Source organism: Vitis riparia, chromosome 17, assembly GCF_004353265.1.
Source record: "Vitis riparia cultivar Riparia Gloire de Montpellier isolate 1030 chromosome 17, EGFV_Vit.rip_1.0, whole genome shotgun sequence".
Lineage (NCBI taxonomy): Eukaryota > Viridiplantae > Streptophyta > Magnoliopsida > Vitales > Vitaceae > Vitis > Vitis riparia.
In genome coordinates this window covers 10912103-10973050 of record NC_048447.1, presented here as the reverse complement: position 1 = coordinate 10973050, position 60948 = coordinate 10912103, and the positions used below count along the sequence as shown (strand labels likewise).

Sequence of the window (60948 nt, the reverse complement as noted above, 5' to 3'; positions counted from 1 at the left end):
AACATTTTTTTTTTCTTTCCTTAGTATTTTTCGAGAGCCAAGCCTAACCTTAATCTTTATGTATAATAGAAAAAAAAAATTGAAGTAGTATATAAAAATAATTTATTAATTTAAATTTTTTTATTCACTTTTTTTTTATAACTTTTTTTCTTTATTTTCTTTCCCTTATATTTTTCCTTAAATTTTATGAGAACCAAATACAACATAAAAGAAAAATATTAATATAATTATCATTTTTCTTTTTCTTTTTCACCTCATTTATTTTATTTTATTTATCTATGTGAAAGTGTGTTCAAAGAGTATATTGATTCGAAATATTTTCCTCTAATAATTTTGATTTTATTTTATTTTTTAAAAAATCATCCATCAAATATCCTTTTACGATGTATTATAAGTGATTTTTTAAAATATTTTAAAATATTCTCTATTTTTTAAAAAACCTTTTTTATACTAAAAATATTTTTAAAAAACATTACCAAATAAACTTTAATTATGGAATGAGGAATTTCCTACCATACGTACAAATACGGAATTTAAACCAAATTCATCACAATTTGACAAACTTGAATCAAGTTATTCCATAAAATGATTACTTGAGATGATGATATTTTAACATCAAGATGACGACATATCTTCAAATCTTAAAAAGGAAAAATGTGATCAAACGATTCCATATTTTTATAGACCTGTCATACATTCATTATGCAAAATAATCCTCCACTTTATGGGTCCTAGCTCCTAAGCCACCCAGCTGTTGCATCTTTGTTGGACAACACATGACTGGCTGACAAACGTTGGACCATCCTCCATTCGTGGCACTGAGCGTCGGAAAACCATGTGGCGGAGCTCGTGAATTCATGGCCTCACATGTGACTCATGTCCTCAAACAAACCCCACACCCAGGAGAAAATCAAGACACTGAACTTAACTCGCAATGCCAAACAATTTAGACAGGTGCTCATGAACTCATCGGATTAAGAAATTGAATACTTTTTCTCAAATTTTCCGAGAAAATAGCTCGGAAAGTGAGATCATTCTGGATGAAGACTCCATTCTTGGAATGTGATTTCATGTGAAGGAATAATTAAGTAATGAACAGTGGGGGAATGAAGACAACTGCTACTGTGTTTGTAAAAGTAACGATTCCCAAACAGTGGTTGCACGGAAGGAAGATTCCTGGAAATTGGCAGAACATGAATTCGCAATTATGTGTCTGTTTGGGTAGTGTGATTCTTTCACAGGTGATGGATTCTAAGAATGATCTTCGTTTGTACTCTTCGAAAAGAGTTGCTGCTGTTGTTTTTTCTGGACTTTATCAATTAATGCTTATACACACCACGACAGAATCAGTTCTGGTGCATGCTTTTCGATTCTGTTTGGATCGATGGAATATCTGAGGGAATGCATGATGTTCATAGATTCTGTTTGGATGAATGGAATGTGTGTATACATATATTATTCGGGCCTAGAGCCCAAATTGAACTACTTTGATTCCTTTTAAAAACCAAAACATTAAAAATGATATTTTCCTTATGCATGGAAAAGGTTTTTTATTTTTTATTTTATTTTATTTAATTTGGCATTTAATTATCAGTATATTCCTACCATCTTTTGCCATTTAAATAAAGTCCAAGTGAAAACATTAGGTTAAATAGGTTTTTAAAATTATTATGAAAATAAGGATATTTTCTAAAAATATATCTTAATTGTTTTTATTTATTATTTTTAATCATTGTTTTAAAAAATAGTTAAAAATATAAAAAATAATTGAAAATAAAGTATTATGGATATGAAATATTTAAAAATAAGTTGAAAATATTTAAAGATTTCAAATCGACTTTTATTTTAAAAAATATCATAACTAGTTTAAAAACGTTAAATACAAAAAATGGGTTTTGACTCAATAAAATGAAAGTATATATAAAAAAAATCTACGATTTTTTTAAATTGGTGTTATCTTCATTTATTTAAAAATAATTTAAAATATATGTATTTTTTCACCTACTCATTTAAAAAATATTAGTGAATCAAAACCCATTTTTTTTATAAAAAAAAATTCTTAAAACTTTTTTACCTTATTTAATAACTATTTTTGAAAATAATTATGAAAAATAATTTTTAAAAACAAATTTTGAAAACTGTTATTTCATGTTTTATAGAATAAATGTTTTTAATATTTTTAAATGTGTTTTTAAAATAATTTTTAAATATAATACTTTGTTTTTAATAATTTTATATATTTGTATAGTTATTTTTGAAAAATTATTTTTCAAAAACACTCTAATTTTTATTTTTAAGAATAGAAAATATAAAATAATTTTATATTATAATTAGTGTTTTCATTTTTTTTTTCTTTTAAATAATGGATAATTATACTAAAAAAACAGTTGGCAAAGGAGAACCTTTCCAAACATAACCATAAGTTCTACCTAAGAATTGATTGGGTGGTAAAGAGTGGGTGTTCCAATTCATAGTTGCCTAGAAGCAAACCAATGTGAGCAGAGTTTGTTTCGTAGGAGGCAATTTGATAAGGACCCTTGAGGATGAAGAAGGGGGTGTTGTAACCCAAAAATCCCATTTGCCCCCAACCCCACCGACACCCATTTCTAAAAGCATGTTTTATTTATTTTGATTTCTCCAAAATTTGTCAGCATGATCACAAACAAAGTAGATTCGGATAATTTCACCTAAAAGTTCGAACGGAGCCGATCAACCAACTCAATCCCTGTAAATTTCTGCGCACCTTCCTCCTCATAATCATTGTTTTAGCTTCCCCACCCCCATAATAATGTCTTCTTCATTTGGCCTTTTCCTCAATCCAACACTTCACTCAAAAATCAAAGTTTTTATCCCATTCAATCCACAATGTTTCTTAATCGAAGTGGGTGTCCAAGGAAAAAAAGGGTCTTATCAGTGGAAAATCACTCTTCGATATCATAAATTGACAGCAATTTATTTATAATTTGGCACAAATTTTATTTATTTTTGTTTGTTGCCATGAATCATGATGGAGTAGGGGTGTTCGTTACGTGAGAAAGAGCCAAGAGGGGGGAAGAGGAAAGGGGGAGTGGCCGTACGGTAACGGAAGGGGTGCAGTACAACGGGCCAATATGGGTGACTCACTGACTCAGAGAAGAGGACAAGGAGGGGGGTTGGACCCACAAGTGAAGAGTCGAGGACGCGCTTTCCATGGACCCCACTAGGGTCGTGGCTCTTACAACTCTGGGCTTCAACCCACCTCTCTAGGTTCTGGTTCTTTTTCTCTGTTCTGGTTTGCAGCCAAACCAAGATTACCCACTTTCTAAGGAATTTCACCGCGAAGCATCTTGCTAAGACGCAGCCAAATTCAGATATGGGTTGATAGGAGGTGCTGCATGTGTTTTTTGGACTTTACTCCTTCATTATCATTTATTGTTTATTCCCTCTTTCTATTTTTTCTCTTCCTTTTTGAGCCCGCATGTTGGGCGATGTTGTTCACAACCACCGCCTGCACCACCATCAATCCCACCACCACCACTGGTTCTGTTCTGTAGAGTTGGATAATGTCGCAGAAGCGCCACGCCGAGGATGGGAAGGCTCGATCGGAGGGGGGTTGTCCCGAGGATAAGAAGAGAAAGGTTCCTAGTTTGAAAAAGTAAGGGCTCTTTTTCTTTTTGTGGGTTTTTTTATATTTATTTCTGCTGTTTATTGCTATGTTTTTGTTGTTGGGTCACGAAATTTGTTGAGGGAAAGTGGGGAAATGAATGGAAAATGAAACCGGGTTTTCTTGTTTGCTGAGAATTGGTGTTGACCGGGGGTTTTCCCTTGAGGAACATGGTTTGATTCTATAGAGAAGGTCGGAATTCTCGAGGTGAAGTGGGAAAATGAAATGGGTTCACTCATTCAATGAGAATTTTGGTGAATGGGTTTCACCTCTGTCAGTATACTTGAAATTGGTTTGATATCATGGACAATTCGAATGGGCGTCTTTGTTCTTTTAGCTGCCGGAGAAAGAAAAAAAAAAAACAACTTGAAATTTGTAGAAAGTTGGAAGATGGAGGAAGAAGTCCCCAATATAGTCTTGTACTATCACTAGAAATTTATGCTTTTATTCTGTATAAAACACAATTCAAATCATTGGAAAGCTGTTAGTTACTCTCACCATCATCCTAACCTATTTAGTCTTTGTTAACTGGACTACATTTCTAAAAGAAATGTTTAGATATATTTTTGAGTTTTTGTTTATTTAATTCTCTCTCCCACCCTCTCTGTGTTATTCTCATTATTCTTATGTAGTTCTTTGAAATGTAAAAATGAAAAACGAAAAGGCTTATGCCTTTTGCCATGGCACTTGTCTCTTATCTCTTGTCTCATAAGGTTAAAATGTTAATGCTTTTGCCTCCAAAGCACTAATAAGGGGAAGAAATTTGAAAAATGAACCACTGATGCTTGTTCATATGGTGAGAGTTGAAGTTGTTTCATTTTTTATGTTGTGATACTGAAATGGGTTTTAGTAAACAAGTTTGGTTTATGCATATGGTGAAATATTGATTGGGATTTCCAGTAACTTTTGAAGAATTTAGTGATGTGTATTGAGCTATGTTGATATAGTTTCTTTCTTTTGTTTTTCTTCTACTAATTTTGATAATAATATTTTTAGTGCAATTCTGGAAGTAATGAAGATGCAGTCATCGGTCCAGCATTTGATGGAGCCGATTCTGGAGCCTTTGATTCGTAAAGTGGTAAGTGGATCCCATCAAATATTTTAGTTGCGATACTGATGAAAAGGTGTTCCCCCTTTTTTTTCTTGGAAATTATTCTTCATGAATTCCATTTAATCTGTATGTTGACCGCTTCCTTCTTTTGCATATGTATAAAATGATTCTGTATTAAAAGGATTTGTTAAGTTGCTGCAGATATAATTCACATATCAATTCCTAGGATTGATGGAGTGCATAATGCTAAGCTCTTTCAAAAATTTAAAATGTTAACATACTGCTACTGTTGGCAGATAATGTCCAATCTGTGGCAGCACTCACGATTGCTGCATTTTCTTTTCCCCTTGTAAGACAACTGATGCAAGAGCTAATTTATGAGAAAAAGGGCACTGAAAAAGCAGTTGTAAGATCCACAGTTCTTATGGTTTACTAATGGTCCAAAAACAGGCCACTCATGGACTCTACTATTGGGCTTACTAGTTCAAGTATATAAAATCAGTTCAGCACATACAGTCAATAATGATATCTTGCAAAACCACCAAAGAGCACAAGCAATAAATCTTAATTTCTCTACTGCTAATACGTTGACGCTTATAATGGTTCTTTTTGTGTTTTTCTCCTAAAGGTGGTGTTAGGCTCAAGTTTTTTATTATATTTTTTCAAGGCAAATATGTCAATTGAATGGTTGAGCAGTCCAAGAGTCTAAACTCATATCTCCATCTATTAGGTTACCATGTCATATATGTACTGGGAAAAACCTGAATAGCATCAATTAGCTCAGAATCTGGTAAATATCTGCAGTTGTTGAATCTTAGAAGGTATCATGTTAGTTGCTTAATAGGGTGTAACATTAACTGGGGGAGTCTTTAGAATGTCCTAAGTGATTGATGTGATTAAAATCTCTTGAAAGTCCTTATGTTTTAATTCATACATGATATTTTTAAAGATAGTTCTTTCTCTCTCTCTCTGTCTCTCACTCTCTCCCTTTCTCTCTATCTCTATTATTGTTCTTAAGTATTGGAGTGAAATTTTCAGACAATTTGTATTTGTATGAGTGGTTACAACTTTTTATTGCATTAACTTACCTCTATTTACTATAAATTTTGGTGGTGTACCACCATTGCAGGATCTAGTTGCATCATCATGCATGAGGGATTCTAACCTTCGTATATGATTAAAATTTTATGTCTTCTATTTCTAAAATTAATATACTTATATCTCTTTCTCTGTGAAACTAGCCTAAAACTTCACATTTTTCATGCAAACTCTATTTAACATCAACTAATTTTGCTTTATTATTTAAATCTTTTTCTATATTAGATAAATAGATCGATATGCTGCTAGATGGGGTTTTGGTCTTTTGATAGTTGCTATGGTCTCTAGGACTCTATCATGGTGTGCCTTTGTCTAGAGGTATGCATGTCATCTGAAAGCATTCTATCAGTGAATCATGGCAATAGAGGACTGATGAAATAATGTTGACATCCCATATGCTGTTGTCCTTTCTATTTCTGTAGATTGTTGTAGTCTTGATTGTATAAATAAGCAGCATAGCTTATTAATTCCTTTTGTGTTTACAGGTAAAAGAGGAAGTTGAAACGGCTCTGAGAAAGCATTTAAGCAATATGAAGCGGTAAGGAAAAATATTCTGGAAATAACATATCTTGTAATAAGAAAGTAGTGTTCATGTTAATCACTCTTGCCGATTGCTATTGAGTAATTGATTTATCTGCAAACTTTTTGTTAGGAATTTCGAGAAGGAGTTACATCCTTTTGAATCAAGAAGCTTACAATTACAATTCTCAAATGCTCTCTCTCTTCCAGTATTCACTGGTACTCGAATTGAAGGGGAAGAATGCTCTTCCATTCAAGTTGCTTTAGTTGATGGTCTTACTGGGGAAGTTGTTAAGTCTGGGCCTGAATCCTCAGCAAGGGTTGAAATAGTAGTCCTTGAGGGAGATTTTGATGGTGATGAAGGAGACAATTGGACACTTGAAGAGTTTAAGAATAACATTGTTAGAGAAAGGGAAGGAAAGAAACCCCTACTTACAGGGGATGCATTTTTAAATCTTAAAGATGGCGTTGGTTTTGTTAGTGAGATCTCCTTTACTGATAATTCAAGCTGGACAAGAAGCCGGAAGTTCAGGCTAGGGGCAAGAGTTGTGGATAACTCTGATGGAACTAGAATACGAGAAGCAAAGACAGAATCATTCATTGTCAGGGATCACCGGGGAGAATGTGAGTACTCCTGATTCTATTTTCTTCTTTTGCTTTGAGTTTATCAAAGGCTGGCATTCTATTATCTTGAAGCTGTTTGGGTCTGTTAGTCCTATTCATTCTCTAGGTTCTAATTAATCTATAGTTTCCAGATTTAGATAGAGTGCTAAATTTCCAGATTTAGATGAAGAGTACTCCATCCTCAATTATAGGCTTCTTCCTTTACTTATCAGTTGGCGGGACCTTCTATTGTCCAGGTCATCCAAATCCTCCAAATAGGTTTGAATTCTGTTTAGAGGGAGAATTGTGAGTGTCAAGGGCCGCCGTGTTTACAGTGAGGGGATCCATTTTGATGGCGGTGCATCAAACTTGATGCAAATGTGTGTGCATGTCATCTAAATTGTTTTATGCTTACTTTTAGTTCGACAGACGATAAAATTATATTGAATAACTTAGTCTATTAGTTTATATTTATACTTTGGCAAATTTCTTTTGTATGTAGAGTGCTGAGGTCCACCCATGTTAACTCATGGGGCACCACTGGTTGTAGTAAATTACTTCCAGAGGGGAAGGAACCTGCTTTTTTCCACTTACGAAAGTCTTCCAAACTTACCTGGAGACAAAAATACTGACTTAAATTCCACTCCAGAAGCATAAACAATCTTTGGTTGAGTAGAAAGAACAGAGAGAATGAGAAAATTTGCTTCTGATGTCTTTTTCTTCAACTCAACAAATCCTAGCTTGGAAAACCTCTTTCTTGTTATGGAGACACAGTGCCATGAGCGCTCTCTTAAACAGAAATTATGTAGCAGATTCTTATTACCCATATGGGCTCCTAAATTGAATCCAAGCCCAAACACTGAGAAAGAAGTTGATCTTCCAGTTTAAATAGCTTGATTAGGATAACCAAAATATGGATATTTACTTGTTTGCTGCACTTGCCTGGTGCAGTGACCATACGATCATCTCAGTTCTGTATGTAGATATGGAATGAAATAGAGTAGGAAATTCTGATTTCACTAGCATGCTTTCTGTTCATTAGGACACTCAAATATTTATGGGAACTTTGCTACTCTTGATGGTACACTTGATTGCTCCTGTATGTTCTCCAGCTTTAGTTGATAATTAGGTCTGGACATCTGCAATGAATTTATTTTATTTTTCTCTAGATGTCATTCAACTGTGAATGGAGCCTTCTTTTGTGGTTATTGTTCTTCATGGTAAGAGAGTTTGAGAATGATTTTAGAATTTGGAAGGAGCCTCCCCCTGTTGTTTGGCATGTTTTGAAAAAGCAAAACAGATAGAACCATTGAGAATGTGGCCGTTCTGACTTGATTCGAAGTTAAAATTTAGCATATTGACTCTCTATTTTACGGGGCTCCTCTTTACGCTCTCTTTTTAGGCTCTCTTTTGTGGACTTAATGTACTTATGGTTGCTTTGCCTGTTCCCCCTTCTTTTTTTATGGAAACCTTCTCACAGTACCTCATATTTATATCAGCTTTGGCCTTGTGTCCCTTTTTTTTTTTTTTTGTATGATTAAATGTTTTTTCATAAGAAAAATTACGACCTCTGATTTCTGTTTGCAGTGTACAAGAAGCACCACCCTCCATCTCTGATGGACGAAGTGTGGCGATTAGAGAAGATTGGCAAAGATGGAGCTTTCCACAAGCGTTTGAGTAGGGAAAGCATCACTACTGTAAAGGATTTTCTGACTCTACTCTATTTAGACTCACCAAGGCTCCGAAATGTAACAATCGATTATCCCTTTAATTTTTTCCCTTTTAAATACCGTTGCAATGCTAGCTAGGGTATAGTTCTTGTCTTATTACATTGATAACCTTTGAGTTGAACTCATTACCTTCTATGACTACCTTCTATGTGGTTATTCCTTCTAAAGATTGACATATTGATAAACTTATTACTGAAGTTTAAAGTGAGCTTACTGTTTTCATAAGCTCCTATCCTTTGATAAGTTGGATACCATCTATCCATTGAGGTCTTTGAAAAGTTGAGATTGTATTTGTTGCTAAAGGGAATGAAGTTCAGAATGGACAGTTTTTTCTCACCTATGAAATAAAGAGTGTCTTGTATGCTGTGCATGCCAGACACCTGATTCTTATTTGTGTTGAATATCCATTGAGACTGCCACTTTTAAATCTTAATGTAAGTGTTTGATGATCTTGGTACATGTTTGAGACTGACGTCTGTATCAATGTCCTTGTGATTTTAGTTATGTAAGGCTTTGGATATATTTTTGGGCTATGCATTAGTGATTTCAAGGGTTCTGACTACTTTAGGCAATAGTTTTCATGTCTGCAAAAGAATGAACCTTTTCACCCTCCTTGGTCTATGAAGTAATAACAATGTTTGGATGTTTGCAGATCCTTGGCACAGGTATGTCAACTAAGATGTGGGAAGTCACTGTGGAACATGCTCGGACGTGTGTAATTGATAAGAGGATTTATATGTACTGTCCTCCTGGCCCTCAGCAAAAATCTGGTGTGGTTTTCAATACTGTGGGACAACTGATGGGGCTGCTTTCAGAATGCCAGTACATTCCCAATGATAAGCTGTCTGAAACTGAAAAGGCACACTTCTTCTCACTTCAGATTTGCTTTATTTTCTTTCCCTTTTTCCTCTTCTTTTTGCATTATTAACTTCTTATGATGAAATTTGCATCAGGTTGAGGCCCATAACTTGATCAGTACTGCATTTAAACGCTGGGGAGAAGTTGTCTCTTTTGAGGATGAGAGCTCTCTTACGGGTGGTTCTTCACATTTAACAGACGTTCATCACCCAAGCTCACCCAGAACGGAGAGTTCAAATGGCAGCAAATTTCTGACTTCTCACAACATTGGTGGATTTGATTATCCACATCCTAGTGCCCCATCCCCAGATATGATTCCCTATAGTTTGGATGATTATCCCTTGCACACCATTGACAATATGGATCTTAGATATGATCAGGCCTTAAGTTTCCCAGGCCAAGTGACCAGCTCAATGATCTGTGATACAGAGTCCATGACTCAGGCTTTCTGTGATGATAATCATCTGGGATTTTTTGATGACCTTCAATCACAAACCAAACCACAGTCCCATCTACAGAGTGCTGTCAATGGCGATCTACACAGTGCTGTCAGTGGTTTTCTCATCACTCGTTCTGCAACAATTGAAGCACAAAGGAGGTGGAGAATGCTAGTAACCGTCATGAAGTTTTCAATATGTATGAATGTGGCTTTGAAGAAGACCCACCTTCGAGCTATGCACAGATACAGTTGATGGGCTGTTGGAATAAACGGTTTGGATCACCATTACAAATATGGTGGTACAGTGTTTGCTGCCCGGCTGAGCTTTGTGCACAGTTGTAGCGTGAGACAATTTGGAAACCTTATTTTGATGTGTAGATATGCAGCCAGTCTAGAAAGGTGATAGTTCCGCTAGATGGAAGTTAGAAGATGCATATTTCTTTTCAGTTTAAGTTGTGAATAGGTAGATGTTTTTCACAGAGAAGGTCTCTGCTTGTGGATACTTCAGTAGAAGCTCAAAAAACTGAACCACAATGCTTAAAATTCACTAGCTTTCATGCTGGATCATCTTTTTTGTATGGAAGCGTTTACTTAATAAATGCTACTTTTCAATACTTGAGTTGCCCTTGATTTAATGAGCATTTGGGTATTGTTTATTTTTCAGTCTTTGTTATTTATTTTGCTTATGGTGGATAAGGCTTTAGTGATGGTCATGCTTGTGGATGAAGATCATTTTAAATGCTAATCAGGCTTTTCTTGGGTGAGAAGTTGCGTGTTGCCTTTGTATGGTCCCATTTCTTCCTCATACAGATTAAAAAACCAGTAAAAGACAACTTTTTCAACAAAAGAAACAAGAGGCGCTCTTGACTAATGGCACATGAACCAATAATTCAACCCATCTGTCTGGCACAAGATAGACCCGGTTGGAATTTCAACCAGTTGGACAAATGTAGCCAACTAATTCCCCAACCAATTCCTTAAATATACCGTCATAAAGATCTGTATACGCTATCTGATCAATTTTAGTGGGGAGAATGGAGAAACAGGGAGGACATGTCATGGTTCTCACGTATCCCGCCCAGGGCCACATAAACCCACTCCTCCAATTCTCTAAGCGCTTAGCCTCCAAAGGCCTTAAGGCAACTCTAGCCACTACCCACTACACTGTGAACTTCATTCAGTCGGATGCAGTTGGAGTTGAGGCCATTTCAGATGGTTTTGATGAGGGTGGCTTCAAGCAAGCACCAAGTTTGGAGGCCTATTTGGAGTCATTTCAAGCAGTTGGTTCAAGGACTCTAGGTGAGCTCATCCTCAACTTCAATGAGTCGGCCTCACCTGTGGACTGTCTCGTATACGACTCGATCTTTCCATGGGGTCTCAGTGTGGCTAGACAGTTTGGGATATATGGAGCTGCATTCTGGACTACTTCAGCCTCGGTCTGCTCCATGTATTGGCAACTCCGGCAGGGTGTCCTGTCTCTGCCTGTGAAGCAGGAAACAGTGCCTGTGTCCATGCCTGGCCTTCCTCCTCTCCGTTTATCCGATTTGCCAGATTTTCTTGCTCAACCTGGGCACCTCTCTGCTTATATGTCAGCCGTCATGGAACAAATTTCCAGTTTAGAACAAAATGACTGGGTGTTCATGAACTCATTTGATGCGTTGGAAAGTGAGGTAAGTGTTTGATATTTTCTGCATACAGCTCTCACTCTTAGTTGTTGAACGCCTTAACACATCAACACAAAAAATGGAACGAACATGGTATTTGATAACTTTAACCAGGAATAATTCAGATTGAGGAATCTAGAGGAAAAGGAGAAAATCACAGGCTGTTCACAGGAAGAAGAAATACACCTGATCATTCTGATATTATTACAAACAGGGAATTTCATAAAGAAGTTTAATTTCCCCTTTGATTACTTTTATGATACTTTGTTTAATTATTGAAAGTTCATTAACTTCTTCACTTTTTACATTGTTCTGACCCTTGAAAAGCTGGTAAAGGCCATGTCGGGACTGTGGTCAGTGGCGATGATTGGTCCGATGGTTCCATCAGCCTACTTGGATCAACAAATTGAGGGAGATACAGTTTATGGAGCCAGTCTCTGGAAGCCAACTAATGATGAGTGCTTGGGATGGCTAGAAACAAAGCCACCCAAGTCTGTAGTCTACATCTCATTTGGAAGCATGGCAGAAATCCCAGTTAAACAGGTGGAGGAAATTGCATGGGGCCTAAAAGAGAGCGATTATCATTTCATATGGGTTGTGAAGGAGTCTGAAAGTGGGAAGTTGCCAATCAACTTTCTAAACTCAATGAATGAAACAGGGTTAGTTGTGACATGGTGTAACCAACTAGAGGTCCTAGCTCACAAAGCCGTGGGTTGCTTCGTAACACATTGTGGGTGGAACTCAATACTGGAGGGGTTAAGCCTAGGTGTGCCAATGGTGGGAATGCCACAGCGGGTCGACCAGCCAACCAATGCCAAGTTCGTGGAGGATGTGTGGAGAGCAGGAGTGAGAGCTCAGAAGGATGAAGAAGGAATTGTGACACGAAAAGAACTAGAGAAATGTATTAAGGAAATTATGGTTGGAGAAAGAAGTGAGGAGATTAAGAGGAATGCCTGTATGTGGAGAGAGTCAGCTAAAAGTGCAGTCAGCAAAGGTGGGAGCTCTGACAAGAACACTGATGAATTTGTAGGAGTGTTGCTGAAGAGAGGCAAGAAGAAACTTGATTGTTGCCTCTATTTGATGAATCAGATAACCTTGTATGGCTAATAGTCTAACATTCAGCTATCCTATAAACTATGAAGCTTCAATGGAAGTACACTATAAAATGTCTGCCTGGATTCATGACTCTGAAACTCTTGTGTTTATATAACCGTGGATGGATTTATTTTCAATTTTTTTTTTATTTGATCTAAGGCATGTAAAGATTAAATTCACTTTAGATGTGTGTTTGTGAAGATTAAACATCAAACTAGAGCAAAAGAATAATCAAATGATATATAGAAAGACCTTATCCACATTTATCTGCCAAATCATTACAATTTAGATTAACTTCAGGAATAGAAATTCCATCAACATGGCCGGCAGTGCAGACGATAAAATTTGGAAAGAATCCACTCCAATGGTTCAAATTCAAGATTCTGAACAAAAATGGATATCATAGCATATATGCATAATGGCATTGAAGCAAAATGGTGTGTTATGTGAACATAGAAGGAAACTAGAGCAATAAATGTAGAAAAACCATATGCCAATATAAACTGACAAGATTAATTGATTAATGAAATTAAGTAAAAGGTTATGTATACTAGTCGTCTCTCCTTGTGTAACAAAGTGAAGGCATGGTAAAATTGGAAATAGAATGTCAAGCATGATCTGTTCTTGAAGTGGAAAAGAGTATCTTCAGAGAGGAGTCCTATGCACCATGTAGTAGTTGCTTTTGTATATGAGCTCGCACATACAGGCTGATTTTGGAAGATGAAAATAACCATAGAAGCTGCAGGCCAGAGAATATGCCATTCAAAACCCTGACTGCCAGTAAAGTTCACATCTTACAAGTTTTGCTGTCACTGCATACTTCAACCTGTAAGGAAAACATAAAAGTCCAACACTTAACACCAATATTCTTTTTATACACAAATATGGCATTTATGATGCATATGAATTCTATCCACCGTGAGAAAGACAGAGAAAAGGCAGTAATTATAGGGAGGTGGTGATTAGTATAGAGAACAAATCCCTCAGAGTTGGTGTTCAGTTACCACTATTTGAATTGTTCGAAATTACTCCTTTATATATATATATATATCTATCTTTAATTGTGAATAAGTGTCATGGCTATTAGGAAGAGTACAGGTTAAAAAGAGTTGGTTTAGCATAATAATATAAATTAAAGCATTTCTGAATGAGAATGACCTTAAAGGCAAACTGCTTTGGGAAGTATAGTAGTGAATTGAAGAGCACCTAAGTACAACTTAAACAAAATTGTGTTTTAAATAATAAAACACAAGGGCCCAAGTGGCAAGGGGTTTGGATGGGGATGTTGGAGGCTCCTAATAAGGGAAAAAGGAATAGATCAAAAATAAAACAGGAATACTGAGACCAGAGTAATCTAAAAAACTGAAAATTTATGCCGAAAAAATCCAAACTCCCAATGTTGATAAAAGGCCCTGGTCAGGGTGGCTAAACGAATGTCATCTTCAGAATGAGAATAAGAATGATAAGACTTCTTTTCAAATCCAAAAAACATGTGAAACAAGAGCTATGTGTTCTTTTGTCCCCATCCCAAGGCTAGAAGTCAATGCAACATGTATCTCTTTTTTTCTTTTAACTATAAATGCCTGCTAGATGGGCAATGTAACAAAAACCAGCCAGCCTTGCACATGTCAGCCTAAGGTGTCTATACCTCCTTGTGCAAAACATAGTGTTGCACACAACCAAATGGAATAACTATCATAATCCATTCTCTCAAAGCCTCCTGGTAGACCCAAAATTTTCAGCCCGTGGCATAATTATTTGAAATAATACCCTTCACACTTCTAAAATAACATGGTCAATTCTGTTAGTAGTCATTTCTATAATAATATCCCATGAAAGCTAGCTAATTTATCAGATTACACAGGTATTGAAAGAACAACTACAATTTGATGTCTGACTGGAAGGAAAGAACATCCATGCAGTTTCCATATGCATACCTTGTTCTTCTTTCGTAATTCCAGAACTTCTTCTAGAGCTGGCCGACCTGAAACCATAAAAGAGATCATTTTGGCACTATATAAAACTTAAAATAAATTGAAGAAAACAGAGAATAACCATGGTAGCCATTGACAAGGTCTGAAATAAATTACTATCTCCACAATCAAGCATCCAATTGAGGTATACAACAGGATAGGAGTAAAGAAATGTTCAGAGATGGAAAAAAAATATAATTTCCTAATGCATAATCATATCAAAATTTTCTCTAGCCCCCAAAAGATCTCGTAGAAATATAATATCCATAGCTGCTCAATTTCACAACAGTGTTACTTAAAAAAGTGTATTTTGATGCAAGAGTCACAAAGCTGACACAACTATTTCATCATATAATATCCTGGAAACAAGCCTATTTTCTAGTTAAAAACTATATAAATACAAGTCGCAAATATGGCTGTATAAATGATTATGGCATTGGTGCAAAGCATGTCCAAATGGAACTTAGAGATTACAAGAGAAAATTATTTATGCAAATATCATCTACCTGTAATTTGTAGACGGTATTTAGCCCAAACACCATACACAGCATCAGCTATTGTTGCAATCTGTGAACAATAAGCTTCCTATTAAGCATGACATTGATAAAGAATAAAAAGGACAAATAAATCCTGGAACAAGACAACTTACTGGCTTATATTTGGTAATGGCGTAAACCCATCCAAGACCAACTTCTTCATACAGTCTTCTAAATGCCTGCAAATTTTCCATTAGCATGAATTTTTTCCTTGAGAAGTATGTTTTAAAATATAAGAAGTAATAAGGGAACAGTGACAGATTTCAATAATGATGCCATCCACAAATTTGCAGTCTACTTTCTAATGTTCCATTCATTCTAGGTACTATCTAATAATGTTCTTGAGTCCATGCCATTCACATCTAATGGTGAACACTTGTAGCATAGTGACAGTTGTCTACAAGTACAAGGATATCATTTTATTAAAGATTAAAAAGTTGGATACTGATATGTATATTGATTAGACAAATCAAACTCCAACTCCAACAATGGCATTACTTATGTACCAACAAGAAGGCATCAGTAGTTCCATCCTTTCTGATCAAAGAGGAGAAAGGATAAACTTGCGAAATAATTTTTTTAAAGCATTTAAAATGTGCATATTGATGGCCCCTAGTCCTGGATTGTGATTTGTAAAATGGATCAATATAATAATGATCGACTAGAATAACAGAGTCCCACAATCCTGGCCAGCATCTATTGTTCTTTTTGAAATGCAAATACGTAGCAATTGTCACGAGCATATCACATTCACAGCTTTAAACACCTTGAACCTGCCTATCAAAAAAAGAAAAGGAAAAGAGAACCTTGAACTTGTTTGGTAGGATTATTCTTTCCTAGGTTTAAAGCCAGCATACTATGATGCTTTAGTTTCTACAATGTCCTCAAGACTTCATGAATTTCACAAAGTGATTCTGCCGTCAGCAGTCTTAACTTCAACCTGGTGCCTAAGTTTAAGACCTTCTGTGAATCCAAGCAATGCTACATGCAGAGAAATTAAAAATCATTGGTTGGTGCCATTCTTAATTGGTCCTTGAATTTACTTTAAGCACCTAATAATACTAGAACTTTGGAGTTTCGAATTGAAGTTACATTTTGCTTCACAAAATGATGGATTGAGTAATCTAGAACAAGACAAAACTACACTTTTACATGATGCAGATTTAGAAGAAAAATTTATTACATTTAAAAGTAAAAAGGAAAATAAAGTTCTCTGGCACTACTAATATTCATGTATTAAAACTCAAAAGAATTATGAAAAAGAAAGAGAGTATTAACAGTTAGAAATAGGGCATACTTCAACATCCGTGACTACAGTTCCATCTGACTGGATTGCATGAATTCTTCCCATAACCTAACCAACAGACAAATTTTGTTATAACATCGCAGAAGATATGAGTCATATGACAAAATGCTGCACTATATCTTAAGTTTTCGATGAAACCCTCAACATTTTATATTCTTTTTCCTTCTTAAAGCCATAACACTTCAGTGAGATATGGTTCTTGTTGGAAGGTTCTCCAAGGAATTATTGTTTGGGTTCTTGCTACAAGGTTCTCCATGGAATCATTGTTTTCCAGTCTCATTAACAAGAATTCACAAAAGGAATAGAAAATGCAGAGAAGACGCACAAAAAAGTCCTCAATTTAAATAATCCAAATCATCACCATGCTCCTTTTGTCTTATGAGCTCAGCAAGACAAATCACAGAACAGGTGCAAGAAGCTAAATTTCAAAGAAAAAAGCAATTGCTCTGAACTAGTAAGTTATGACTATTGTGTTTCATGGGAAAGTCACAAGAATAGAAACTAACATCAATTTTATTCGGTTCCAACCTAAGGCATTTGAAGTTCTCTGAGGATTAATATGTTACATTAATGCCAACAATGGAATCAAATTTCCAGTAATCATATGAAAATTCACATCCATAATCTTTAATTCAAGTAAACTGCCACTGCCAGCCAACCTGGGCAACTTCTACCTAACAGTATAGAAACCCAAATTATGCATTTAACATACAGTTTTGTAGTCAAGGCCTTGATTCTCCTCAGGGGAGTAATCATCAGAACTAATGTCAACAAATTTGATAGCCCCATACTGCTTATTCCTCTCCCTCAGCATGTTCACCTGACACCATCACAACCAAAATTAAACCAACATCAATAAGAAAACCACTTCACTAACATAAACCCAAGGATTCAAAACCCAAAATTAAAAGAAAAAGAGGGTTGGTCCACTCAAACCTCACGCATACAAAGCGGGCATTCCCCATCATAGAGCATCTTAATCTTCCAATCTTGATATGATTTTTCTTCACCTGCTTTCTTGGGAGCCACTGCTTCTGCCGTGGCCCCATGGATTGCACGAATTGGGTATCTCAATCCCGCCACTAAGATCAAAAGAACCAATGTAACAGATCAAAACACTGAACATTTCATATTATATGTATGCATAAGCAGGAGTTGAGAGAAATAAAGATTACCAGTGGGGTATGAGATGAATTTATGAAGAGGGTTTGAAGCAGAGCCATGAAATCTGGTTCTGATAGAAGGGCTTCCATGTTTTCCAATGCAAACTGATGCAGCGGTTGTGAGCCGCGACGCCATTGCGGTGGAACTTTAAACCGTTTTAGCTTTCTCCGCTTGTTTTTGCGCAACTGTTTTTTCTTTATTTATTCACTATTATTATTATTATTATTATTATTATTATTATTATTATTATTATTATTTTTGTGTTCAGAAGCGTTGTACACGTGGCGCCATGGGCTCCAACCAAATTTCCTCCAGGGGCTTGAATAAGTATTATTTGCTTCCGTATCCTCAACGTGGCCGCAGAGAAGGACAACATTAATAATAGGGTTAACTTGGGGGCACCACTGCAAAACCTCCTTTTTACAAATTCAGATTCTCTCTCGCCAGTCGCAACACTGTGCAGCTCTCTTCCACTCGAGCTCTCTGGCCATGGCGTTCCTCCTTAACAAAGCCACTGCGCTCTCTCATTTTCGATCTCATTCTCAGGTAATTTTATTTCACTATGTTGAATTTTTCTCTCTCCTCAATCTCTCTTTCTAAATTTTGATTTCTGATTAGCAGAAGACGGAGGACTCTTTTTCTCTCTCGCGTCGCGGATTCCACGTCGAGCCCGGGCCTCGCGAGAAAGCTGTGCGTATCGCTTGTGTTTTCTCTCTATTTATCTGTGTCACTGTTTTTCATTACTGCTTGATTCATTGGGATCGGCTCTGCCACTTGCTTTCTTTGGTTTGGTTTTCTTGATTCGTTAGGGTTTGAAATGCCTTTCTCGATTTTTTTTTTGAGAAATTTTGACAACATTAGCGGTTCCTGGTGTAGATCGCTAGATTTGGTTAGTAAATGGAGATCATTTGACTTCGGGCTATTGGATTTGTAGTCGAGGGGACTCAGGGGAGAATTGGGTACGACTTACGAATGTGGATTTTACCAGGAAAACGGTGGAGTTCGGAATGAGTTTAATATTTAGGCTTAAGATATATTACTTTCCGATGTTATCATTCTTTCTCCCCAACATTTGGATAAAAGGAATTGGCATAGAACTTTTTCCTGTTTCGATTCTTCACCATCCAAAAAGCAAAATGAAATCCAGTCCTTGCCTTCCCATTCATTAAAATCCCCTTCTCTCATGTTTTAGTGATATCAAATTCATGTACCTTTTTGGAGCTTCTATTATTAGATGGTCATTCATCACTCTTATTAAAGCTTCAGCTTCCTATAGTCTTTCTATACAATAGAGAGACTGAAATGGTGTTAAGTGGATTATTTGCAACCTGAGAGGAATTATTTGTAAGTTTGACATTGAAAAGGCTTATGACCATATAGGTTGGAGTTTTGTCCTTACTTTGGTGGATAAAATGGGTATTAGAGCTAAGTGGATTAGTTGGATCAAATGGTGTATCTCCACGGCACTGTTCTTTGTCTTGGTAAATGGTTCACCCTCAGGTTTCTTCCAAAGCTCTAGGGGGTTGAGACAAGGAGACCCCTTATTCCCTTTCCATTTCATTCTAGTAATGGAGACTCTTTCTTGCATTCTTAGCAAGGCAAAAGAAGGGGGTTACATTGATGGTTTCTTAGTAAAGGGTAGAAATGGGTTGGGCGTGGGGGTATCCCATTTGTTATTTGCAAACGATTCCCTCATTCTTTGTGATGCTAACAAGGGGAAGTTAGAGCACTTGAGTTGGGTCTTTATGTGGTTTGAAACATTATCAAGGCTAAAGATCAACCTGGAGAAGAGTGAATTGATCTTTGTTGGGGATGCCCCTAACATGGAGGAGCTTGTTGGGATCCTAGGCTGAAGGTGGGTGCTCTTCCAACCACCTATTTAGGCCTTTTTTTGGGTACCCCTACAAGTTCTTTAGGGTTTGGGAAAGGGTTGAAAAACATGTTCAGAAAAGGCTTTGCTTTGTGGAAGAGACGGTATCTTTCAAATGAGGGGAAGACTGACTTTGATAAAAAGTACTTTGTTCAGTTTATCGTTTTATTTCATGTCCCTATCCACCGTCCTAAAAAGGGTAGCACGTTGTTTCACAAGCCTCATTTGGTAAATTGGGTAGTTGTTTGTAGGAAAAACAAAAAGGGGGATTGGACATCAGAAACCTATCAATCCTTAATAAGGCTCTCTTGGGAAAATGGTCGTGGGGATTTGTGTATGAAATTAACCCTCCTTCTTTGGAAACGGGTAATTGTAGGGAAATACGGGTAGGAAGAAAGGGGGTGGTGCACTAAAGAAGTGAAAGAAGGGTATGGAGTGGGCATATGGAAGACAATCAGAAGAGGTTGGGAGGTGCTGTAAGATAGAATAGGTTTCAAGGTTAGCTCTAGCAACAAGGTGAATTTCTGGTTAGACAAGTGGTGTGGAGACACAACTTTGAGGGACTCATTTCTGATTCTTTATTCTACAGCCTCTTCAAAAGTTGTTTAGGTGATTGATGTATGGGACGTGGTAGTAAGGGCCTAAGGTTTGTTAGATAGTTGCATGATTGGGAGTTGGAGGAGGTTGATGAATTTTTTGGGAGATTGTATGACCATTTTATTAGCTTGGACTCTGAGGATATTATGGTGTGATTGGGGTCAAAGAATGGTAATTTCTTTGTTAAATCATATCACTCCTCTTTGGCAAGTGAATAGAGCCTTTCCCTCATGATATAGTATGGAATTCTTGGGTCTCGGTGAGAGTTGCTTCTTTGCTTGGGAGGCAACTTGGGTCAGGATTTTGACCCTGGATCAGCTCAGAAGGAGAGGTTAGAGGATTCCTAATGGATACTAAATGCGCAAAGAAGAAGAAGAAACAAGTGATCATATTATTCCTCATTGCACAAAAGCACTCGTTTTGTGGTAGTTAATTTTTGCTCTATTTGGTGTACAATGAGTGATGCACTCTTTAGTTAGGTGGTTTCTCTTAAGTTTACGTGGATCTTTTGTTGGAAAAAGAAAAAGAAAAAGAAAAAAAGGCTTGGAAGACCGCTTTGTTATGCGTGTTCATGACCATATGGGGGGAGAGAAATAGGATAACATTCAATAATTGTGAAAGTTTGGACCAAACAATTAAAAGTTCGTTCTTGAATCTTTTTTGGGAGTGGGTAAGATCATATATTGGGGATGACTCTTTATCATTGTTAGAGTTTGTGGACTAGATAGGCTCTTTGTAGGGCACGGTTGCTGGTTTTTGTGTTCTTGTTCTTTTTTTTGGTTTTTTGGTTACTTTGTATACATCATGTATACTCCATTTTTACTCTAATGCATCTACACTTATAACAAAAAAAGTCTCTCTATATAATTCTACCTGGGGTTCATATGCCTTGTTTTATTAGTGCCCTCCTAATATTATTGTATAAATCTAATGCTTTTACATCAACAACTCCCTTCTTTGCATATTTATCTATAATTATCCTTCATTTTCATGCTTTTCTTTTTCTGTGGTGAACCAATGTTTGCATTTGCATTGTGGAAAATAAAGTTTGTATTTTTTGGTGTTTATCTAGCTTGCTCTTTTGATTCCTGCTTAGCTTCTTGCAACTGAAAATTCTTCTTTTGTACATTCTCCTTTGCTGCACAATGGTGGAAATGGGTTGCATCTTTGTTGCTGCTTTTACTCGAGTATACTGCTTCTTCATAATACAGTTTCAAATACCTGTAGATGCATTATTATCTTCAATACCTACAAGTGTTGATCCATGTGTTGTAAAATATTTTTCCAAACTTCCAAGTTTTTCTACTTTTTACCATTTTCTGAACTGGTAATGTACCTGATTAATATTGATATGTATTCTGTATTCCTTAGAAAAGCATATATGAATGCTTTTCTCTTAATCGACATGCATACACAGGTATGTGTGCATGTGTGTGTTAAGCATATTCTTGTACGGTCTGGGGCTTCACTCTGGTGGTCAATATTAACAATATGGTAGTCAACTATGTCAGAACCTTTACATCAAATATAGTGCCTTATATTTCTCTTCCATCATCCAACATTTCATTTTTGTTATTAAGTTCATCTCCACTCCAGTGCATGACCAATATTTCTCATTCTACAAGTATGCTTCAAGCTATTTCATATGCATAGTTTCTTCAGGAATTATCTGTGCAACTGTAGGCTTTTTTAGTTCATCTAAACCACACAAAATGATGGACTACTTTGAGAGAGAACCATTTCCTATGTCATGCCAAGTTGCATTTATTTTGTAATTTCTGCATGTCAGAAAGTTATAATTGATATTTGATTTCTTTAGGTTCACTCATACATCATGTTGAACTAACTCGGTTAGTATGCAGCTCTTGGCGGACGACCCATCTCTAAAGCGATTCAAATCACACAAGAGGAATGTGTGGCGACTTAAAAGGGTTGGAGATGTTCTCACAATCGTTGTTGTAGCTGGTATGAGGGTCTCTTAACTACAAATTGAAAAAACTGGTTTGGGTGTCCTTTTGAGCAAACTTCTCTATGAAAATTAACTGGGTTTCCTATGATGCAGATTTGACACTATTAATCTTTGATATATGCTGCCAAATGATTATATGCTTTTAACACTAATTTAATGAATCTTTGTGCTTTAATATTGTAGTTGGAAGGGACACTAGTTTAAATGTTAAAATGTTGCATGCATGGTTTTAAGAGTCACCAGGGACACATATGGTGCAAAGGTCTCCTATGGCCTAGGTGCAAGGTGCAACCAAGGCATGCTCCTAAGCAAAGTGACATGCAACCTAGGCACATGCAATCAATGGAATTTTTTTAAATTTGGACATGTAAGCATTTGTCATTTACTCATATTATCAATATAATCCAAAATTTCAATCAAAGCAACAAAAACACAAGATTCCAAGCAGTTAAAATAGGTATCCAACAAAAAACAATGCAATGACATAAAATTTAATATGAAGTTAGAAATTTTAAGCACAAAAAATGTGAGAAAAAAAGAAAATCTATTTGAACTATTTGGGTGCTGAGAACTAGAAACCAAATGATTTTTTATTTTTTGATAGGCAATAAACCAAAGGAAAATTTAATCACTTTTTAGGGGTTGCCATTGTTTTGTCCCCACTATTTAGCTTTACAAAGGGGCCAAAATGACTGAGGTAAAAAAAAAACATTAATAATAATAAATAATAAATGAATAAAAACCAAAAAAAAAATTAGGCTAACCTCATCAAGGCAGGCCTTTACAGATGAGGTGTGATAGCTGGGGGTCACTGTGCTTGAGGCCTAACTGCTCCTTTATAACCGTGTTTGTCTGATGTTACCATGTTATCACTGATTATTCTCCTATAGTGGTCACGATATTCTCTCTTATCAACATTAGCTGAATTACTTGTCTCACAGGTCTCTTTGTCATGCCTGTTAATTTTCCAGGAATATAAGTGAATATGTTCGACATTCCCCTTACACCAACAACACCACCACCAAATCCCACTTTTAGGGGTCAATGACAAAAATCTGGTTACACCATCCTATTCTACATGGAGATATATTTATGTTTGAATTGACTTCTTGGATGACAGAAGCTATTTTCTGGATGCATTTGAATAATTTTGTTGAAAGAGCTTATAATTGAGTTTAACATGAAAGCAAGGACAATTTTGTTTCTTGTGGAAGCCCCTTTTTAACTTATTTAAGAAGTTTTTTCATGTTTAAAAAGACTTTGAAATACCAATATATTCAAATTTGAAAATATGGTTTCAACTTCTAACTTAAACCAAAAGTAAGAAGCTATAGAAAATGAGACTTAAATCATAAACTATGGTGTCCTTTATTAAATATCTTCGTCCTTGTTCCTGTGACCTTGTTCTTATACTTACACCCTCTGCTACTTGAAATCCCTTACCTATTGGATTGGATAGAGGCACCATTTCCATCTCTGTTCTGTAGAAGCTTTGAGTTTCATTATGATTTTAGATTGGTATAATGTTTCTTAGTGTGGAGAAGAAAAGTACTTATATTACAGTGTTCTTATGTGAGAGCTCTCATGTGCTTTTTTATGTATGTTCGTTTCAGGCTGTTGCTATGAAATTTATGTGAAAGCAGTGATGCGAGAAGAAGCTAGGAAACAGGCAGCTGCAAATGAGATTGCATAGTGAAATGTGTGTTTCCATGGCGCTGCTTTCTGTTTGTCCAGTAACATCATAAGATCCTTAGGTTTTGCCTGTGTTGAATAAGAAGGATAACATGTTATGCCGATTTTCTTCTACTGCAAAAAAAAAAAATTCTGCTCATTTGACCTTTATCATTTTGAGTCTAATAATTATGTCCTAACTCCTAAGAATGTCTTTATAACCATTTGGGTGAAAATGGTAATGGTAGTCCTTCAGCAATTACTGTTTTAGCTGAAGGTGGTGCCCCAGATGATTAGGTCTCTGAACTCCAACTTGGGACATTTAAAAGAAAACTGATTGCACAGCGCTTAATGTTTATGTCAACTCCTTTCGCCTTAGCCCATATGTTCTTGACAACATCCTTTGTAGAACAATTCAATTGTGCTGGAAACGCATTTAAGTCTTCAGATCTTCATCATGCTTAGGTTCATTGTGCTGGAGCTGCAGTGGGAGCTCATACTCATATTTTCCAATTTTGTTTTCCTTTTTGAAAAAGGCAGGTGAATGGAAACATGAATGCTCGTACCCTGTTGGTGTGTTCCCACGGAGAATAAAAAAAGGTTGCAGGTATCAGTCTCTTTTTAGCATAGTTTATAGCATATGTATAGGGTAAAAGATTGTCGCATAGGCACCCACCATCACCACCACTACCACCAACAATTGAGACCATGACTCAAGTCTCATTCTTCGTCTCGTTAAATAAGACTTTATTGACGCAAAATAAGGTTTTCATAAATAAGAGAGGGCAGGGGTCTCCAATTTGGTATGTTTCAAGTCGAAGGAAAATTATTAGGGAAATTTATTCGATCTCAGTATCAGCCATTTAATAAATGTATCATAAATGCAATCCGTTTCATAAATTACAAGCACTTCAGTTACCGGGAACTTCGGCTTTAATTAGCATTACAACATATTGTCAGCGTCAAGGATTCAAATTTAAGACAATAGCTGAATTAAACTTCAAAATTTGAACACATCCCCTCTTACTCCCAACTTATTTATGAATGAATTTAGTAAAGTAGGCCAAGTTTCAAGTGACCCACATTAGAAATGCCCATGATATAAAATCCGAATCCAAACCGCTTTTTTGAAAACAAAAAGAAAAGGAAGAAAAAGCAGGTGAGTTGCTTTTTCAAATCAAGGAGAATGATTGAGTGGAGTCGCGCCTATTCATTCACTCCATCACTTTCTTACTTTCTTATTATATATTATACAATGACAAAAAAGGCTTTCAAATTTAATTCCTGAGAATAAAAAATAAAAAAAAATCCTACACGTCATCATACCCGCCCAGACAGACGCATTACAGCGCAATCCACCAAAATCAATTTACTGAGATGATACTTTTTCCCCTACAGAAATCCACGCGCTTTCGATGTTCGTTTGAATCACTCCCCCGAACATATATGACCGCGAAATAAGAGCAGTGTCATTAACGGGCTAGCGGTCGAGAGTGGAACAGCGAATCAACTTCGTGAAAACCGCGATTTGTTCTAATCTATGTACTAGATGCTTACTCTGTGGCCGGGGCAAATTCTCTATTCTTCTGACACCTGTATATATAGAGGGGTGTTATCGTAATTCGAAAATAGGCATGGCGTTCTCGTTATTACCAAAATGACCCTAGAAATGGACAGCTAATATTTGCGGAAGGTCAATAACTCAATATAGAAACGCCTGAGCTGCGACTCTGTGACTGTGTCTGAGCTGTAAGCCGAAGGAGAGAGAGAGAAAGTCTCTGTTTCTGAATTTCATCAATCTTATCTCGGAAAATTGAGTTGTATTTGAGGGTGGTGGAGTTGAGGAAGATCTGAGATGGCAACTTTTGCAGGGACTACCCAGAAGTGTAAGGCCTGTGAGAAGACTGTGTACTTGGTGGATGAGCTCACTGCTGATAACAAGGTCTACCACAAGGCCTGCTTCAGATGCCACCACTGCAAGGGCACTCTCAAGGTCACTCTCTCTCTCCATCTCCATCTCCATCCCCATCCCCATGCTATTGACTTCTCTGGATTTCATCTTTTCTTATGTTTTTTCTTGGTTCTCCTTATGATTGAAGAAATCAAAATGTGTACCCAATTATTTATTTGTTTGATTTAGTGTTTAATTCTTGAATTTTTTTTTTCTCACATGGGTTCTGTTCATAAGTGATGTTGATGGGCTTGTTTTGATGTTGTCTATGTTAAGAGATCGTAGTGTTGTATTTGGAGGATATGTTTTCAAGTTTGGTGATGATGATGACGATGGGATTCGTTTGCTCTGTTTGACAATTTAAGTCTTTTAGATCAGGAATTTTTCCTTGTTTAAGTAGGATCAGACATGGGGTTTTATTATTTGAACTTCAATTATTCTTGTTGCTGCATGAAGGAGTCCAATTAGGTCATCTTTTGATATGGTTGTTTGAATCCATCGGACATTCATTCCAATGTGTTTTTTGTCGGTTGGCAAGAGATGATTTTGGTCAGCATTCAAAATTTCCCTCAGATCATTAATGGAAATGTTGTTTCTTATTAGTTTTTATCAGAAAAGGTTTTGTTATGTCACTGATGCCTTCCTGAACATCTTGTTGCTCGTTGTCTGCATTCAAATATCTTCCAAGCTTTTCGATCAGTTGCTTTCGAAATCATTCGAGAATTGTTTCCTTATAAGTGGTCAAGTGGGTGAATTATACTTCACAAAATTAGAATTGAAGAAAACCAATCAAACAAATTTTAGGTTCCTGTTTTTTCTAATAAGATTGCCAGGGAAATGGCAGAGGACCCATCTGGGTGATGGAGACAGTGTGATTAGATAGAGACCATACAAAGATCTATTCTGTCCTCCTTATGATTCTCAGCCAAGAAAGTTTACTTGCCTAATATCAATATCATGGTGCCAGTATAGTATAAACAAAGGCACCGTTAGGATCAATCCAGAGGTGGGACAGCCCAACATGTGACTCCCATCTGGCATACCTTTGCTTGGTCTGTGGCTGACTTAGTTTTAGATGCATTTTGCAATTTAAATAATACAGATATTGCAATTTCAACATTATGAATGTTTCGCACAATGTCATAGTTGGTATAAATTCAGTTTTGCATGTCACATTTGGAAAATGTAGACATATGGAAAAAAAAAAAAAAAAAAAAAAAAAGCTGCTTATAACAGCCTAAAAATTTGATGTTGGTATGACTTTGGTGACAATTTGGATTTGTACATATTAGTATGCTGAGACCTGTTTTATGTCACCTGAGTTTTGGCATTGATGGCATAAAGATGTGAAATTCTTTGGTGATTCTCTTTCAAGTATTTTCTTATATCAGAAAATACCAAAAAAAAAATTGATGTTTCGTTTCAATAGTTTATACTTAATTGATGTGTTTGAACAGTTTTTTCCTGCTTTTTTTGTCTAAATTTTCACGTTCTTTGTCTTTGCAGCTGAGTAACTATTCCTCCTTTGAGGGTGTGTTGTATTGTAAACCTCACTTTGATCAATTGTTTAAGATGACTGGCAGCTTGGATAAGAGTTTTGAAGGTGCTTAGCCCTCATTAAGTTGTCCTTACAGTCCCTTTTATGCACTTCTGTTAAGCTCATCATTTTTTTCTTTGTTTGTTTATTTCTCTTGATTCCTGTCATCCAGGAGCTCCCAAGACCGTCAGATCTGTTGATCAGGTACTCTGCCGTCCCAATTTTAACTTTTCTCTTCAAGACCTACAACATTTATTGAGGAGTTATTGACTTCTTTATATTGAGTTGTTTCTAATATTGAGTGCACTGGTGCAGGGCCAAACAAATAGCAAAGTTTCAAGTATGTTTGCTGGAACTCAAGAGAAATGTGTTGCCTGCAAAAAAACTGTTTACCCCATTGAAAAGGTATGCATTAGCGATTTTGTAAAAGAAATACATTTTGAGCCTTGCAGACCAAACTGATCTTTATGTTTTACAAAATTCTTTGAGAAGCATTGTTATTCTACCATCCTTAACTATCTGCACTAGATAATTGTATTGTTTGTTGTACTTTTCCATGTCCACGAATATTAATCCCTTGCTAGTAGAAACTTGTAGAATCCAGTGTTTTAAAACCAGATCCCAGCAAGCGGTTATCTTTTGGAATTCGACTTGAACCTATCTAATCCAACCTTAGTTGATAATAGTGTAACATAATGTGATTGCCAGATATCATTTGCCCAAAAGTATATTAACTGCTCCTTCATAAAAGCCTTATGAATCCTGACTGCTGTTCCTTTCAGGTGGGGGTGGATGGCACGTCTTACCATAAGGCTTGCTTCAGGTGCACCCATGGAGGCTGTACAATCAGCCCATCAAACTACATAGCCCATGAGCATCGGCTCTACTGTAGGCACCACCATTCCCAACTCTTCAAGGAGAAGGGGAACTTCAGCCAACTGGACAAGCAGGAGCAAGTTAAAGGGGGTGACTGAAATTCTGAGAACGTAGCAGCAAAGCGACACTGTTAAAGTTTTCATGTTAGTGTGATACTGTAACATCACATCCAAAGGGGTTTTCTAAGAACCGGATGCAACTGTTAAAGTATAGTAGAAGAGATAATGGGATTGCCTTCTTTTTCTACATAGATATATATATGTGTTATTTCTTGAAGAATATTCACTATTGAAGTCTCAGTTTTTCACATTTTGAGTGTGAGGTTTTGAATGAATAATAATTAGAGAGGTGGGGTTATCTCCTTTCAATAAACAATATGTGGCAAGCCCAAAGGTCTTTTGTTTGTGTTTTCATATGAAGCTTGTTATGACTTTTCCTTCTCTCTGTCCATTGCTTTGCTCTTAAACCAAGCTGTTTTTTAAGATGCCTTTGATGCACATACAATTTGTCTTGAATTTGTTGCCATTAAGATATGTTTCTATCCTTTGTTATTGCTTGAACTTCTCTTTCTGCTGCAGTTTGCATATTGTCTAGATTCCTTTGAAAGAATGGGGAACCCAAATGCCTAAAACTGGCTTCATTTCTCATACAAAATGTACTATAAGAATGGGACAGCTTAATTCCTGTCATAATCTTGGGTGAAATGAGCTATGAACTCTATGATTTGCTCTTCAAATTGGGTCATAGAAGATTGTTTTATATTTAAGATCAGTTAATTAATGCCACCTATTAGATGCCCAACTGCAGAAAACCTTTGTAGTTCATATTTCATTATTCATTCCTCACCTGCTGCAATACTTTTCCTCGAGCGCATATTCATCACAAATGCGCTTTACCCCACTTCCCAAACTTTCCCTACTCTTCAGCACCAAAATCCCTCGACTCCAAGAACCTTTCTACGTTCAGTCTCCTCTGGTTTACATTTCATCAAACACCTCATCTCTCATCTGGGAACCATCCGGAGCATCTTCATTTTCACTCCCAAGCCATTCAACATTCGTACAACTCCTGAAGAAGAGGCCATCTCTGACTCAGATCAAACAGTTACATGCCCAAGTTGTTACTCACGGCTTGGCCCAGAATACCTCTCTCCTTGGACCTCTGATACACTCATATATTGGCTGTAGAAATCTCAGCTTTGGACGGATTGTGTTTGATCAATTCCCTTCTCTGCCGCCCACAATAATATGGAACCTCATGATCCAAGCCTATTCGAAGACACCCAGTTCACAAGAATCACTGTACCTCTTCCATCAAATGCTTGCGCATGGCAGGCCCACTTCAGCAGACAAGTACACCTTTACGTTTGTGTTTACAGCTTGTTCGCGTCATCCCACACTCCGTGGTTATGGTGAAAACGTTCATGGGATGGTTGTGAAAGATGGGTATGAATCGGATGTATTTGTGGGGAATTCGTTGGTGAATATGTATTCAATCTTTTCAAGAATGGTTGATGCCAAGAGAGTGTTTGATGAAATGCCTCAAAGGGACGTAATCACTTGGACTAGCGTAGTAAAAGGGTATGCAATGCGTGGGGAGTTGGTAAGAGCTAGGGAATTGTTTGATATGATGCCGGGGCGCAATGATGTTTCATGGGCAGTCATGGTTGCTGGTTATGTGGGACACAGGTTCTATAATGAAGCACTTCAATGTTTCAATGATATGCTTTGCCATGATGAGGTGAAGCCTAATGAGGCAGTATTAGTCAGCATCTTATCAGCATGTGCTCATCTTGGGGCCTTGGATCAAGGGAAATGGATTCATGTTTATATAGACAAGAATAGAATTCTGCCGAGTTCAAATATCTCGACTGCTCTTATCGATATGTATGCAAAATGTGGGAGGATAGATTGTGCAAGGCGGGTTTTTGATGGGTTACATAAAAGAGATCTCCTCACATGGACAAGTATGATATCAGGATTATCCATGCATGGGCTTGGTGCAGAATGTCTGTGGACTTTTTCAGAAATGCTAGCAGAAGGGTTTAAACCTGATGATATAACCCTTCTTGGTGTTTTAAATGGATGTAGTCATTCAGGTCTGGTTGAGGCGGGTCTTTCCATCTTCCATGACATGATACCTTTGTGGGGAATAGTTCCCAAGCTTGAGCACTACGGATGTTTAATAGACCTTCTAGGTCGAGCTGGTCGACTTGAAAGTGCCTTTGAAGCTATCAAGAGCATGCCTATGGAGCCTGATGTTGTTGCCTGGAGAGCCTTGCTTAGTGCTTGTAGAATTCATGGTGATGTTGATCTTGGGGAGAGAATTATAAACCATATAGCAGAACTGGGTCCTGGTTCTCATGGTGGAGGCTATGTGCTTCTTTCGAATTTGTATGCATCTATGGGCCAATGGGAAAGTGTAACCAAAGTCAGGAAAGCTATGAGTCAGAGGGGCAGTGAAGGATGCCCCGGGTGCAGTTGGATTGAGATTGATGGTGTTGTTCATGAATTTCTTGCTGCAGATAAGTTGCATCCTCGGATATCAGAGATAAATAAGAAGTTGAATGAGGTGCTGAGAAGAATAAGCATAGAGGGAGGTTATGTTCCTAGCACCAAGCAAGTGTTGTTTGATTTGAACGAGGAGGATAAAGAACAAGCTGTGTCTTGGCACAGTGAGAAATTGGCTGTTGCTTTTGGGTTATTGAGTACTCAAGAGGGTACCATTCGGATTACGAAGAATTTGCGGATATGTGAAGATTGTCACTCAGCCATGAAGGCCATTTCTCTTGTTTTCAATAGAGAAATTGTGGTGAGAGATAGATCTCGTTTCCACACTTTCAGATATGGAAATTGTTCTTGTACTGATTATTGGTAGAATTAAACTTATAGATACTTGTAAACTTGCAAAAACTGTTCACTTGAAACAAGATTTTTTGAAGTTCTCTATCAAACAAAATGACCATAGAACATGCTGATTTTTTCTGACCTGTGGGCCTAAGGATTTCATGATTCCATCTTGGTTTAATCAAAATGGACAGCTACCACCTCCACCTCCATAGACAATAACAGAAGCTCAAAACCCACCAACCCTGCAAAGTCAAAATTTCACTCTTCTCTCAAAAATCTCATTGAAAATTGGTTCATACACGGTCATCATTTCACAATCGGTTCGATTCCTCTTCAGCAGTACTTTGTCTACTGGTATCAGCACATGATGCTGATGCGGGGTCCCAAAGATCAATGAAAAATGAGAACCCTCGGCACCAAAAAGCACAAATTTACCGCTTTCACATTCTCTTCTACCCTCACCAAACCTCAAATCCATGTAATCTCAAAAGCCATAACCTTAAACCCTATTGCAGTTTCAAAACATTTCAAATTTATAACTTATTTCTCTTTCTGTTCATCCAACACATTTCCCTCCATTTCCATACCAACCAACCCAATCCCAATTGACCTCCCAAATCCACAAACATATTCTCTTCTGCTAAATCAACGTCCAAAACTATCTCCACTCCAACAAATCCATGCCCAAGTTGTCACCCAAGCGTTGTCATCAGATGCTTCTCTTACTGCCTCTCTCATCCATTGTTACCTCTGTGCCAAGAACCACCCAAATGCTAGAATCCTATTTGATCACTATCCTTCTCCTTCACCACCCACTAAACTGTGGAATGTTATGATCAGAGCCTACTCCAAGATACAAAATTCCCAAGAGCCTATCCATCTTTTTCTTCGGATGATCACACTGGATGGTCCCATGCAAGTTGTCCCGGATGAGTATACTTTTACCTTTGTGATCACTTCATGTTCACATCAAATATCCCTCATATATGGAGAAATTGTTCATGGGATGGTAGTAAAAAGTGGGTTTGAATCAAATTTATATGTGGGCAACTCGGTGATTAATATGTATTCTGTTTTTGCGAGAATGGAGGATGCCCGCAAAGTTTTCAATCAAATGTCTGAGCGGGATGTGTTTAGTTGGACTAGTCTGTTAGGTGGGTATGCAAAACATGGGGAGATGGATAGAGCCTGTGAGCTTTTTGATATGATGCCTGTGCGTAATGATGTATCTTGGGCTGTCATGATTTCAGGGTTTTTGGGATGTGGAAGGTATCCTGAAGCTCTTACATTTTTCTGCAACATGTTATGCGATGATAGGGTTAATCCTAATGAGGCTGTTCTGGTTTGTGTTCTATCTGCTTGTGCTCATCTTGGAGCCTTAGATCAGGGAAACTGGATCCATCTTTATATAGACAAGATTGGAATAAGGCAGAGCTCAAACATTTCTACTGCACTCATTGATATGTATGCAAAATGTGGAAGGATTGATTGTGCAAGTAGAGTTTTCAATGGAATTTGTAAACATGATGTTCTCAGTTTTACAAGCATGATTTCAGGATTATCATATCATGGGCTTGGCAAGGATGCTTTGCGCGTTTTCTATCAAATGTTAGATGAAAATGTGATGCCCAATGAGATCACCATTCTAGGGGTTTTAAATGGATGTAGCCATTCAGGTCTTGTAGAGGAGGGTTCTTCAATCCTGGCTAATATGGAAAGCTTGTGGGGGATTGCACCCAAGATTGAGCACTACGGGTGTTACATTGATTTGCTTGGTCGTGCCGGCTATTTGGAGAGGGCACTTGAAGTTGTCAAAACCATGCCCATGGAACCAGACATTGTTATATGGAGGGCTTTGCTTAGTGCTAGTAGAATCCATCATAATGTTAATCTTGCGGAGCAGATTATCAGTCACATTGGGCAACTGAAATCTAGTGATCATAATGGAGGTGGGGTGCTTCTTTCAAATTTATATGCTTCTTTAGGAAGATGGGAGAGGGTCACAGAAATGAGGAAGCTAATGATTGATAGGAGGAGTGAGTCAAGCCCTGGATGTAGTTGGATTGAGGTCAATGGTCTTGTTCATGAGTTTCGAGTTGCTGATCAGTTGCATCCCCAGATTGTAGAGATTCGAAACAAGCTGAATGAAATCTTGAAAAGACTAAGTCAAATAGGCTATTCGGCTAATACAATGCAAGTTTCATTTGATTTGAATGAGGAAGAGAAAGAGCAAGCAGTGGCTTGGCATAGTGAGAAGTTAGCTATTGCTTTTGGACTCATGAGTACTGAGCCAGGGACTTTGATTCGGATAGTGAAAAATCTAAGGACATGCGAAGACTGTCATTCAGCTCTGAAGGCCATTTCCCAAGTTTATGGCAGGGAAATAGTAGTTAGAGATCGTTCTCGTTTCCACACTTTCATAGAAGGAGACTGTTCATGCAAGGATTTTTGGTAGTAAGCAATGCAGGTTGAAAGAAGTTCCCAATTAAATGACCAAATCCTGAACCATGTAAAAGGGCACCACCATCACCAATGACGAAAAATAGCAACAACTAGGTCTTGCACAGCCAATAAGTGCAAAATAGCTTTTTCCTACTGAGAAAACTGTAGTTTCATACCCTTTTATGCATAATTTATACCAGGTTAGAGGTGTCCTTTCATTCACACAATTGGGATATTCAACCTGTGAGAAGATGAATGCCAGGGCAAACTCAACAAGGTACGGTGAGCCTACAATCCAAATTTGTTTGCACACTGCTTAGAAACCCATTGTTCCAACTTCTGCCTATACCATCAATAATTGTATTAGTCAAGTGGTTCATATTGTTCAGTATAGAGACAAATTTTCTGTAATGCTGCCATCGATTTGCTACAGTATGACAATACTCTTGGTGCCCCACATAAAAATTCTAGTTATTTTAATGGAATCTGACTATACTTATGTGTAATGCTTCTGATTTTCATGCCTACAAAATGCTCCTATGATGAGCTGGTTGCAGTTGTCCACTCAAAAGTTTCTACAAGCTCAATTAGATAAAAATGGGAAAAGGGAAAATAAAAGCCATCTTTTGCTTTCATAGCTTTGGTCTGCCTTGCACTGGAGCACTGAGAAAAGAGAAGGGTTAACGGTGGGCATGGGTACAAAGAAAGATTCCGCTTCTTCTAATGTGCCAAAAATGATTAAAGTGCAGATTGTCTCAAAGTCAAAAATATAGTGGCATGATGATCACAGGTATTTTGTACTTTCCCTTCACTATTTACCATTTTTTGTCATGAAAAGGAGAACCATGTGCCATTGAATTCTGATATTTTTCTTTATCTCTTCTGCTTGGCATCACCTTCGCCAAATTCATATTTATATATCTGCAAATTTTGGCTTATGAGTAGTGTTATTCAGCCAAAGTCTTACCCTGATTCAGCTGGATTAACTGTAAAACTTCAATCAATACTCTATTTTAAGATTAGGGTATCTTTCTAGACCTTGCGATTGTTTCTTCTTGTTTTTCTTTTGTTTGAAGCTGGATCAATCCTTTGAGCTAACATGGTGTTTTAATGGTTGGATTATTCGTTGACCCATTAAGAAAGTAGGAACTACAGTAGGCAAATGATTTTGCGGGCAAAGACTAATTCCATTATAGAACAGTACTTGATTACAATGATATCAGATACACAACTCAATTCCCTCATGGTACAAATCTTACATCATCTGGTTCTGCACTTGAAGAAAAGTTCTCTACCTCTCAACATGCGACCTGTCTCCTTGGATTTTCTAACATACTGTATAGATTGTTGTCACAGGCTAAGAAATCGATGTATAATGGATTTTTGTATCAGTGGAGCCATCTATTGCTCCTCTGCCTCTTACAATGGATGCAGAGAAGTTTTGTAGCATAATCAGCTTCCACCCTCTAAGATGCTATGCAATGAGGGTTGCCATGTTCTTGGCCTTGCTGTGGCAGAGTTTGCACCTGCTGATGCTGCTGCTGTCCTCCCTCGCCCTCTTTCATGTCCTCTTTCATGGCGTGCCATCTGAAATGTTTTCAAAGTGATTAGAGAATTGAGGTCATGTATCAACAAATGAGCTTATATGTGAATAAATGTTCATGTTACCCTATTATCAAAGGAAGTGCATATGATTTTCTCTCCAATTAGTACTCCAAATCAACCTCATATAGATTTGCTAGGAACCCTTCAATGTTTAAGCATTGATTCATTTTCTTCTTTCAAATGTTGGAATTTTGCTTCAGTTTTGTGGGCATTTGAAGAATTAAATAACAGTGAACAGAGGAAACAGCTGCCTAATTTCTGTATTCTTGATGGATGTGTAGTTTTGGTTGAATCATGTTGATATGTGAGTTCTCAATTAACAAGTAGAGAAAGTAGAAATTCACCTGATGGTTCTTCTCCATTTCAGATCTTCTCACAGTAAACTCTAATCCACCTCCCAGCTTCTCATTCACCCTCCCTGCCATATCTGCAGATGCTGCCTGGGTCTTCTTCATCTTAGCATACTTCTTTGCCCACAATGCTTTCATTACCTCTGCAACCCAGAAAACACACAAAGGCATTAGCACCAACCACCCAACAGGGAGAAGGAGCCAGGAGGTGATGATAAAGACAAACCTTCAGCAGTGATGAGCCTATAGACTTGGCCAAGCACAAGAGTATCAGTGGGGCGGAGGAGCTTAACGCGGGTGATCCGAACAGAGCTGGGGGCGGTGGTGGTTGTGGCAGTGGTTGGACACAAGGTGGTGGTGATGAGAAGAGCAACATAGTGGCCAGGGTTCATCTTCATGACTTCACTGGCAGATACAGGCCAATATAACTTGTCTGCTTTACCACATGGGTATTGTATCACCAGTGTCGCTGCATCAATGGCCTGGCAATTCCCCATCTCTCTCTCTCTCTCTCTCTTTCTCTCTCTGTGTCTCAATGGAGTTTAGAGGTGGTGGCTGAAGGAGGAAGGAAGGTGGAGGAGTTCACACGCCTATCTCTTTATAGCCAGTAGCCACCACCCACCACCTCTCATTCCTGCTAAATGCCCTTTCTTCGTAATTTCCATGGTGGCTAGGGGTATTTTCGTCAAAGTAACAATAAACCATGGGGTATGTTTTACAGTCAAATAACCGGATTTTCCTCTCTTGTTGTGATGTGGCGGGGTATGATTGGGTAGTGAAATTCTGCAATACCGTTCCTGAGATAAAATTCTGGATGACACGTGCAATGTGGGAGAAGTTCCTGTGGTGTTCAGAGGAGGAAAGGTCTCGGTACACCCAAGTCTCTGATTGGTCGAGACCATACATTTTCGTGCTCCCTCGGACACCTGAGTTTAACCGTAACGCTCTGTTGATGAACCGTTACGTGTGGACGTGGCTAGTACTGGCGCAGTACAATCCTACTCCCACTCTCCAAATCCCACGTCAAGGCACGCGCCAATCTCATCAACGCCATTTCCCACCCCCTTGCTTTTATTTTATAAATAATAAAATCAACTTAAATCGTGAAAGCGACTTCCCTTAGATGAGGGCGCGTGGGGTGGAAAGGAATAGCGGAGAGGTGTTTGGCGTGAAATTTGAGTGGGAAGTGGGGAGAAGTAAAGATAACGTGAGGGGAGCCGTGAGGTAAGAGGTGGGTCCCAACCCGCAGCGCGCGCAATAAGTGCGTGTCGCGTGTGAGGGTTCCCTCCCACTCATCCCTTTCTTTCTCCACTTTTTCATAGGATAAAGGAAAAAAATTGCCAGCTTTACCACTTTCAAAACGGCGTCGTATCATGGTCTGCCCATAGTGTCCAACTTTTGAAGATCCTGTGGGTATTTCTCCTGCGCCCCTTTTTCGTTTTTCAATCATCAATGATGTGGGTGGTTACGCTTTTAACATGTAATTGCATATTTTGTTTGGATGATGAGAAAATTTCATGTTATTTTCCTTCCTTTTCATTCCCCTTTTTCATGATGAGATGACAACACACAGTGTGTAAAGCCATTGATGAGGTTTTCACTTCCCAAAAAGAGGCTCATGCTATTGTGTCCTTCAAATAAATAAGGGAGATGAAAGAAAATATCACTTATACTGGAAGCTGGTGTGTGAGTGAATGTACCCAATGGAGACCCACGTGGTTCCAAACAATTCAGTGGGGAAGGGGACCATGAGAGATGCATGGACGGTGGTTGAATTTGGAAACAGCCAATTGATACAGATCGAGGGGTGGACCCAGTTATTTGGCCGATTTTCCGTCTTCAAATCCGACGGCTGTCATTTCACCAGGACCCACTTTTCCCGTCTGTATCACATTAGAAAATAATCATTGTAGGTTTTGTCTTTTCTTTTCCTAGTATTTTTCAACATTAATATTTTGTAATAAAAACTCATTTATGAATATTTGTTTTGTTTAAAATTTTATGTGATTTAAAAATAATTTTTTTTTCTTAAAAATAAAAAACTGTTTTTAAAAAGTTATACCACAAATTAATTATTGTTCTCTGGAAATAATTTATAAAAACAAAGTAAAATAGATAATAATTTTTAGAGAATTTAACCAATTTTTAAAAAATCAAAGGAAAATATGACTCCGTTTAATTATGCTTTTTGAAACTTGTTTTTTAAAGTTATTTTTAAGTTAAAGAATAAAAAACGATTCTTTAAAATCAAATTTAAGAAAATATGGTGAAACAGAACTTATATATTTTTTTAAAAAAAAAGTATTAATGAAAATAATGTTTCATATTTATAGCCACAATATCCTTTGGGTTTTAAAGATGACAAGAACAATTTTAAGTTCCAAGGGGACAACAATGACTTGACATTTGTAATACATCAAAATTAGGGCCTCATATATGATGAGAGCATTGATACCACAGAAACTAGATTCAATAACAAATGAGAGGCCACCTCACCAACTCAACCATATACTTTCCATAATTGTAGTTGCTTAGTCATGGTCAATGGCTTTGCTCTATGATAGCAACAATTCTTTCCACCTTCTTCCTCTTTATATGAACACATAGCATGTGCATTCAAAGAGAAACAATTGATGTTGTTTGTACATTCTATAGCATAATTTCTTTAATTCATGTTTCATTGATGAGTTTTAACTTATTTGTAATTTGTACATCTTAATATGGTAGCAAAGTTGCTTATATAAGACATTTTCCTAAAGTTCGACATTTTGTTTGAATTGATAATTTGTTATGGTATTAAGTAATGTTTTTAAAACTTGATCGGTCATTGAATTGGAAAAAATACCAATTCACGATTCAATGATCAGACTGAGAGTTGAACCACAGTCGATCAATGATGTTAGTACCATTGCTTATATAAGACATTTCCTAGAATTCGATATTTTGATTTAAATTGATAGTTTGTTACGGTACTAAGCAATGTTTTAAAAACTTAATTGGTCATTGAATTGGAAAAACTACCGATTTACTATTTAATGGTCGGACTGAAGGTTGAACCGAAGTCGATTAATGACGTTAACACAATTGCTTATACAAGACATTGTTCTAGGGTTTGGCATTTTGATTTAAATTGATAGTTTGTTACGGTATTAAGAAATGTTTTTAAAACTTGATCGGTCATTGAATTGAAAAAATTATCGATTCACGGTTCAATAGTCAAACTGATAGTTGAACCACAGTCGATTAGTGACGTCAACACAATTGCCTATATAAGACATTTTCCTAGGGCTCGACATTTTGATTTAACTTGATAGTTTGTTATGGTATTAAGCAATGTGTTTCAAACTTGATCGGTCATTGAATTGAAAAATTTATCGATTCACCATTCAATTGTCAACTAAGGATTAAACTGCAGTTAATCAATGATGTCATAAATTTATAATGTATATATTATTAAAATTAAAAAATTTAATATATTTGTTTTTTATCTTTTATTAGGGTTAAATTGATGAAAAATATTAAGTATTGAATCAATATTTACCAAACTATAGAGAGATTTCAAACCCTAGGTAGGGTTTTGGTACAAGTCACATGTCAAAACCTAGAGCACATGTCTCGGTATGTAAATGTCGAGTGAATGATGTTTTATGCAGGCATGTGAAGGATGAGGTATGATAGCTTTTTAAACTTAACTGTACTGTTTCAAACTTTAAAGGTCTGTTATTCAAAAATAGGGCAGAGGGTGGGGAAACTGCAAGTCTACAACCGTTAAATATTAGAGTTAAGGATCTTAACTTCTTGCGTAGAAGGTCCATGGAGCCCTGAATATTATATGACAAGTCCAACTTTTCCATTGTTTGTGCATGATTTCATGTATACAACTAGTGGGTACCATTCAATTCCTTTTCTTTTTCAAGAAATTAAAGTGGGTAGGAGCAACATTTGTAGGTCCCCAATATCAGTGCCTTGGTATTTAATATTCCAAATCCAATCCCCGTCCCCCACCAGTGACCAAACCCCATGGATTACATTTTTAGGGTTCTTGTGGGGAATGGGCTTCTTAGTTTCCACTCACCTAATGCCCCCATAATTTAGGGTACCCACCAGAGAGCAGCCAAGGGTTTGTGGTTAAATTGGTTTGCCTAGGGCTCTGTTTGAATCTTTTCCTCAATCTAGTGGGTAAATTGTTTAAAAACAAAGAGGGTAATGTAAGTTGGAAAAGCTCACAAACAGGGTCTCCAAATTGTGGTCACATTTGATTTGGATAGGCCAACTGCAATTGGGTTGCAAATATGTTACCATAAAAGATCAATCAATCCAATATTCTACATGAATATAACAACATGACAATGATGATGTTGATGACTTGATGATGAGAATTCTTCATCCTCTGATTAGGATGGTCCTAAAGACCTAACCATTCCCATTAATGGTGGGAACATCCACACAAGGGTCCATGAAAGATCCATGCATTCAATGATGGAGTCACCTAAGGCCTAGAGGTGGAATCTGATATTTTCAAGGATGTTCATTTAAGGTGAAGGACATCTTCATCACTTTCAGTGGGGGGCCATGGAAGAGACTTTTATCTACCCAATGAAGCACATTTATTTCATTTGAAATCATATCTGAAGCTGCACCAGATATTCAACCCTTTCTCTAATAAAATTGAAACAATCATCCAACCCCAACTGCTATTCCCAACACAGTAGAAGAGTAAAGGACAAAATAATTATCAAGGCCTGGAGATTAGTACAAAAGACATGGGAAATTCTGGGAAATTGTTTATTCAGCTGAAACCAGAGATACATTCATCCTTTTTTCCACCAAACAGATATGGAAAATGAGCAAAAAGAGACTATCACAGCAGCAATCTGAAGTCAGTAATTCTTCCAAACACATATTCATAGGAACGGGCACAGGCACATATGCATCAAGTACTATCATTTCTACCAGCTTCAAGTATTAGGGTAAATAATAAGAAAGAATCTGCTGGTGTCATTATAACAGAATAAATATACGATCAACATCAATGATAACCTGGAGAACCTGCCATGCTTAATACTGACCATACAGATCCTGTGTTCCCCGTTCAAGCATGTCGACAGTTTTTGAGTCTAAAAGTCTTGTAGCTTCTATAAACGCAACCTACACATTAACCCGAATTTATGAAAGAAAAATATGTCATTGTTGCTCCTCCTGTTGGGTTATACTTGATGTTGTCAAATGGCCCCCTGCTGCTTACTACATTATTTGTCTAATCTAATCATTTGGTAAATTAGGCTTACGAGGCAAGGTAAGGTGGTTGTTCTGTCACCTTAAATAAGAGTTTGAACCACATCAAATTTGGGATGCCTAGTTTCAACTAATAAAAAGCCAATCATATATCTTTAGATATTAAGGTATGGACTCTCTGTAGCCCCAAGGAACAGACAAAAAAACATGTAGATGTGTTAAAGAAGGAAAGAGACGAAAGGATTCAACAACTGATGATTTAAGACAGGAAGATGCTGAGGTAAACTAAACCCCTCAATGCCCCCAAACTTGAAATTGAATGAAAGCAAGACAAGGTATTCAGCATCTTATTTTGAAACCAATCCATTGTGTTTTTGAGGGTTTCTAAATGGGTTAGCTTTTCCTAACATATTTTTCAGATACCAACACTTCTTTAAGATCCATGAATGATTTCAGATCTATTCTACTTAGGTCATGATATCTCTGGATGAAATTAGGCTTGTGTTCAAGTGATATCAAATCAAAACAAATTGATTCCATATCCATGGGATGCCCTACCAAGTTTCTTTATCCACTGTTGGGACAAATTCAAGACTATATATAGTAATTTCCAATTTTATAGATCCCCTGAATCCTGATCATTTCTATTTCATCAGTCATTTCTTGGTTGCTCAAACACTATGCTCATAAGCCACTTGGAAGCACAACTGATTCCAGTCAAACAGGAGTTTAAAAGACAGTTGAGCAACAAAAAATGGAAAGATGGAGACAGTCATTATTATTAAGATGTGTGAAACTGCCCTGAGTCAATCAATGTCACCTCTAACCAAAAACTCTAAGCTAATCCAACTCGTCATGACTGCACAGCCTGATCAAATATTAGCCTAACAACAAGTTTAAATATAATTTGCCAACAAAATTCATTAATCAAGTATCCAACAATCTCCCCATGATAGTTGGATTAATTTAGGCCTCACAAGCATACTCATCCAAATTGCAAGTGCTATTCAAATAATGTATATTCAGGAGCAGAATAAACAGGAGTATAACTTTCTCAGAAAAAAAAAAATCACAAGAAATTGCAAAAGAGGAATGCAACCAACTTGCTTCATTGCTAGGTCAAGTCCATTTCACCCATTGGATTTACAGCAAAAAATTAATAAATAAATGTTCTAAGGCATCCTGTAAAGGAGGTGACTGATTTATACTGTGCTATAGCATGCAACAGGATTCACAAGTAAAACAAAGAACGATGATATTAATATTATAGCATGAGCCCAAAGAGAGCTATTGAGTGTGCAAGACTTGGTAAGACCACATTAGAACTCAGTGCCGAGCAGATTACACAGATGGGAAATATTTGTTGAGATTGAAAGGCAGAGAATAAAATTCCTCACTTCTTGTATCGGTCTTGAAGGATCGGAACTTGTCCCACCAATGCTTACCCCTGTCTTTCCTAACTGAGCCATCTTTCCGATGGAGTGTGATGTCCAGTAAAAATGCCAGGCAGCCCGCAACAAATGCTTCCGATGAGAAGGGGACATTTATCATATCATTGAACTGCCAATAAGAAAGTATGACATTTTCTTTTAGTGGTGAACACAATAACAAAAGTTTGCTTTAAGATTAAGAGCCATCCAATGTACATACCCATCTCCCACCAGTATGAACTGGACCATAACCTCTAATAGCTGTGAACTCATTGAAGTACTGTGGCACAGAAAAGCCCATAAAAATTGAGAATCCTAATATAAACTTTGTTCGGAAGCTGTTCAGGTTGCAGAACTGAAGGAAGCTCAGACCTCCTGAACCTGCAGTTGCAAAATCAAAATGAAGATATCATAAACTTAAACTGATGGAAATGAATCTGAAGTTCAAAAAGTCTGTTTGGTGGCTTGTTATTTTGTATATACATACCCACATAGGCAAAGAAAAGACAATACAAAGCAGCAACAATTGGTGCTGGAATTGAAGCGAAGAGTGCTCCAAATTTACCTGCACAATCATGGATATTTGATTATAAGGGATTGATCATATATTCAATCTGCACAAGTCAAATAATACCTGATGCCTCAAAACATACCAAGAATGGAAAAGAAAATCATGAACCCAGCTGATATTTGAACAACCCTTCTGCTGCCAACACGTGTTAATGCTAAAAGACCAGCATTTTCTCTGTATGGAACCCAAGCAAAATCCCCAGGTCAAGTCTTTTTATTTTGATCAAAACTCCTCGAGTCAACATGGAAGTTTTGTTTTATGATTGATTAATGTAGAAATGTAAACCAAAAGGGTTTTCCATAAGAGTCTTACACAGATACTGATGATCCATTCACAGTTCCAAATAACCCAGATAACAAAATGCCAATTCCCTGAGAATAGGAATAAACAATTAATTCACAACTAATAAGAATTCAACATTTTCCTGTCATTGAAGTATAGGCGATTCGCATGGTAGTGTTGTACACAGCAGAGACAGATATTTGCAATACACTCATCATCATTGCTAGTAACATGGTCAACTTCCTGGCAGATTATAGCCTCTCACCCCACCATAGAGATAGAGAAGATCATATATATTTTTTCAATACCTCTTTACTATGATGGTCTTTTATATCTTTTACCATATTTTCTATTGTCATACAATTGTTCAGTCTAGATTATTCCCAGTCAAACATTTAGGAACCCTGGATTGCCCCTTTAGTATTTTTTTTCCCCCTTTTTTAAATGACTAGATGAAGTTGACATTTAACAAATAGGTTGAGCATATGTAATATATGCAGTGGAAGACACTACCTAATCCTTTCATCAATGATGTAAGCTCCTATCCCTTTGAGTAAGCGTGTGCATACAAGAAAGTGCCCATGTGTATAATAGGACAGATGGTGGACCCACAGAGGGCATTACACCATAAAAGAACATGCTTTGCATTCGAAAACTAGAGCTGCCCACTCAGGCCTCTCTAAGGGGATATCTTTATCTTCCTTTTTACTATAGGAAAAAAAATATATATTATCAATGGCTCAATTTCCATAACATTTAGCCTATTCTTTAGTGTGCATATGTATATGGATGCATACAGGAATTCCATGAAAATGACAAGCTAAAATGAGACCTGATCCCACAATAAGATGGATATGAAAAAACAACTTAATTCAACTACAATCCATGCTTTTGTACTTTCTAAGTTTTGTTACAATATTAAAGAAAAAAAAAAGGCAAGCCTCTTAAGTTTACCTGCCAACCAACACCCCGGCTGAGAATGGAAGATGGCAAATGAGTTGCACTTGCGAACCTCGACACCGCAATAAAAGCACCTGTGGACTGTTTATATCATAACAAATATGTAAGGGAGAAGTGAAGTTAAGAACTTCAAGGGATTATAAATATTAGTATTCCTACAAAATAATAATACTAATGCATGTTTGCTCATGCAGCCCATGCCTATGATGATTACCACATGATTTCAACATGTTATGAAATCATATTAATGAAAAATATTTTAGTTCCTCTCTAATGGAGTTTCAAAGCAAACACATGGAGGATAAAAAAACTAGATGAGCTGCAAATAGAATGGCTATGCAGCAGGAAAAGAATCCATAAATCATAATAATAACGACCACAATGATGGTGATGAAGAATTGATAAGATGAGTTTAGTAAAGTCTAATAAAGAACACAAACCTCTACAAGAGCAACAAATGAAGTAACCATCATGGCAAAAGCTTCTCCAGCATCAAATGTAGGTGCTCCCCATTGAAAGGGATACGGAATCCTTATCCTGAGAAACCAAACACCAGTGCAGAAATAAGGAACATCTTCCTCACATGTTGACCCACAACATAAGCGATGCTTGTCTATGAATTAGATTAAGTGAAGCAATGCCGAGGATAAATCAAACTCTCATTGCAAAAGTACCTAGTAGATTACCTACAGCTAATGTCAATTCAATAACATGTGAAACATGAAATAAGTCCAAGACTAAAAATCACATGAACACTCCAAAGAGGAAAAAAAAATTCTTTGTAATTCGCATAGTTCAATCAGTGCTTATTCCATCACAAGCTTTAACTGAAAGACGATTCAAATAATTCATGCGATTGAAACTCTCTAGGTAAGCTGCATGACACTAGATGCACCAAATCAACCTGATCACTATAAACAAATGCAACCGAAGCTTTTAAAAGAAATATATAATACTTTTCTTCTCAATTGATCCCATTCTCTAATACTTTTCTTTTTAGGCTGAGTGGTTTCTCTACGACTTAAAACAGGTAAACAACATATAATACAATGGAAAAGATTTTTGATGCATACTTCATTGAAAAAAAAGAAAAGATTTTCCATAAGAGTATTAATGCCTCTAATAAGTTTGATTTATAAAATCAGTGTTATACGAGGGGATATTAATAAATACAACAGATCATAGCCACATTGGCATTTTGAGATTTTGGTCATCATATTGACATGTAACCCTAGAGAAATGCCTAAGGTGAACAACTACCAGAATAAAAGAGCAGAAACATACCATGGAGCAGCATCTATAAGTCCAGCACGATCAGTACGACAGCTTGCTTGTGTCTTTGGCGCAGCACCATTGTAAGCCCCACCCACCGTGAGTAGGTGAGCATAAATCCAGACAATCACCACAGTGAATATAACAGCAAAACGGCCAAATATATTTTTTTTAGAGTGTATCACATGTGGCATGTACTGCAAAACAAGCATTGGAAATTAATAATATTAACATAATAAGAACAATCCAACACAAAATTACAGAGACAAAATGCAATAGATTATATATCACAAGTGGGTAATCTGAATTCACAAGAAAATTCATTTGTGGGACTTCAAAGAACATTACCTGTGAGACAAGTATTAAAATGATAAGCTGTGGCAGTCCAATCTCCACACATTTGGCAACCTAAATGTCCAAAGCAAGCATTAACATTCTATTCTAATAAAATGAATAACGTATCAGCAAACCCAAAAAGATTTTAACTACTATCCATTCCAAATGCAGTGGAAGTACACTTACACCAGGAAAACCCAACTCATAGAGACCAAACCCTGCTAGAGATACCAAAGGAACAGCTGAAAGTGGACTTAGAAACCTGAACCAATATAAAGGGTGTGGAAAAATTAACCAACATGATTTTAGAGGTTCCAAGATGGAACTGTCATAACAGAGTATTAGAATTTTGAATTGCATATAGACTCTATTTGAGCATACACTTAAAAAAATATATGTATGCATTCAGGTGATAAGAATCTCCCATAATCTCCATTTCAGACATCTTATTTTAATAATAAGAAAGATAAAAATAAAAAAGATGAAGAAAGAAAGGGGGCAGAAGGGTGAGGGGAAGAAAAACTACTTCAAATCAGATTGATTCAGAGTATAACCAAAATTATTTTGAGTCAGCCAAACTGGGCCCTGCCTAGTGAATCTTTTAGGGTAAGGCTTTAATGGACAAACTCATTTGAGGGCCAAACAAATATAAGCCATCTATTAACAATTACTAATAAAATGAAAGTAAAAGCTGTCTGAGGCTCTAGGCATTGTCTAAAATTATAAGCATATTTAGATTTGAACCAACCTCGTAACATTACGCCAAAGGCCACTGAAACCTAGGACAATCTGAAGAGTTGAAGCAACAATCATGGCACCTTGGATTGCCCGCATAGTCCTCTTGAATTTCTGAATAAGCATAAAAATGATTATATCGTTACAACCACCCTGAAACTAACATCATCAAGGTTTAAATGCATAGTTTGGATGCACAATTGCTCTTTTGTTTTCTTGGTATGCATTATGTTAAAATGTTTTTTCTGCATTAAAATAATTTGTGCTTGGATGCTCCAAATATTACTTTGGTGAAGTTGGGAAAATTAGAGATATCAACAACCACACATGTTTTATAACCCGTGCTGTAGTGAGAAAGGAGCTCATGTTTCTCAACACTTTTCACTTCAGAGTAAAAAAGAATGTTTTGATTAATAGAAAAAGTTTTCCATAAGAACAACACAATGAGCCCACCAGTTTATAAGATTAAATGCAACATCCAAACATCAGCCAGTATAATTGGAACAGAATCCAGATTAAAAAAAACCTGTATAGGATCCCCATCATCACTGAATCGACCAGCCAGAATAATTGAAATTGTAGCTGCAACAAATGTATAAGAGCCTCCAATCACAGCAGGTAATCTACTTCCAAATAGTGTTTGGGTGAATGTGTTCAAACCAGCAACAAAGAGCAGTGTCTGAATCACCTTTGCTTTCTCTTCCTAAAAGAATGGACAATGTGATTTTAGTTACACAGATTAGGAACCATGTCTGGGAAACAAGACTGGCTTAAAAGGAATTACAAAAAATTGTGTATTTTATCTTACATTTCCTCCTCCCATCTGGGGAACAAGAGCAGTGGGGATGAGAACTGTTGTACCGAGCATCACTATATAGTGTTCGAAACCGAGAATGATAGCCTCGGCTGAAAAAAGAGAAAACCCATAATTTGGAAGAATTAAATGCAAATAAGGTAGTAAAAATAAATAAATCAATCAATCAAGTACCTACCCACCCACCAATAAACAAAATCAAACAGAGGGGAATTAAATAAAGAGAAAGGAATCAGTAACGGTTCTCAAATTAAAAATGATTACACAAGTTCAGTTATCACTGAGCCTCTGTTTTCCTGCTGAGAAACCAACAAAATAAGATAAAATAGGATTTTGAATTTCATGCCTAAGTTGTTTGCTGGTTTCTAAAAAATGCATTACTCGACTTAACTGACCATAATATCCACTAATCCAAAGCTGTATTAAGGGCAGTTTAACAAAGGATTTTGTTAGAAAACGAAGAAAAAAACCAGACAATAATTCAAATTTCTTTCCTCTTTCTCCTTTTTCTCAGCGCCCAAATGAAGAATCCAAACCCAGATCCCAATTCCATAGAATGGCCACATGGTCAAGAACCCATAGAAAAACATTTACATAAATTTATCAGCAAAATAATGGGGTTTCTTTTTTCACTCACTTTCTCAGAAAAAAAAAAAAAAAGGCCGGTATCTTCCAGAAACATTAAAGAGAATAACTCAAAAAGCTACTTTCAACAATAAGATAGAGAGATAACATATCCAAAACAATTAACCTATCGTTTGTATACTTACCAAAAATTATCTAAATCGATTCATGAGGAATCAGATTTAGAGTCAGACTTACATAAAGAATCAACAATTGGCTTAAGACTGAACAAGAAAAATAGAATTTACCCAAAAAAGAAAAGAAGGATTGATAAGAGTGGATTTATAGAGAGATACTCACGCCATGATGGAGGACTGGTAATGCAGAAATCAACGCCCGGTAGCTGCTCCTTTGGTGGGTGTGGCTGTGGCTCCTCTGCCTTTCCACCGCCTCCTCCACCTGCCATGCTCTTTTTCTCTCTAAAACACACACTCTCTCTCTAAAAATAACAAAATCAGTGAATCTGTATCAGCACTGCAAAACCCCAAATCTGAACACAACCCAGATCCCAAATCTTACAGAAACCCAAAACCCACTAAGCTTAGTGGAAGAAAGGGAGAAAGAGAGAGAGAAAACACTCAGAAATATGAAGACCCAGAAGGCTCAATCACTCATTCATGAACTATGCAACAACACTGAGAGACAAGCTTGAAACCACCCACATGTGAGTTGGGATTAAAAAAAGAAAAATAAATAAATAGGAAAAAAAAAGATGGAACTTATACAAAAGAAAAGAAAATGAGAGTGTGAATAAAGGCTCCAGACAGTGAAAATAATGGCAATATTAATTGCAAGAAGAAATGAGAGAAATTTTCACTCTATTGAGAAGCAAAGAGCTAGTGGGGAGCTTAGAGCATTAAAGTCAAAGACTCATGCAATGTATCCAGTATACCCCACACCCAAAAAAAAAGTGTGCACCAAAAAGTGAGAAGACAGCAAAAAGGAAAGTAGGAAGCTGTACCAGATGTGTTGTAGAGCAAAAACCCAGTTGTTAAACACTGAATTGGTGAATGAGAAGAGAGTGAGCAAAATGAAAGATATAATGAGGATTGGGGTCTGAAGTTCTGAACACAAGAATCCGAAGTGTAGAACCTAATCCCAAGATCTCTCTCTCTCTAACACTTCCTTTGTTTTTTATGTTTTTGTTTTTGTTGTTTTTGTTTCCCTTTAACTTCTGTGCTGAAAATTACAGAGTCTGGTTTTCTTCAACCAGCTTAATATTTGGTAAAATATTAAATATACAGGAGTGATGTTGACAAGGCAACACTTGCTAAGGACGAGTCGGTAGCTGTGCATTTAAAAATTAGTCAAATTCATAATTGGTAGGTGTTGTGTCTTAAATACAAATAATACTTTAGGATTTACCATTGAGCCCTGTTTGGTACCCTAGATTTTATAAACAAAATTTTTATTCTAAGTATGTATGGCTGCAGGAGTTTCATAACAATGTGTGGGGCTCTCTATCAAGTAAAGTTATTTTTGCAACTTTACCTTTTAGAGCCTTTTTTCAATGGAAATTTTCAAAAGAGAAAGAGAAAGTTGAAAGGAAAAAAAAAAGACAGTCATGATCACACAAGTAATTCTAGCTTTAGAAAAGGTACAAAATCATTTGAAAACATTAAGCACCAGAAAAACAGGACCAGCTTTAATAATGACTCCATTTTGAATCCAATAGCTATTTATGTTTTTATAAGAGTGAAAACCCAATTTCAACCAACTCAATAATTGAGGAGATGAGGCATATTGGTATATTGGAGTTTGTGGAGGTCATATGTGGGTGAGGGATAAGGGAAAATGTCAGGGTGCCCTAATCAGTAGCCAACAGGAAAAAGGATGGGATAGCTTACACATGGTCTTATCCCCAATCCCCTAATCTCTGCATGTTGTCCTCAGATAACACTTCTTTTACAACTGGCAAGTGGCAATCTTCAAAATTTGCTGCTCCCAATATTTTTTCTGGGTTTGGGGAATTGTTGTCGACAGAGCTAAGCTCTCTGGCAATGGCACTTTCCCTTTTCTTTTTCTTTATTTTTTAGAATATTTCACATTCCCAAGAATTCTTTTGGGTCAAACACATGACTTATAATTCTCCTTTTCTTGGGATGATTTTTTATTAATATTCCATGGTTTTTTTTTTTGTATGTAAATATCTATTCCAATGAATTCAATCTGTTGTGAGACTATGGAGCCCAAGACTCTTTTCCCATCCAAAACCCTAAATCCAGGAGAGATTCTTTGATGCACTTGAACCCAAACCCTAAGGTTATGTTTGGTTCCGAAAAATACTAAGAAAAGAAAAAAATACAAAGAAAAATGATTTTTTTTATGTTTAATTATCTTATGAAAAATATCAAAGAAAATCAAATATGATTAAAACTAATTAAAAACTTATATATTTTTAAATTATTTAATCTTTATATTGATGAGTTAAAATAAATAAAATGAATTTGAAATAACAAAAAAAATCATTTATCAACTTTTAATCTATTTTTTTATTTTCCTTCACTTTTTTTTTTCTCTACTTTTCCTTTGTATTTTCTTTCTCTTGCATTTTCCTTCAAATTTTCTGGAACCAAACATAGCCTAAGATCTAAACGGATGAAGATTCACACCCCCCTTTCACAAATATTTTTGGCATTACTAGTTGCTATTGGGACCAATATGCTCTACCTTTTGCCAAAAGATAAATTACTTTGGCAAAAAGTAGGGATAGACTTTTGCAATTTAAAAAGTAGGGATTCTATCCGATTCACTTTCTAACGATACCAAATTCAAAAGGTAATCCACATATTCCCCCTTCTGATTTCCTTCACCCAAATGATTGTTTCAATTATTCAACCTCGAATATTAGTTGGGAACACATTGATTATTAGATGGAAAGCTTTGCCATTACTTCAAAGAAAAGAGAAAGATTAGGGAAAAAGTAAAATGACCATTGGAGCTGTTTTTAAAAAGTTCTTAATCTTATTGGTAATCTCTAGACTTTTTCCCCTTTGGCACCATCCCACCTCTAGGGCACGTCCACCTACAGGTGGCCTCAACCTTGGGCTTAGAAACAATAAATAATGCAAAATCAAACATGGGTAGTTGAAAAAATTTATGGATATGATAGTAGAGTGTAGAAAAATGTGGAACAAAATGATTTGAAAATCTGAAATGAAAATGGGTGATTAGACTCAAGAGAGGGCTTGATTCAAATGAGGAAACAGATGAGAGCTATGAAGAAAAAGACAGGAGACAGAACATGGAGGATGTTGCCTTCTTTTCTTTACAAGATGCCCTTATCACCCAACCACCCCTACATGGACCACAGGAGCCTTACCTATTTCTATGGCTTCTTCCTCCTTTTTAATTCGAAGGGATATGGTTGTTTGGTGGCCTTTGTCTACTTGGGTCTAGCTCACTGGCTACCCTTTCTCTTTCTCTTCAATGAGTCACCACCCTCTCGTTGTTAGTAGATCCTTGGATCAATAAGAAATTGGTATCTTCCTTTTCTGTTTTCTCCTCCAAGTTTCCTTCTTTCCTTTTGTTCCTAATCCCCATTTAGTACGCTCAAAGCTTTTGTGACTATATCTCTAAGCCATTTGGAAATGTGGGCCACATAAATGAAAATTTCATCAAATCATGCTATCGGGTTTTATATTAAACTTTTTTTTAACGTCATAAACCCTTTTAATAAAATATTTTTAAAGTCGTAATAATTTTTTTTTGACTTTTAAAAACCAATTATGATTTGCTTGCTTAACGAACACACAAGTTTTAAGGGAGAAAAATAATATCCAATTAATATGCATAAAAAATGACGATTAAAATTTATATTTTTTTCGCTTTATCTTTGATTTTTAGCTTAATGAACACATAAGTTTTAAGGGAGAAAAATAATATCCAATTAATATACATGAAAAAACGACAATCAAAATTTATATTTTTCCCTTTATTGTGTTCTTGAATAAGAAATGCAACATTTATTAGCATACACCAAAGAAGATGGAATGTTTTTTGTTTTTATTCTTTAATATATAAAAGATGAAAAAGAAATATCCTATATTCCGTATTTGAATACAATAAATTATTTTGTCACTTTTCATTTTCTTGCTCAATTCAATCCTAGACATTGATTAATAAATAAAAATATAATTTATTTAACATAATTTTTATGTTCTTTTTATATTGGGTATAATAATATTAAGATATTGGATATCCCATATTTTAAAATTTTTTATATTATTCATTTTGCAAAAAAAAATAAAAACTAAATATGGGTGTGTATGTATGTATAATGCTTTTATTTATTTAATATTAAAATGTAATTTTTTATTTAAAATTTTGAATATTTTACTTATAAATATTATTAATAAAAAATAAAAACTTATTTACTAAATTATAAACTAAACATCACAAAGATTTTTTTTTTCATAGCAAAGATTGGTCATAAAATATTTATTATTTAAAAAAAATCAAATATTTTAAAATAATATATTTTTTATTTCATTTTTTTATACCTTTAAACCAAATATAAATAGAAATAATTGGTTAAAAGGGGTGAAACGCTTCCCATATTTGTAAATTTATCCCACCTATGTTTTTTTTCTTAAAGGATAACTCATTTTTGACATAATTACTCTTAACTATTTCAAGTATTTATAATATATTTTAAAAGAAATACTTATTTTTATAATAAAATAATGAGGGTATTTTTGTTAAAATGAGACAAAAAATAATGATAAGTTAAATTTTCAAAATTGAGTTTACAATTACACTTTTAATTAAATAACCCATATAAATATAGTATAATATCCCGAGATTGGATATCATACATAAAATATCATATTTCATTTGAAATAATATTTTAAAGAAAATTTAAAAAATGGTAGAATTTTATACTTTTTTTTATTGATTTTTTGCAAGTTATTTAATTAACAAAATAGATCACGAATAGATTCAAAATGTATATGACTTTTCCTCTCAGTTCATTAGCTATCGCTGTTTGTCTTGGCCAAGACAATGAAAGCTTTAGTGTCGGTTGGTCAACAAAATGAAAGCTTTGCCGTCGGCAATGGGAGGTGGGCTTGGGTTTGGTTGTCTCAATGTGCCTTAACTTTAGTGGGTTAATCGATATTAATGATCACTCAAAGCCCAATCCAAATATGAAAGAAGCCCAACCCCATTGGATTTCTAAATTTCAAGGTCACCTTTCTTTAATTTAAGGGTGATTTGATTAAAATAATAAAAATTATATATGCTTTCATCTAATTCTTTTCACATCCATTTAAATAAAAAAGGGGAAAAATATCTCTAGATGAAATAACCAAATTATATCAAACTTTTCAGGTTGAGATGATAATATGATAGATTTTTTTGGATAGTCGCCTTATTTGAAATTTAAATAAAAGGATTTGAGGTGAGTTTAAATTTTTTTTTTTTTTAAATCCATACATGTTCGAGTATTACCTTATCTTATCTCACCTTGCTTCCCAATTATATATAAAATTAAAATTAAAAATTAAATTAAATTTATTTTTTTTATTTTTAATATATAATAATAATAATAAGATATTTTTCAATAAAATGAGTTATATAAAATTATAATATTTTAATACCTATAGAATATCTTTATTTTAATATAATTAAAAAAAATTAATATATATATATATATATATGTATATATATTTTTAAAGTAAAGCGAGGTAGGACAAGTATGAGAAATTCATATACCCACTTGGCTTCGTCTCATCCCATTTAATTTTTTTAATGGGATAAGATGAAAATTATTTTGAATAAATAGGATGGGGTTAGAATAAAGATAATCTGTTTTGAACTTGTCCCATTGTCATCTCTATTTTTATTTATTTATTTTTAATTTCTCTTATGTTTTATTTTATTTTATTGTTCACCATCTCTTCTTTTTAAATCATTTAAAATTATTCCTAATTGTTTTTAATTTATGGAGAGAAAAAGAAAAGTTGGAAGGAAAGAATAAGAATAGAGTTTTAAGTATATTAAAAAAATTGTAAATGAATATATTAATAATGTTTTTATTTTAAAATAGATGTATACATAGCTTGAAAATAAAGAAAAATTTTTGGTAAATGCAAATATAATTTACCATAAAATTTCTAGATTTTTTTTTTCAAATATGGGGGTTATCTTGTTCCTTTGTTTCTAAAATTTTAATTTCAAACTTATTTTTCTAAACAAATTAATGAATATATGTTTTAAGTCCGCACCAAAGAAAGTGGGTAAAAAAAAATTAAGGAAATAAAATACTACATAGTAATTTCTATATGATGATTCAATTCAAGAAAATAAAATATAGTTACATTAAATTTATATATTTTTAAATTATAAAAAAAATTATAGGAAAGTTAAAATAGGTAAATTAAAATTAAAATACATATAAAAATAATTTATTAATTATAAATATTTTTAAAATTTTTCTTTACTTTTTATTTTCTTTTTTCTTGCCTATTTTTTCTTCTCAAATTCTCCCAAACCAAACAAAACTTAAATAGAAAAGTCCAATGACTTAATAAATATATGAATGTATGTTAAGAAAAACAAAAGAAAAACTTATTTTAATGGTTAGGTATTAGACTTCTTTTACCCTAACAATAGTTCAAATTCCTTACGAATCAAGGGTTGTTTGAGAACTGTTTTTAAGAACAATTTTCTATTTTCTATATTTAACAACCAAAAATTGTTTTTTGTTTTCTTTTTTTAAAAACAAAAAACATAATGTTTTAATTATTTTTTTTTTCACTTGTTTTTTTATGGTTATTTTAAGAAATAAATTTATAAACATATAGAATGTCATGCCCCAATACCCACTCCAAGGGCGTGACGGTCATTTCACACCTCAAACCCAAATGTTTAAAGTGTAACCTGACCCAAACAATTATCTTGTAACTGAAAGTTACTAATTATCAAATACTTATTTAAAGTGGCAAAACAAAATTTTCAAAATTTAACTTTAAAACTAAGCATTCATCAACCAAAATCCATTATCCAAATAGATTACAAACTTAAACAACTCAAGTGCTAACAAAATTTTCATAATCTCCAAATCTCAACTTCAAACTATCATAAAAAAATTTAAAGTTCAATATCTAAATAGCTTCCAAAAACCAAATAATTCAAATGAATATAAACTTATAAGCTAACAAGGTCAAAAAATAACATCCTAAGCAAAATCCTAATGATAACTATTCCCCGACCTAGCCATCACTCATTGCCCAAACTAAGGGTACCTGAAAAGTAATTAACAAATAGGAATGAACTATAAGCCCAATAAGGAACATTAATGCAGTCCATGGATAAAATATTTCAAGTTCACCTTCAAAATAGGAGATATTATAACTAATTATTTTCATAAACCTTTGAGTCAGTTTTGTCAATACATTCAAAACTTTTAATTGTACACTTTCATTTCTGATTTAAACATTTTCATATTAAATTCAGTCAAAACATTCAAATCATTTATTTGCTCTGGTCATCAAACATCAAATTATGTCTAGTTAGGTGAGACTTTTCAAATAGGTGACTAGTCTCAAATTGTTCCTTTAAGGTGGAAGGAACCAAATACTACTAGTACTAGTAACCTCTAACCAAACCCTTAGAGACTGGAGTCCAAATCAATTACATTCTTCACCAAGAAATGTAAAGGTCAACTATTATATCCCATTGACAATGACCAAAAAGTCAAAAGTCAACTATTATATCCCGTTGACAAAGATCAAACAAATCAGAGTCAAACATTTATTTCAATTATTCAAATTTACAAAACATAATATCTTCATATTTCTCTATTATAAACAAAATATAAGGTTCTAACATATTTTTCATGCAAAACATATTTGATTCATACATAAAATGATAATAATTCAAAACGTTTCCAAATCATGTATATAAAAATTTGTTTCTAAAAAAAAAACAACTATATTAATTTCCCTTACCTTAAAAACACTTAGAAACCTTAAAGAGTTTAGCCACAATAATCTATCTCCTTCCTAACATAACAAAAAGATACTATTATCACAAAATTATTTTCCAACTTCTTAACCAATAACAATTTAATTAATTAGTTTCTCTTTATTTATTTTATTATATTTTGTTATTTATTAATTAATTTTTTTTTCCAAAAATTTATCCTCAATAATTTGTTTCTAATTCCTAAACTAAATTGAATTTCTTAGAAATATTTATTTGAAATCATTTATTTCATCACTTTATACAATAATTTATTTATTTAATTCAAACCCATCATTATGTAGGTTTCCTAAACCTACTTTTTCTTTTAATAATATTAACATATATATATATATATATATATATATATATATATATATATATATATATGTTGAGTTGTAAATAGAATAGGAGAATTATTTTCCTATTATGTTAGTTTCTATTTCTGTAAATCGATAGTTTTATTAGTTTCATATTTGTGTAAATAGATAGTTTTATAATTTAGGAATAAGTTAGTTTCCTATTATGTCTCTTATTTCCTATTTCTTATCTTATAATCTCTTATATAAAATGTGTGTATAGTAAATCTAATAGATAGAACTTTTTATTTTGCATCCCATATTTCGTGTCATGGTATCAGAGCTGTAGGTTTTTAAGACCTGGGCATCATTTTGGCCTTCATCGCCATTTTTCTAGCCTTCATAGCTGATTTTTTTTTTATTCACGTGTTCTTTACAAACTTACTGGAACTTGTTCAATAGTGAAGAAATGGAGAAGTTGAGAAGCTTGTTGGGATCCCTTGACAAACCTACTGGAAGTTGTTATTTGGCTCTTTCAGGTACACCTTCACTCTCTTTTTGCATAAATGCCTCACACAGGGTTATGATGACTGTTGGATAATAGACTCCAATGCCACATACCATATGACCTCCAAATCTCAACTTTTCCATACCTATACCCCAAGCCAAGTAACAAGAAAATTGCAGTGGCTAATGGCTTTTTAGCTACCGTTGCAGGTTTTGGAGACATATATATCACACCTATCCTTATTCTTAAAAATGTCCTCCATATACCAAAATTGTCGGGCAACCTTGTTCCCATTCAAAAGCTTACCCATGATCTTAAAAGTTATGCTATTTTTTTCCCTTCTTATTGTGTTTTTCAAGAACAAGGCTCGGGGAGGAGGATTGGACTTGCTAAGGAAAGATGCGGTCTTTATCACCTTGAATCATCTAAAAAAACTAGTAATAATTTGTCATGTCTTGTCTTAGTTCCTCAAATAAAGATACCATTTAGTTGTATCACCTACGTTTAGGTCATCCATCTTTTAGGATTTTAAAGGTCATGTTTCCTCATTTGTTCCAAAGATTAGATATTTATGAGTTTCATTGCAAAACATGTGAATTGACAAAACATACTCGTGTATTTTTTCTTATTAGCAATAAAAGAAGTTATCATCATTTTCATCTGATTCATAGTGACATATGGGGTCCTTTGACTATACCTAATGTTTATGGGGCTCGTTGGTTTGTATCCTTAATTGATGACTATACTCAGGTTACATGAATCTTTCTTCTTAAACAAAAATCTGATGTTAGCATTGTTATACCTAATTTCCACTCAATGGTTCAAAACCAATTCGGGGTTAAAATAAAAAACTTTAGGACATACAATGTTAGAGATTACTTCAACCAGATTTTGTCACCCTACTTTCAAATGGCCATTGACTCAACACAACCTGAGTCTTACTCTTATAAGGGAATGTTCCTAAGTCCTATTGGCGAAAAACTGTTCTTACTTCTTACTACCACATATATGATAAATAGAATTCTCTCATGAGTGGTAGACAACAAAAGCCCCATAGAGATACTTAAGAGTTTCTATCCACACTTCAGAACCTCAAATGGGCTCATTCATAAGGTATTTGGGTGCACTGCATTTGTTCATGTCCACAACCAACATAGAGACAAGTTAGACCCCCGAACCATAAAATGTGTCTTCCTTGGTTACTCATCCACTCAAAAAGGATACAAGTGTTACAATTCCTCAGCCATAAAATTTTACATCTCTGCAGATGTCACCTTCATAAAAAATAAACCTTTTTTTCCCCAAGTCCTCTCTTTAGGGGAAGATTTCAATGATGGAAGATAGTCCTTGTGAGTCATTTGAACCTCTTGATCTTCCTCATGTTTCAACCCATGGTGATGAAGAACCTGAGTCATCCGAGTCAATCACACCTGAGTCACCCAATTTTACCACTGAACTCGTGTCATTCCCTGTTCTAGCCAGTGTTACTTGCAATTTTCCACAGTTTCCTAAGGTGTATTCAAGGGAAAAGGTCATTCCATAACAAAAGTAGATCCAAGATTCAAACTCAGACCCTGGGAATGAAATCACGGTAAGATCAGACCCACCTTTACATACACAACCTGGTAAAACTTCCACTGACTCAACAGATAACCTAGACTTAGACCTTCCCATTGTTGTCAAAAAATGTACCAGAGAATACACTAACCGACCACTTTATCCACTATCACACTATGTGTCTTTTAAGCACCTATCACCAACCCATAAGAATTTTATTATGAGTCTAAACACCACTATCATCCCTAACACTGTTTCTGAGGCATTGACAAAAAGAGAATGGAAGGATGCTATGAGAGAGGAGATGAGTGCATTAGAAAAGAATAAAACATGGGAGATTGTTGAAAGACCAAAAAGGAAAAACATTGTAGATTGCAAGTGAATTTTCACATTGAAATATAAGGCTGATGGATCTCTTGAGAGACATAAAGCAAGATTGGTAGCCAAAGGGTGCACTCAAACTTATGAAGTTGATTATAAGGAGACTTTTGCTCTAGTTGCAAAAATGAATACTGTAAGAATCCTGCTGTCACTGGCTGCCCACTACAATTGGCAACTCCTACAGTATGATGTTAAGAATGCATTTCTTCATGGTGATTTAAATGAAGAGATTTACATGAACATCCCACCAGGATTTGAGGGAAACACAAGTAGCAAGGTGTGCAAGCTGAAAAAGGGCTCTTTATGGGCTAAAACAATCTCCCAGGGCTTGGTTTGGGAGATTTGCAAAAGTCATGAAAGAGTTTGGGTACAAACAAAGCCAAGGTGACCACACTCTCTTCATTAAGCACTCGGCTGCATAGGGAGTAATTGCTCTTCTAGTCTATGTTGACAACATCATAGTGACTGAAAATGATGAGAGAGAAAAGCATGAAGTGAAGCAGAGATTAGTAATAGAGTTTGAGATAAAGGAACTAGGGAAACTAAAGTACTTCCTCGGTATTGAGGTGACATATTCCACACAAGGGATCTTCATCTCTCAAAAAAAGTATGTGATCGATTTATTGGCAAAAACAGGGAAGATTGGGTGTAAACCAGTCTCTACCCCAATGGATCCAAATCACAAGTTGGGATAAGCTAAAGAAGAACCAATGGTGGATAAAAGAATGTACTAGAGGCTGATTGGTAGGCTCATATACTTTGCTCACACTCGGCCAGACATCGCCTACTCGATGAGCGTGATCAGTCAATTCATGCATGATCCAAGATAACCTCATCTTCAAGTTGCTTACAGGGTGCCGCATTACTTGAAAGGCAACCCCGAGAAAGGAATTTCGTTCAAGAAGAATAATACTCTTACTCTAGAAGCATACACCGATGCTGACTATGCAGGTTCCATAGTGGATCGAAATCAACTTTAGGGTATTGTACTTTTCTTGGAGGTAATCTAGTAACATGGAGAAGTAAAAAGAAAAATGTGGTAGCAAGGTCATCCCCAGAATCAAAGTTTAGGGCCATTACTCAAGGGTTGTGTGAACTACTGTGGCTGAGAATTATTCTAGATGATTTGAGAATCAAGTAGGATGGTCCTATGAAACTCTATTATGACAACAAGTTAGCTATCAATATTGCTCATAACCCTATACAACACGATAAGACAAAACATATTGAGATTGATATGCATTTCATCAAAGAAAAATTGGAAAAAGGAGTAGTGTGTATGTTTTATGTTCTATCAGAACATCAATTAGCTGATATCCTAACAAAATGGTTAAACAGTTTAATGTTTCAAGATCTTGTATTCAAGTTAGGAATGACAGACATCTATTCCTTAGTTTGAGGGGGAGTGTTAAGCTGTAAATAGAATAGAAGAATTATTTTCCTATTATGTTAGTTTCCTATTTCTGTAAATAGATAGTTTTATTCGTTTCTTATTTCTGTAAATAGATAGTTTTATTAGTTTCCTATTTCTATAAATGGATAGTTTTATGATTTAAGAATAAGTTAGTTTCCTATTATGTCTCTTGTTTCTTATTTATTCTCTTATAATCTCTTATATAAATTGTGTGTATAGTCAATCTAATAAATAGAACTTATTATTTTTCATCCCATATTTCATGTCAATATTTTTTTTCCAAATTCTATATATCATTTAACTTTTCAAAGTACACACACCAATTCTACATGTCATTTGACTTTCCAAATCACTCACACCAAACAACACCATCTTCAGAATTTCTTCATTTATTTTTTTCTTTTATATACCCAATCACATCTCAAGTCCTCCCTCAAAGGCTTCTTCCATGTTATTATTATTATTTTTTTAAAACAAACCCTAATCTAGATTGGGGTTTTTTCAAAAATTACCTAAAGTTTTCACAAAAAGTGACGAATCTAAGAAAATAAAATTGAAGAATTAGAAGAGAAAAAAAAAAGAAATCTTACCTATAGAGATCTATTCTTCGAACCTTGAATTCCGACTCCAACCTTACATTCTCTGGAATTCTATGAATAGGAACACTATTAAGAAAAAAACAAGAAGAATAATAATTTCTAATTCATACTTAAGGTATTTATTTGAAAAATTATATTTTTACCCCTCTTTCATTTTGTTAAATAATTAATTAATTAATTAATTAATTAATTAATTTTATTAGTATTATTATTATTATTTTCCTAACTTATCCCTAAAAAAAAATTTGGGCATTACATAGAATGATAAAAAATAAAACACTATATATAAAAATTATTTTTAAAATATATTTAAAAATATTAAAAATAGGTTAAAAAAATTTTAGGTTTTGAAATAAACATTTGTTTTATAAAAATCACATAACAATTTTAAAAAACTATTCTTAAAAATTATTTTTTTGAATTGATTTCGAAAACAATTACTAGACCCTAATTAATATTTCGTAGGGGACTTTTTTCACGTTCGACGCGGGCTGGGCTTTGGCCCGCTGTTTTCATGCGGACCCGGACTTCGGCTGATGGGCTCAATATTTTCATCCCTTATCTGTCAAA

General features: G+C 35.4%; 9 protein-coding genes across 11 annotated transcripts; 6 read left to right on the top strand and 3 right to left on the bottom strand.

The window, feature by feature from the left end:
- Positions 1–2548: 2548 nt before the first annotated feature.
- LOC117934502 (calmodulin-binding protein 60 A) lies at positions 2549–10555 on the top strand. 2 transcript variants are annotated; one of them, XM_034856213.1, is made up of 8 exons: positions 2549–3367; positions 3534–3634; positions 4640–4721; positions 6278–6330; positions 6445–6935; positions 8502–8662; positions 9297–9503; positions 9598–10555. In XM_034856213.1, exons 2-8 carry the CDS (start codon positions 3543–3545, stop codon positions 10192–10194), a joined length of 1683 nt encoding a protein of 560 aa, XP_034712104.1. In that variant the 5' UTR covers positions 2549–3367; positions 3534–3542; the 3' UTR covers positions 10195–10555. The 2 variants fall into 2 exon arrangements, with proteins under 2 accessions (XP_034712104.1, XP_034712103.1); XM_034856212.1 differs by having other exon boundaries at positions 2551–2727; positions 3017–3634.
- Positions 10556–10699: 144 nt separating this feature from the next.
- LOC117934503 (UDP-glycosyltransferase 74B1-like) lies at positions 10700–12841 on the top strand. The gene is made up of 2 exons (XM_034856214.1): positions 10700–11611; positions 11933–12841. The coding sequence occupies exons 1-2, from the start codon at positions 10976–10978 to the stop codon at positions 12710–12712; spliced, it is 1416 nt and encodes a 471-aa protein (XP_034712105.1). The 5' UTR covers positions 10700–10975; the 3' UTR covers positions 12713–12841.
- Positions 12842–13189: 348 nt separating this feature from the next.
- On the bottom strand, positions 13190–17861 carry LOC117934504 (uncharacterized protein At5g50100, chloroplastic). Its single transcript, XM_034856216.1, has 8 exons — positions 17691–17861; positions 17452–17597; positions 17228–17335; positions 16507–16563; positions 15323–15388; positions 15180–15240; positions 14638–14684; positions 13190–13526 (listed from the first exon to the last, which is right to left on the bottom strand). The coding sequence occupies exons 1-8, from the start codon at positions 17812–17814 to the stop codon at positions 13488–13490; spliced, it is 648 nt and encodes a 215-aa protein (XP_034712107.1). The 5' UTR covers positions 17815–17861; the 3' UTR covers positions 13190–13487.
- A 251-nt stretch (positions 17862–18112) lies between these two features.
- LOC117934418 (succinate dehydrogenase subunit 7B, mitochondrial-like) lies at positions 18113–24233 on the top strand. The gene is made up of 4 exons (XM_034856094.1): positions 18113–18225; positions 18301–18369; positions 22009–22111; positions 23729–24233. Exons 1-4 carry the CDS (start codon positions 18169–18171, stop codon positions 23806–23808), a joined length of 309 nt encoding a protein of 102 aa, XP_034711985.1. The 5' UTR covers positions 18113–18168; the 3' UTR covers positions 23809–24233.
- A 1289-nt stretch (positions 24234–25522) lies between these two features.
- Positions 25523–28522, top strand: LOC117934417 (LIM domain-containing protein WLIM1-like). Its single transcript, XM_034856093.1, has 5 exons — positions 25523–25779; positions 27244–27340; positions 27447–27478; positions 27590–27679; positions 28057–28522. Exons 1-5 carry the CDS (start codon positions 25642–25644, stop codon positions 28246–28248), a joined length of 549 nt encoding a protein of 182 aa, XP_034711984.1. The 5' UTR covers positions 25523–25641; the 3' UTR covers positions 28249–28522.
- A 513-nt stretch (positions 28523–29035) lies between these two features.
- LOC117904084 (pentatricopeptide repeat-containing protein At3g62890-like) lies at positions 29036–31027 on the top strand. Its single transcript, XM_034816607.1, has one exon. The coding sequence runs from the start codon at positions 29036–29038 to the stop codon at positions 31025–31027; it is 1992 nt and encodes a 663-aa protein (XP_034672498.1).
- Positions 31028–32083: 1056 nt separating this feature from the next.
- Positions 32084–33454, top strand: LOC117904083 (pentatricopeptide repeat-containing protein At2g29760, chloroplastic-like). The gene has a single exon (XM_034816605.1). The coding sequence runs from the start codon at positions 32084–32086 to the stop codon at positions 33452–33454; it is 1371 nt and encodes a 456-aa protein (XP_034672496.1).
- Positions 33455–34607: 1153 nt separating this feature from the next.
- On the bottom strand, positions 34608–35973 carry LOC117934416. Its single transcript, XM_034856092.1, has 3 exons — positions 35623–35973; positions 35391–35539; positions 34608–35028 (listed from the first exon to the last, which is right to left on the bottom strand). The coding sequence occupies exons 1-3, from the start codon at positions 35891–35893 to the stop codon at positions 34894–34896; spliced, it is 555 nt and encodes a 184-aa protein (XP_034711983.1). The 5' UTR covers positions 35894–35973; the 3' UTR covers positions 34608–34893.
- A 5737-nt stretch (positions 35974–41710) lies between these two features.
- Positions 41711–48717, bottom strand: LOC117904612 (nucleobase-ascorbate transporter 6). Of its 2 annotated transcripts, XM_034817305.1 has the most exons (15): positions 48617–48717; positions 47956–48094; positions 47026–47123; positions 46744–46920; positions 46231–46331; positions 45669–45744; positions 45495–45554; positions 45159–45343; positions 44315–44411; positions 43869–43955; positions 42945–43003; positions 42715–42806; positions 42549–42626; positions 42282–42442; positions 41711–42191 (listed from the first exon to the last, which is right to left on the bottom strand). In XM_034817305.1, the coding sequence occupies exons 2-15, from the start codon at positions 48059–48061 to the stop codon at positions 41973–41975; spliced, it is 1596 nt and encodes a 531-aa protein (XP_034673196.1). In that variant the 5' UTR covers positions 48062–48094; positions 48617–48717; the 3' UTR covers positions 41711–41972. The 2 variants fall into 2 exon arrangements, with proteins under 2 accessions (XP_034673196.1, XP_034673195.1); XM_034817304.1 differs by lacking the exon at positions 48617–48717 and having other exon boundaries at positions 47956–48540.
- Between the last annotated feature and the right edge of the window lie 12231 nt (positions 48718–60948).

Coding starts and splice junctions, on each gene's coding strand:
- LOC117904084 (XM_034816607.1), top strand. CDS start 29,036: ATGCGCTTTACCCCACTTCCCAAACTTTCCCTACTCTTCAGCACCAAA.
- LOC117934418 (XM_034856094.1), top strand. CDS start 18,169: ATGGCGTTCCTCCTTAACAAAGCCACTGCGCTCTCTCATTTTCGATCT. Junction 18,226..18,300: donor ATTTTCGATCTCATTCTCAG/GTAATTTTATTT, acceptor TCTGATTAGCAG/AAGACGGAGGACTCTTTTTC. Junction 18,370..22,008: donor CCGGGCCTCGCGAGAAAGCT/GTGCGTATCGCT, acceptor GTTAGTATGCAG/CTCTTGGCGGACGACCCATC.
- LOC117934504 (XM_034856216.1), bottom strand. CDS start 17,814: ATGGCGTCGCGGCTCACAACCGCTGCATCAGTTTGCATTGGAAAACAT. Junction 17,336..17,451: donor GCCCGCTTTGTATGCGTGAG/GTTTGAGTGGAC, acceptor TGATGGTGTCAG/GTGAACATGCTGAGGGAGAG. Junction 13,527..14,637: donor AATTACGAAAGAAGAACAAG/GTATGCATATGG, acceptor TTTTCCTTACAG/GTTGAAGTATGCAGTGACAG.
- LOC117934417 (XM_034856093.1), top strand. CDS start 25,642: ATGGCAACTTTTGCAGGGACTACCCAGAAGTGTAAGGCCTGTGAGAAG. Junction 27,341..27,446: donor CTTGGATAAGAGTTTTGAAG/GTGCTTAGCCCT, acceptor CCTGTCATCCAG/GAGCTCCCAAGACCGTCAGA. Junction 27,680..28,056: donor CTGTTTACCCCATTGAAAAG/GTATGCATTAGC, acceptor TGTTCCTTTCAG/GTGGGGGTGGATGGCACGTC.
- LOC117904612 (XM_034817305.1), bottom strand. CDS start 48,061: ATGGCAGGTGGAGGAGGCGGTGGAAAGGCAGAGGAGCCACAGCCACAC. Junction 47,124..47,955: donor TACCAGTCCTCCATCATGGC/GTGAGTATCTCT, acceptor CTCTTTTTTCAG/CCGAGGCTATCATTCTCGGT. Junction 45,745..46,230: donor CTTTGGCGTAATGTTACGAG/GTTGGTTCAAAT, acceptor ATATTGGTTCAG/GTTTCTAAGTCCACTTTCAG.
- LOC117934416 (XM_034856092.1), bottom strand. CDS start 35,893: ATGGGGAATTGCCAGGCCATTGATGCAGCGACACTGGTGATACAATAC. Junction 35,540..35,622: donor TAGGCTCATCACTGCTGAAG/GTTTGTCTTTAT, acceptor TCTGGGTTGCAG/AGGTAATGAAAGCATTGTGG. Junction 35,029..35,390: donor AAATGGAGAAGAACCATCAG/GTGAATTTCTAC, acceptor AAAACATTTCAG/ATGGCACGCCATGAAAGAGG.
- LOC117904083 (XM_034816605.1), top strand. CDS start 32,084: ATGGAGGATGCCCGCAAAGTTTTCAATCAAATGTCTGAGCGGGATGTG.
- LOC117934502 (XM_034856213.1), top strand. CDS start 3,543: ATGTCGCAGAAGCGCCACGCCGAGGATGGGAAGGCTCGATCGGAGGGG. Junction 6,936..8,501: donor CAGGGATCACCGGGGAGAAT/GTGAGTACTCCT, acceptor TTCTGTTTGCAG/TGTACAAGAAGCACCACCCT. Junction 9,504..9,597: donor AGCTGTCTGAAACTGAAAAG/GCACACTTCTTC, acceptor AATTTGCATCAG/GTTGAGGCCCATAACTTGAT.
- LOC117934503 (XM_034856214.1), top strand. CDS start 10,976: ATGGAGAAACAGGGAGGACATGTCATGGTTCTCACGTATCCCGCCCAG. Junction 11,612..11,932: donor TTGATGCGTTGGAAAGTGAG/GTAAGTGTTTGA, acceptor ACCCTTGAAAAG/CTGGTAAAGGCCATGTCGGG.